This window comes from Canis lupus, chromosome 3, assembly GCF_003254725.2.
Source record: "Canis lupus dingo isolate Sandy chromosome 3, ASM325472v2, whole genome shotgun sequence".
In the NCBI taxonomy this organism is placed as follows: Eukaryota; Metazoa; Chordata; class Mammalia; order Carnivora; family Canidae; genus Canis; species Canis lupus.
In genome coordinates this window covers 43,537,144-43,609,232 of record NC_064245.1, presented here as the reverse complement: position 1 = coordinate 43,609,232, position 72,089 = coordinate 43,537,144, and the positions used below count along the sequence as shown (strand labels likewise).

The window sequence follows — 72,089 nt, the reverse complement described above, 5'->3', positions numbered from 1 at the left end:
ATAGGGATGGGGCTGAAGACATGCTGCTTCTAGAGATTTTGCATAGTATTTGGAGATGCGCTATATCAGTGAGGAAAGTAGATGCAAGGAAACATCTGGCTAATAGATTAGGTACTTTCAGAACATTGATACATTGATATGTTAAGTGTTTCAGAGAAAATGAAGAAGACTGTCTCATTCTCTACTGAGAAAGGAACATCAGAGTCAAGCTTGTGTTAGTCCTCATTGTGGATTTTTGGAGGGGGTGGAACTGGAGATAAATAAGACCTTTACAATCTCACTAAGTGATTGGACCCATAGTGTAGGTGGGAGCTAGCAGACTTTTGATTCATGAGCTATCTTCTATGCTGGAGTCTGGAATTGACATGATGGGTTTTAGCTTTCTCTTCTTCTCCGACACTAGACCAGACCATACCACAGAAGTAGACTGCAGGATGTGTTTGACAATTTAGACACAAACATGCAATTCATCTAACTTAACTAGGCATGCTACATGGGATGAAGGGATGCTGTGTTGAATCCTTGACTTGGGTTTTTTACAAGGCCTCAGATAAACATGTTTATTGCATGACCCTAAGGGCACCTTTTATGACCTATTCACTGTACAAGGTGGCTCTGGTACTAACATGGTCATAACATCATTCTGGAATGAAATAGGATAAAGGAAAGATGAGCCATTTCCTCCTTCTTCTCATGGTTCTTATCTGGCCACAGAAAGGACTGGGGAGCAGTTGCCAAGTAATTTTCAAAATTCTGTAACATCTCAAATGATTTCAATAGCCTCCTTTGAGTGAGGTGAGGGGGAGAACCAATGTTTAATTGCTTACTGTCCTTCTGTATTTTTGATTATATGGCGTAATGGGATGAGTCAAAAATTCAGCCTCATTAGCACGGCATGTGGTTAGATGATTATATTTTACAAATGTTCCCACCGGAAACCAGAATGTTGGAAAAAAAGAGCCTACCTCGCCCAGAGTACTTTGATATTAATTATATTTTGGATAAAATGTATATGTGCAGGAAAGAAACCATCAGAAAATTAGAGAGCTCCAGTCTGGGTTGATAAAGTTTGATGTGGTATATACTTCATCTGAGAAGCTGTTGCTCAGACAGAAATCAGAACTCTTTGAGAAACCTTGAAAAGACAACTCGATTTGAGTCTGCTCCAGTCTCTTTTCCCAGACTGATACATGTGGCCTCCTACATTTAAAATGAAAAGTACTCAGACCATCCTAATCACATTGTCAGTCAGCCAGTCATCTGCTGAAAGGGGTTCCTTCACCTTTAAGAATGCATGTACAATAGTGATATGTAAGCAGCTCAAAGACTCAATACCCCTTTTTTCTGCAAAGCAAGGCTGGGTTAGGAAAAAATCAATATGTTGGAAGTAAAGGTCAGACTAGGAAAAGTGACATGAAACAGAACTAAGGAAACAATATCCTTCATGAAGCCTGTTTGAAGTTTCCTTTACCCTTGTGCTAGCTTCAGTGCAAATATATTTTATCCTAGAACAGAAGGCTGTATTCTTGAGGAAAAGTCATATTTTAAATATTTATCTATTTGACAGCATCTTTATTGCATATTATCTTTGTCCTATTGACTAATACTCAAAAAGAATAGAGTACACTTGAAAGTGCACATTGCATGTGAATTGGAGTTGCCAGATTTTTTTTTTCCTTGTAGGCAATGGGATTCGAACACACATATGCATTTGCCTACCGTTTTGAACAGTTCTCAATGTACTTTTTCAAGTGGGCCAGATGTACTACTATAGTCCTTAAAAGGGTCAAGACCATCTCCTTATTTCCCCACTCTCTGTACTTATTGCTTGGGTATAGCTTTAAAGTAGCCCATGAACCCTTTTCACTCTTGCAACACATTTACCCACAATTAACAATCAAGCCGTCTTCCCTTCATTCAGGCATCCATTCTCCCTGGCCTCATTTTCCCTGCCTCTCTCTTGATCCACCATTGTGCCGAGAGCTGTTTGTGCCATCTCGATCTGCCCCCCTCACCAGCCGCACAAGGATTGTGGGGGGAAGAAAGCGTCTAGCATTCAGATGCTGAATAGCAAATTGCTCTTGAGTGTCCTTGCTTCCCCCGGCTCCCCCCCTTCCTCGGGAAGGACAAGGGGGGTGCTGAAAGCAACCATACATTTTGTTCAGTGCTCTTGAAAACAAGCGTTTCACACCTGAAGCCTTTCACAGCAGCCCAGAAGCACCCCTTCAAACCACTTAATTGCCAATTGCTTCAGAGCTCCTTGTAAAAGTCCATTATGTCAGCCAGCTCCATGGCGGAGACAAAGTATGCGAAATGAAAGAGTCCTCCTTCTTCCAGGGCCCATGCGGCATTAAATATCCCCAGATCACTGGTTTTCTTGTTGTTAACAGGCCATGATTGGCTCCCATTGGAGGTATGCACGGAAACCTCCTAGCATTATTTGAAAATGAAAGATGCAATTTTCCTTGTGTTCTTTTTTCAAAGTAAGATAAAAATAAAGACGTACCAGACATACCCAAGAAAAAGATCTTCACATATGCATTTTGTAGTGCTGGTTGTCGAACCCCGGGGGCCGGGGAGGGGCCTGGGATAGGACGGGAAACACCTAGAATGGCGTGCCTATCAAAATTGAGTAGCCCTTTGGTTTTGGTTGTGGTTTTTCATTAGGCTGAAAAAATTAGAGTGTGTGCAGATTCTCAAAGTTAAGAGGCTCTATCCTTGAGGTCCAAAGAAACTCACAATAAGATATTCCACAAGAAAAGAATGCTCACCTTGAATACAATGGCCCTGAATGCTTATTCACTGGAGAGCTTTTTCCAAGTTGCAGCTGCGGAAATTGATTTTCCAATGACTTGGTTCTTTTGGAGGCCTCCCTGCAGCCCCTACCCCAAGTCTTTGCCACAATTAGCAATCGATTTGATGAAGAACCACACCTGGTAAGCATCTGAGAAATGAATGAAATGTTCATGGAGAAATGCATTGCTTGCTGTCAATATTTGTCACTCCAAGGAGTGGGGGGAGTGAAACTGTCCACATGAGGGAGACAGATTAATAAAATATGACGCAATCAGAGATCCAACGAGCCTGATGGTGGATGCAGGGTGGCAAGTCATCAAGATTAATTAAAGGTGTGTTCTTTTTAGTACCTGGACTCCCATTGTTCTGCTCGCACTTTGAAAACCAAGGGCTTGATTCTGGAGGAGTGTGAGTAACATGTAAGCATGTCTTCTGGTGTCTAGGTTGCAGTGTGTGTGTGTGCCTGTGTGTGTGTGTGTGAGTGTGTTTAAATGCAACTGTGTTCCTCTGCTTCCAAAAGGGGGCCATGTAATCTGTTACTTTTGATCTGAGGTTCCTTGCAGAGTTTAGCGCTTTCCTCCCTGAAAAGAACGAAGTGGAGAGTGAAGTTAAGAGGAGGAGGAAATGTGACTTTATTCTATTAAGACATGTAAAAATGTGTTTCTATTTTGAGCCAAACCATTACTCTGTGTTGATGGATAATCTGTCTTTCTCATCATGAGCAAACTTCCTTTGAATAAATGAACTTCATTCTACCGAATGAGCCTTCCCTGGGTAGGACAATTCTTCTGTTTTCTTTATTAGTCCCTATGTCTGCATTGGGATTGTCCTGAGACTCGTACCTGCCACCTCTTGTCAAAGTATTGGTCCAAGCTTGGTTTTGGACTTCTGTGGCAAAATCACCAGGATATCCCCCTTGCTGTCCTGATAAGTCTTTAATTGTGCTGCTCACGGCCCGCAATATCCAGTAACTGTGCCATGCTTCAGACTTGCAAGGGTGTAGAACCCAGGGCAATGAAAGATACATTTTTGAAGTGGGGGATGCACCCTAGTTGTCCATCCTTATCCAAGGAATTTTAAAAATTAATTTTAAATTATTTAATTAACTTAAAGGATTCTATTCATCTCAGATGTACAACATAGTGATTTAACAATTCTATACATTGCATAGACATTTTTCCAAAGGAGACATACAAATGGCCAACAGATACATGAAAGGATGGTCAAATTACTAGTCACCAGGGAAATGCATATCAAAACCACAATGAGATATCACCCTACACTTGTCGGAATGGCTAGAATCAAAAAGACAAGAAATAACAAGTGTTGGCAAGCACGTGGAGAAAAAGGAACCCTTGTGCACTGTCAGTGGCAATGCAAACTGGTACAGCCACTATGGAAAACAATATGGCGGGTCCTCAAAATATTAAAAATAGAAACATCATATGATCCAGGAATTCCACTTCTATGTATTTACCTAAGGGAAATGAAAAGATGAATTCAAAAAGATACACTCACCCCTATGTTTACTGTAGCATTATTTACAAGAGCCAAGATATGGAAGCATATTCAAGTGTCTTTAAGCAGCAAGGCTCATCCCAGAGCCCCTAGACCTCATTTTCCAAGAAATATTCCCCTACTATCATGTCTTATATCATATCATATATATGACCTATAAATAGTAAGAATGATTTTCACACAAGGTATTTCTTTAATTCTATTTCTTTCTGCTCTTCCTTTTGGCTTCCTTTTTTGTTTTTGTTTTTGCTTGCTCATTTGGCTCACTTCTTTTCTCTGTAACTCACCAGGTTGTCCTGCAAAAAAGTTTCCAACAAATGACTTTATTCTGTAACCATCTATCCAACCTTCTTATGGTCTAGGATGTATGTATGATGCACTTCATTAGAACTTGTGATGACTTTAATACCAATATCAACTTCTTATGCAGCAAACTCGTGAAAGAGAGGAAAGCAACATTGGCAATTTCTTACTCACCTGCTTCCGCCTCCCCAACCAAAGCCCGTAAATAGGGGAACGTGGATAAGATACATCTTAGCACAGAAAGCCTCAGGACAGTACCTAAGTGTAGCAAGGTCAGCAGACCATGACCAAAGTTCCAAATCTGGGCTTGTTTTTTTTTTTTTTTTTTTTTTTTAAATATAAATAAAACACTCCAGGAATATAGCCATGCCCCTAAGTGTATATATATTGTCTCTGGCTACATTCACTTAGGAGTTGAGCAGTGTCAACAGAGACAGTCTGGCCCTCAAATCCTAAAATACGCACAATCTGGCCTTTTTACAGAAAATGTTTGCTAACCCTAACAATAAAGAAAAGGAACTGCTGAGACCTCCTGTAATACATTTCACACAGGAGGACATGAAACATTTGCTGAAGACTTAATCAGATACACTTTTGTTGGGAGGCTGATCTTTATGGGCCAGGAGGAAAACACTGAGATAAACCACATAATCATGGAGCATGTTTAATTAAATTTTATTTAATTAAGGATTGTTTGCATGTCTGTCTCTCTTGGTAGATTGTGATCCGTGAAGACAAGCACACCATCTTATTTGTAACCTGTGGCCACATCTATCAAACACTTGCCATTCAATATGTGTCTGTCATGTGGGCATTTTTTGAATGAATGTTCTTTGTGAAGAAAAATCATCTCCTAAAGCTTCTAAGTCTTTAGGCCCAGCTCTTTGGAAATGCAGGTCATGAAGCAGTGAGACAATTCACTGGTAGTTATTTTTGAGGTGTGCCCATTAGATCACTCTACTCTGGATGTTGCAGAGGGATTTTGATTTCTGAGTGAACAATTGCATGCTTTTGAAATGCATTTTCTTCTTCCTGTTATCATCATTTTATTCCACTTACTCTAACTTTCTGGCATTTTTGGAAAGAAGTTGACGATTTCTCTTAAGGAACCGGTTTTGTATAATTGCTTTCACAACAAAAACACCTTTTATTATTCTGCAAACAATCTATTTCCCATGATAGAGCTCTGCTTCCTCTTAGTCAACATATTCAATAAGACAGCTGCTTTTTCTGCGATCCCTTGGCACAGGTATGCCAAACTCCTTTGCCACTTACCTGGTAACATTTGTTGAGACAAATAGTGGCATATTTAATCAAGTCTTGCCAATGCGTCCTGGTGCCAGATTTATAATCTTGCATTATTTGGGGCTACTCTGGCCATTTCCAAAAGGAGAGAATAAAGAAGTTTTCTTTTTTTTGCAAGAACAACTGTTTATTGGCAGAAAGAGGGTGGTTGAATTAACTCCCCTTGGCAGAATAGAGTTCACACCTCTAGGAAATTCTAAACCAAAGAAGTTTTCATCTGTCTAACATTGTTTGATCTTCTTTCTGCAGCCCAGAGAAACTTGTTCACAGATGTCTAGATTACAACATACTTTCACATACAATGTTGGTTTTGATCAATGCTTGAAGTTTGGCTATTGGAAAGAAGAGGACCTAGTAACACGGGTGTTATCTAATTTCATATTCAGGTATGTGTGTGATTTAATTTACTATTAATGACTGCCCTGCTAGGAAGCTGCTATTGTCCAAAATTTATAGTAGGGAACCTGGAGCACAATGAGATCAATCATGGTTTTTTTTTTTTGTTTTTTTTTTTCAATCATGTTTACAGAGCTAGAAAGAATAGAATCTGTAAGAAGGATTGATTATATATTCTATCTACTTTGCATTTAATACAATCTAGGTTGGTTTTGAGCTTCAACATTGGTCATTACTTGTACTCCAAATATTGATGTCATATAGTCTCCACTCTGTTCTCTGGTCACTTCATTATGATAATAATAGCAACAACAATGATGATAATAATAAGTGGTTAATATCCATTAACCACTCACTATGCACTGGCAAGTTATATGGATTAGTTTATTTATTTCACTCAGTACTGTATGAGTATATGATATTATTATACATCCTACAGGAGAGGAAAACTGAGGTTCAGGAATGTCAAATGGCTTCTTACAGTTTTGCGGCAGACCAACATCAGAGAAAACACATAAACATAAACTATTGGTGGTCTGATACTGAACCTCGATCCTTCATTGGTATACCCATCGTATACTCTACGTAGGATCCCTGAATGAGCTCATCCACACCCTGGCTTTAGCTCTCCCTAAAATGTACTGATGACATGCCATGCATGTCATTGCCTACAATGCTCTGTTTAGGATGATCATATTATCTATACACATGAGTAGACATCTCTACTTATGCTCAATTTTGAAGTTGTCATCTTTGTCCCAAACATCCTTCTTTATTTTATTAAAATGACATCTTCCATTTAACTGCTCGAGTGTGAAGCCCAGATATAATCCCAGCTCCAGCTCTCCTGCTTTCTTTGAGATTTGTCTAAAGATGATTCTGTCTACATTCCCTGCTGTTGAAATGTGTTCAGTGGTTCCCATTAACTCAAGATCTTCTATACCGAACACACAAGGCCCTTCATGATCTGCATCCTCTTCACTGAACTAATGATCTTCCTGTGTCTCCCCCATCCTAGACAGTAGGCCTCTCAGAGACAGCAGCCATGCATTGCTGAGCATCCACACTGGTGCCTGGCACACACAGTTGATGCTCAATAAGTGATTGTTGAATAAATAAGTATGCTCTTAGTCAAAAGATTCAATCAAGAATGGTTATAACTTTGTACTTAAAGTCTATGATACGGAAACAAATATTCAACTAATTTTGTTTTCCTGGGCCAGATAGAAAAATTTTGTAGGCCTATTATTTCCCCCCCCTTTCCCTCCCTCCATCCTCCTCTCTTTTCTTTTCTTTTCTTTTTTTTCTTTTTTCCTTCCTTCCTTCCTTCCTTCCTTCCTTCCTTCCTTCCTTCCTTCCTTCCTTCTTCCTTCCTTCCTTCTTCCTTCCTTCCTTCCTTCCTTCCTTCCTTCCTTCCTTCCTTCCTTCCTTCCTTCCGTTTGTATTTATTGCATACTCCTGGCTGGCTAGTGGAATATGAAAAGTAGGGACATAGAACACATAATGAGATAATATACATGAAAATCTTTTGAAAAGTATAAAATGCCATAGAAATGCAACATTGGTATTGATGATGATGATGTAATCCTAGCCTATTGGTTGCAGGCCCATTATTTTTCAAAATTGTTTGCCACCTAGCAATTAAGCCATTAATGCAAATCTTCATGTCTCTGTTTACTCTCCACTGACCTGTTCTCAAACTCAAGTAAGTGATCACTTACAGAACATGAAATTAAATTAGTTAAATTAAGTTAAATTCATTAAGGCATATGCCTGATTTTCTTTTTTTTTATGCCTGATTTTCAAACAAAATATCTTTTTATTGTTTAAATCAAAACCAAGTTGTTTTTGTTGTTGTTTGTTAAAGAAAATGCACATTATCCCTGTTTTGCAGATATGAAGGTTGCTTATTCACAAGCAGGATTTGGCAGTAAGTGTGGAGAATGGCTTTGGCAGACATAGCTGAATGGACTTAAACTTGAGTACTGGCTGCTCCTCACATGAAATTCCCAAAGCTGTTCTTAACAGGCCTCACAAATCTAACAGTAAAATGATTTGCTGATGAGTAACATCTGCCCTGGGGCCTAGTGAAGATTCCATAGAAAGTTCTATTTCCACCCCGCAAACTTATATGGATTTCCCCTACTAATCTTTATCATGGGGAAAACCTTTAAAACATTCCCTCCTAGTTTCATCATGGGTTTTTTATATACCTTCTCTCCTTAGCAGAACCAATTATATTGTCATTAGAACAGAGAGGTGATTGAATATGATTGAGTTAACTCCTACCTCATTATTTCTGTAGGACCTGAAACTTTGGGTCTTTTTAGAATTGAACATAGAAAATGCCAAAAAGAGGACCTGTACTCATTATAAGACTAAATATTTGCAAACATTAAAGAAATATGAATGCAGTATTTTTGATAATTTTAGAATTTTTCTGATTTGTATAAGAAAGGGATTTTTTTAGTATAGTTGACCTGCAGTATTATATTCATTTCAAGTGTATGATGTAGTGATTTGACAATCTAATGCATCACACAATGCTTGACACAATAAATGACATCACCACCTGTCACTATCCAAAGTTATCACAATATTATTGACTATATTCCCATGCTGTACTTTTCAGCCCTGTGACTTATTTATTGTATAATTTTGGGATGAAAGAAACTCAGCTCACTACACTCAGCAGTATATCCAGTCCAACCCAAGACCACACATATTGGCATTAAAGAAGATGAATGAAAATCAACCAATATAAAAACCATCCAGTGCTAGACAGAAAAAAAGGCCAAGTCCTTAATGTGCATTCAATTCAAACATCAAATTAAAATTTAGGATCCATGTTTTCTTATTAAAATGGAAGATTTAGATTTCATAGTATATGAAGAATGAGGAGCTATTAATGAAGAAAGAGAAATTATGCAGTTAGGAGTTTGAGTTATATTTCTAACACCTACTGAAGAAGGCCCATGTTATACTACATCTTGAAGAAAGGAGTACTTCTCTCTGGTGATGCATATTCTACACCCCCGCTCTCTTGGTAGGAAAAATCTAATTTTAATGTGTGCTTTGGCATGTGGTGTTTATGGGAAAAGTTGTGTGTGTGGGTGTGCACTTAACTACTCAGGAGGGATCTAAAGTATGATTCAAATTTCAGAAGGTTTTCCTACTTCTGAATATCAAGAAACCAAAACAGGCAAGTAGATGAATCTACTTACAAGCCAAGAAAAGCAACAAGGCATTTTCATATCACAAAAGTAGGGTAAATTTTTGCCATGAATTATTTAAGAAATACTTTCCATCCCCTGAACAGATGATCTAGTTCCTGTCCTAAATTAGCAGTTTCCTTTTAAAGACTAGATGAAGGGTATTTTGATTCAAGACAAATGAAAACCAATCAGTAAGTTTTCAATCTGACAGCTCTTCCATCTTTAACGTTAGAGACTGGTATAATATTTAATAAGTTAATATTGTCCAGGTATTATATCATATCTAGTCAACATTAAAAAAGGTAGGTTTTATAATTCAATCTTGATTTTCTAAAAATACCCAAAAATACATAAAAATATAAATTTTCATAACCATTTTATAATCATTTGCTATTTACACAGTCCTGGTTTCTGTTGAATTGTGGAAAATTCAAGATCTCCGTCTGCTAATGAATCAGAGTCCAAAATCACTGCAGGGACAGCATCCTTTAGAGGCCAATTTCACGATCCTTCCTGGCCTCTGAATGTTGACCTGTTGCCCTGAGATGAATGAGTTGACAAGAGAAAGAGAAGGAAGAAAGAATCTAGTCCTCTACAGAGTCATGGCCTCAATTCTTGGTTTTGCTAGTTGGCGTAGTGAGTGAGAATTTCTTCTACGCCTTGATGTTTGTAATAGAAATCCCTGGGGTAGAATATAGACATGCAAAAGCTCCGATACCCTTGATGAGAGCTGCTTCATAAGTTTTGGCACCCACTGGTACTTTTTTCCCAATCCAGGGAAATGGATAATTATCTTGGTTCATGGTGGGTGGTATCTCACTGCCAAATTGTTCTCTTGAGAGCACAACAGCCTCAGGTTTTGCAGCTAATGGTCTGAAATTTTTGGACTAATTGATTTAGATTTGTAATACTTCTTTGTTTCATGTAAAAACTCTTGGTCTTAACACTGAAGGACCATTGTAGCCTTGCAGCTTTAAATTTTTGGTCTAATTGAATTAGATTTGTAATACTTCTTTGTTTAATGTGGAAACTTGTTATTATTGCTAAAAGAACACTGTAGCCTTGCAGCATCTCCCAGGGAAACTTATCTTTTTGTTCTGCAAAGCTTCCCAAAAGATAGTAAGCTTCAGGAAGGTAGGAAGCAATCCCACTTTCCTAGCTTTTTATTCTTTCTCCATGATTGAGCATAGTAATCTGCTGTAGAAAATTTCAATAAAGCTTTGCTGAACTGAATCCACATCCTTGCTTCTGGTGGTGATTAGACATGAGAAGATGCCTATATGAGTGGAAAGAAAAGTAGAAATAATAGTCTGGCAACCATTGTTCAGATTCTATCTTTGCTGCTTATTGTGATCTTGAGTAAATCACTTTATCTTCAGCTTCATCTTTTTTTTTTTAGCCTATAAAATGAGAGTATCAGAAGATACTAACACTAGATATAGAGTTATCATGGCAATCAAGGAGGAAAATATATGTGTGAAAAAATATGTCCTATATATAGGACATACTGTACAGTAGAAATCCAAAGTATAATTAGAATTATATATTATAGTGGCAAAATATTGAATTTCAGTGTTCCAGCTGATTCTCTGGTGGGGATCTGAAATCCTAAGTCGGGCACCACCCTGACCCCCATGCTGCCCCAGAACTTATTTGTTTCATCAATGCTTAACCTGGTCTCCAAGATTTCTTTCAGATTTAAATATCTTATTTCCAGCCCCAATTCCCTGATTTGTATAAATGAGAAATCATGTACTATCCATTGAATTATCTATTTGTATGTTATTAAATAGTTTAATTTATACAAAAAGAAACAAAGGATTTGCATAGTAAATAAACAAATAAGACTGACGTGTAACTGGAATTCTAGGCATTTTTGTTTTATTCCGGTGAGTATTCTGCTTCCTGTTTTCATCCTGCAGAGATTCTCATCTATGAGGGTAAAACTCCATAAGGCCCAGGTAATAAGGCCATCAGGAGATGTGGTAGTGCTATGGCAATGGGGATCAACTTCAGTAAAGAAGATTCTTAAGGAAATAATTTTTATGGTTGTTCCATTGTCCAGCTGGGAGAGATCTGCCTACCTTTCAACACTCAGCTCAAGTGACCCATTCTCTAAGAAGTTTTTCTAACCCTCCCTTCAGTAGGCAGTTGAGGTGCCCACTGCTGACTTTGTGTGCCCATCATGTGCGATGCAGCGATGTCTCTCATACCTCACCCAGTAATTCAGTGAACCACTTGGCTTCCATTCTTAGTTTGCTTTATCAAATTTGTCCTTTAGGACAAGACTGCATCAGTGCATAGCATTTGGTAGACTTATTGAGGCTAACTGGTTAAATGAATGAAGGAAACAAAAACAAAATGAGGAATCCACAGTAAGAAGGGTGAGCAAAGGATTAGCTCAACTCAGCTAGTTGTGCTAAGTTAGCTGAAGAGAGCTGTAAAAGCAGGTTTTGGAGTTGGTATAGAAAAAAATATGTGTTGTGTGACCTCAAGATAGCTGGGTTGTGGATAAGTAGTGGTGGGCAGGTCAAAACGGCTAAGGTGGCCAAGTCAATACCAAGCTGGTTTCCAATGCTGATTTGAAATTTTGACTTGAGAAGTTTCATAGGACAAGATGATTTATGCTGTTTAATATACATTCCTATCCTGGGTAATAACAGCAGGCACAAGTGTGATGTGGGACATTATGAATCTAGCAGGGCAACAATGGTGGCTTCAGAGACTGGCTCACCCTGCTGGTTAAGCAGCAGAGCTGTGGGTTGGGATGATCTTGTTTGGGCCTTGATGATCGTCTCTAGCTGGGTGGCTTAAGACGCTCTCTTTACTTAAACATCCTCAGATTTGTTTTTCTAATTTTAAAATGGAATTGACAATAAAGGGAAGTCCCTCAAAGAGCTCTGAGGTTTGAATAAAATGATCCATTTAAAGCACATAGATATTGCCCGGTCATAGTGGAGAACAACAAATGCTTAATTTTTGTGCATTGGAAACATTGAAAACTTTGCAAGAACAGGATGAAGTCATTATACCTTGAGCCCTTGGACACCTGCTCATGGGAACTTAATCATGAAAAGTTGCCTTTCTTTCTCTATTTATTCAAAATATTTATTGAACATTGCAAAGCACTGGGCTAGTGTCTATGAGAGACACAAATCCATTAGGTATATGAAGCCATCCCTAAGTTTCAGTGTCTTGCAAATGAATAAAGATAAGACACATACATAAAACAATGAAACTTAAAAAAGAAAAAAAAAAAGAAAACAAACCTGCATATAATAAACTGAGAAGCAGAAAAAAAAGTCTCTGATAGAAGAGATCAGAGAACCAGGTTTCTGGGCTTGGGTTAGTCTTATTAATTTTCTGGCCTTTGGCTTTCTCACCTGGAATGTGAGAATGTTGGTTTCTCAGATCTCAAGAGTGCTGCTGGGCCTGAGAATTCCAAGCCCAAGAGGGTTATTGCTGCCATTTGGACCAATGCTGGAGGTTGACTCTTCAGGAACTTGGGGAATGATTTATATGGAGTGAGTATATTTTGGCCTGGTTCTGAAGGATGAGTAGGATTTGTCTGAGCAGAGAAGGAAGGAGGATAGTCTTAGAAAATGTAGGAGCAAAAATCCAGAGATAGACAGTGACAGGACTTTTTTGGATTTGTCTATGAAACTGGACTCAGAGGGTGGGTTTAGTAAAGTAATTCAGTCTCAGATTTAAGTAAGTTTTTATTTTATTTTATTTATTTGAGAGGGGGAGGAGCAGAAGGAGAGGGATGAGTAGACTCCTTCCTGAGCAGGGAGTCTGACTTGGGTCTCCAGCCCAGGACCCTGAAATCATGACCTGAGCCAAAGGCAGACACTTAACTGACTGGCCACTCGGTTGCCCCATTAAATTTAAGTTAAGCTTTTTTGAGAATGTTTCCTTAACAAGCACCAGCATGGGTCTTTCACATATGTTACCTCATTTAACCTGCCAGCAATATGGTGTGATATGGGTATCATTTGCCCTCTTGTGCAGATGCTATGTGGGTACACTTACAGATGACCACAGAGCCACATGGATAATGCAAAATATTTAAATTCATTGTCTGGAGCAAAAGGCACATCTGGGTTCACATATGGCCCATAAAGCACTCTTGTCAGCTTTTGGTATGTGAAAACTGAAATTCAGAGAGTTTAAGTAACTCACCCAGTGAAACACAGTGGCTATATCATAAGCCTAGATTCAAATTTGAATATCCTGAATCTAAGTCTGGTGGTTTTTTTCACTACATGATTTTCTTACCAGAAACATTGGAAAGGAAACCTGAAATGATAGGTAGTACTCAGATTGTAAATGGCCTTAAACATCTGTCCCAGGATTCAGATGGTGTTTAGTGATCAGCTGAAGACTCTCAGCAGGCAATAAAAGAATCAAAGGGGTACTTTGTGAGAGATGTAGGGTCATGGGGAAGAGAGTACAGTTTAAGGGTAGTGTTCTAAGGATTGAAGTAGGGAGGTAGAATGGAAATGGGATGTGAAAAATGGATGACTGGATATTGACAGAGCTGAGGAGAGAAATCAATCAAAGGTAATGTGTTCTTGTGCTAGTGAGGTCTTTCCCCATCCTCCCTGGCCTACTGGAAGGAACTGACATATACAGAAAGTAGTTGAAACTATGAGTGATTCAAGGAAAAAAAAATCTGAAGTCTCATGATGGAATCTATGTTCATGTAGCACAATTCACCTGATCACAAACCAGTTCCAGAATGTTCCATTGTCTGCATCAATAATCCAAGCAGAGATGTGCTGATTCAGAAATGTATCAGCTATTAAGATGGAGTGAGGCTTCAAATTTTAATATCAAAAACCAAAAAACCAGTCCAAATGTAGAGAACATTTTGGTTTGGTAAGTGAACATAACTTTGTGTGAAGGACTTCGCTAGATTAGTCTGAAGGAGAAACTATTTTTTTGTGTGTGATCTCATCAGTTTCTCTGTTTTAATGGGCTCTTTGCAATTGCTTATCTGCCAATACCCTGATTATACAGTTGCCCTTATAACCACAAATGGATACTTTTTTTTCCTCCTGCAGTGGAACTTCACAAATGCAGCTTCGAATTTGAAACTGGAAGATCTGATGGAAAGACAAGTACTAAATGCTCAAGGTACATCTGATGTGGCTAATCGGAAGCATTATATATCTTAGTAACGAAATGAGAAAATGGTAAACTTCAGTAAATTACTACTAATTAAACAATTTTTAAGTATAGTTAGCATACAATGTTACATTAGTTTCAGGTGTACGTGCTCACCACAGTGTAAATTACCATTAATTTAAAAAAATCTATTGAATATAGAGGTAAATCAATTACTATTAATTTAAAAAATCTAGTGGGACGCTTGGCTGGGTCAGTGGTTGAGCCTCTGCCTACCGCCTAGGGCGTGATCCCGGAGTCCTGGGGTCGAGTGCCACATTGGGCTCCCTGCATGGAGTCTGCTTCTCCCTCTGCCTGTGTCTCCGCCTCTCTCTCTCTCTCTCTCTCTCTCTCTCATTAGTAAATAAATAAAATCTTAAAAAAAAAAAAAAAAAAAAAAACTCTGGGTGGCTCAGCGGTTGAGTGCCTGCCTTCAGCCCAGGGCATGATCCTGGAGTCCCGGGATCAGGTCCCACATCGGGCTCCCTGAATGGAGACTGCTTCTCTCTCTGCCTGTGTCTCTGCCTTTCTCTCTGTGTCTCTCATGAACAAATAAATAAAATCTTTTAAAAATCTTTTGAATATAGAGGTAAATTGAGTATATAATGTTGCCAACCCTTTCTGTTACCACCAACAGTGTCATTCAAATCCAATGTTGGGCAAAAATTGAAATGACCAGTGTAGCTTTTAGCTCAATTTGAAAAATATTTATCTCAATGTCCATCTTATTAAAACAGAAAACCTCTAAAAGCATGTTGGAAAGAAGATGATTGCTTTCTTACCTAATGGGATCCTTAATTGGGAACAGTTCATATATGATAAAATTAGAATATAGCAAAGCAAAACTAAAGGTAATGTAATATAAAATGTAAATGTATCTACCCTCTTACATTATTCAAAAGTAATCTGAGCTGGAATCCTGTTCAATGTGTCATAGATCTGTCCTACCCTCAATTCTATAAAGTACAGACAACATGTGGAAAAATATGATAAAGTGGGAAAGTATACCTGGTATTAAATAGGCTATGGATCACTGTACATCAGTTTGCTACATGCTAACAAAAATAATGTTTACTAGTTTTTCTTAAGGGAATATTCTAAGGTTAAAAATTGTTTGGTATTCTTTTCCAATATGAACCCTTAATCTGAATATTTGTGATATTTTGAAATTGAATATTTTCTTTCCTTTTTTTTTTTTTAAGCTACTGCATGAAGCCCTTTGACTCAAAGCACCAGTGATCGAAGACAAGGTCCTGCCATCCAAAAGGATTGTGTACATAGGGGAGATTGAAATTGGTGTGTAATGTTATTGCTTTTTTCGGTTCATAACTGCAAAGCCACGTGCTAATCGAGCAAGCCTGTGTGCACACATGAGCTCCCTGTCTGGGTGGTAGCTCAATTGGTCCCAGATCCCCTGGCTTTCTAGGTGGGTAACAGCCTGTGAGTCAGTCTTTTGTGTTCTATACCTTGATTTGGTAATGCTGTGAGAAAAAGGTTCAAGTCGTAGTAATATTTTTATAGCCAGAGTTAAGTCAGACAAGATTTTCACATGAAAGTTTCTCTACTGTCTTACTTTGATATACCGTACTTCTTTCTCTAAGGAGTGCCCACAATCTTTCCAAGCCTTATACAATTAATCTCATTTGTATTTTTTTCCTCCATGAAGTAACACAAATACAGTATTACATGGACCCCACACCACTGTTATCAAAGTAGAAACACAAACTTTGGATGTGATTTCAATATGATGCCTGTGGGAATAAGCTCCCACAGTGGATGAATTAGTACCATCTCTTACTTACTTTTTTTTTTTTTTTTTTTTTTTTTTTTTTTTTTTAGCCTGGGATCCTGGATGGGGTGGGCCATTTTCTTCATGCATTGCTCCTGTTCACAATTTTCCCCCTTTCTTTAAAATTGCCGAAGCTTGGCTCTTGCTATTTGGGGTTGCTCGACCCTTCTGGTCTGCAAACGACTCCCGAGGGTGGAGGAGAGCTTCCTAAAGTTCTGAAGGAGAAAATTTAATCAGCAAAGTAATCATTTCTGTTGTGATGGAAAAAAAGGAGGCCAGTGTGAATGACAAAGCAGCTGTGGACCACCAAAAAAGTCAACTGGAATTGCAAGGAGGTGGACCTAAAAAAAAAAAAAAAATTGATCCAAAGGCATAGCTTTAAAGGGAAAATGAATCAGAAAAGAGCTCTGAAGTGCTAGAATGCAATGCCTAATAACTTTAAATAGTCCATTGGGTCTTCCGGAATTTTTTTTGTTCTTCTTCAAGAATAATCTGCTTACATCGTTAAGACCTCAGCTAAGCTCAGTAACACAAATTACCAGATGTTGTATCCCAGAGTTTTTCCATCAAAAGACCAACCACCAAGCTTGTTGAAAGAGAGAGGTCATTGTCCCTCCCTGGCTATAAAACTATTTTTGCAACTCCTAACAAATGAAATGAGAATACCTTTCAGCTGTCGAAGGAAACTATCTCCCGTTCCTTCGAAGTCTCCCTGCTTCGCTTTGTTATTTTCTAATAATGCACTCATGTGTAAGCTAATAATGTGAACAGAGGGAAAATGAAGAGACTTAAAAAAAAAAAAAGGAAAAAAGCAGAATGAATTAGGGCAATTGAGGTCGCTCTGTTTCATTTTTTGCTGGAAGGATTTTAGCCCTAGTTTTTACCTTATCGCTTATTACACAATTTACGATAAAATGAGATGTGATTCCATTCTTATTGTTGTGCTATAGCCTATTGAACATGCATATATAGAATTCATTTCAGATTTAAACACTATCTTAATTATAAGCTGAATAAAATGGACAACCTATCGGGTTCTCTAAATTGCATTCGAACAAATAGTTTCATTTTTTATCACATTTCTACCGATGACATATTGGGTATAATAATGTTCAGGGAATATTCTGTTTTTATGCAGTGCCTTAATTGGGACAAAGTATTTCCCATGTGACAACTAATAGTTTGTTTCTGACTTACAAGTTTGAGAACTTGAACCATATGTCATGCCTCGCAATGTTTTTCACGGTGTTCTGCCTCAATAAAATTACCAAGAAATCTTCCTGTTTTAAAATCACCTACAAATGATAGAAGTATTGCATGATGAAAACAGTAATTATATCACATGTGAGTTTCTATGTTTTTTAAAAAATAATGTCATTGTTGCTTGTATTTAAGATTCATGTATAGAAACTTCCAACAAAACCCATGCACCAAATTGGAAATATTGCAAGAAATATTCTAATGGGGTTTTAAAATGAAAAATACATTTAATAAGATATGAAATACAATTTTTAAAGAAAGCATGTATGTGTATGAACCTAAAAAGTTTAGTCTTACTTTTATACTTACTTGCTACAAACTCTGAAAATTTCTGTAAAGAAGAGTTATATATGTGATTAAACTTATATTTTAGCTATTTGGTATAGTCCTTCCAAGTATAAGCTGAATTAGCCTAATAATATAGGTCTTACTTGTCAAATTATGATACAGTGTATTCTATAAAAACATTGATTTATATTCATAGGATATTTTACAACACAGAATAATCATGTTTAGAAAAACTATTAGAAATTGTAGGCAACATAGGATTTGGTAATTGAATGTAGATTTTAATATGTGTAGCTTTTGTTGAAGAATTTCTAACATAAAATGACTTAAATGTAATTTTAAGTATCAAATAATAAACTATTTCAAGAGCAACAAGGGAAAGCAAAATAATTAGCACTTAGATATTAATTGTTTATTAATGTGTTAAATTTTCCAAACTGCCCCATTTACTTCTAGGTAGTTTTATATAGGACTCAGAGAAAATTTAATATGCATATAAATAAACACCTACCCACATACTTTAGATTTTTGTCTTCTTTATAAAGTTCCCAAGCAGCATCTATTAAAAAAAAAAAAAAAAAAACAACAACAACAACAAAAAAAAAAAACTGGCGGACTAGTCATTTAGAATAGAGCCTGGTATTTTCTGAACTTTGCACCTAGACCACAAAATAAAACAGTTGTCCCCAAAGACCTGAGAGTCACCCTGTCCCCCAATGTCGTCTTGCAGATACTTTTTTTTGAACAGTCCAAATGAAAGTCGATTCATTTCTCTCTTTCACTTTGACTTTAAGCTAGGGAGTGGGGGTGTCCAACACACACATGCGCGTGCGCACACACATACACACACAAATACAATTTTTAGTCATTTTTTTTTCAATTTAAATGATTTGCTATCACAGTTAGTCCATCTTTTATCTCCAAAATAGTTTCAACCCTGTTAATGTGTGCATGTACTTTTTCTTATCAGCCTCTCAGCAGCATTTGTGATTCATAGCAGCCATCAAAGTGATAATAAACTCATTCACAATACTAACAAACACGGGGCTCCCAGTTATTTACGAGGCAAATTCACGGCAAGGCTGGGCTTCGGAACAGGGGAGAATCAAGATGGTGTTGATTGATAAATTGACAGGTTAATTTACAAGTGGATAATAGGAGTTAGACCCAGAGGGAAAGAGGGAAGGTCTGGATTCTAGCTTGGTTGCACTGCCATCTGTCTTATGCTCAGAAATCTGCAGGGCTGCTGGCTGTCAGGATCAAATACATCCGCCTTCTTCCCAACTTAAAGACAAAGAGCTCCATTTACTGCTGTTTGATGGGCTTGTTGCCTTGGTTCTTCACACAATTGACCTCAATGTGTCAAAAACAGTGCCCCGTCCCAGTGTGTCTTAAAGTACCACTTAGAGCATGATTTAGAATGTTATTCTGTCAGCTTTGCAAAATAAACAATGAACAAAATTGTTTTCAAGACAATATTTCACAAATATTAATTGTTGTTTGATTGTTGATGGTTGAAATGTATTCTTTCAAGGTTCGGGGGCCCCTGATATGTCCTTGTTTGAAGGTGCGCATCTAACCCCCCCAATACCCACCTTTTCTTTTTTATCTTTGGTCTCGGATGGTAGCTGCTCTAGCTGTTTACAACGTAGGCGAAAACAAATCGTGTGAATCTCATATCAACCTCCCCTATCCTTCTTGTTCTTCCAGAGTTTTGTTTTTGTACATTTTGAACGTATTTGCGAATTTAAAAAACGAGTTCACAAAGTACTTCGGAAGATGGAGTATTAGTACAGTTGTTTATTTTTCTCTTTCAAGGGAACATTTTATCTTATAAGTCAGCCATTTATGTTATTAGTTTTGGAGGAGAAAAATCTTCAACAGTCAATTTTGTTTTCCTCCTCTAGGTCTGGTATAACAGGAACATTGCATGGTAAGTCGTCAGGATAGTGCCCCTTTATTGGGCTTATGCCACTGTTAGATAGGAAATCCGCAACTATTGCCACTTGAGAAAGAGCCTAGTCTTTGGTCTTTTAAAATCAGCTGGTTGGAGACTGTTAGAAGCACTGGCTGTGCCCCGTGCCTCCCAGACAGCAGGCTTTTGGGTCTCACTTGCCAGCGCCTATAATCAAGAGGGCTGAAATTCTCCGCTCTTGACCTGAACTCTTCCTCCCCATATCGGCATGTTGTAAGCAAACACCCTTCTAGGATCTGAAAGTTCATTTAATGCTTAGCTAATGTTAAAACTTGGTAGATTTGAACAAATACTGGGTAGTTCAACATGTTTTGAAAGGAAATTCAAAAAGGCACAAAAGAGCATGTCTGCTCAGCTTCTGTAATTCATTGCAGAATGCCAACACTAATATTTTTTAAACAAATTGTCTCCTATTCATCAAGGTATTAAAATGAACTATTAAAACTGTGCCTTTAAGTTGAATAACACAAGAAAGCCTATGGAAAATATCTGATCAGGAATGAATGTCAGAAAAATAAAAACAAATAACTTTGCATGCATGGAATTTTATGGTGTCACAAGGTTAAAAATGTCTCCTTAAAGGGTAAATATCCTTTGAAAAGAAAATGCATTTATGTGTGAATAGGAGGTTGAATGGCTCTCGCTGCTTTGTTTAAAAGTAGACAATCATCTTTGTAATTTTTTGGCAAGTTGTATATTTTTTTAAAAAAGACATAAAATATCATGGTAAGTTTAATTTCAGATTGCTAATTTTTCTCGATGTGGTGACTGTTTTATCAAAAGGATATCTTTTAGCCAGATAAGGATTTAAGTAGTTTTTAAACTTCATAATATACTCAGTAAACCTGAATTGTTTCTTTAGACTGAAGCAAGGTGTTTTCTTTTCTGAGGACTAGTAAATATCACATTACATAATGTCTTTCTATTTAGAGACTTAATGACAAGAGAAATCTTATGTAAAATAGAGGAATAATTGATAGCCGGCTTACAGAAACATGTGATTTTATACCATATTTCTAGAGGGAATCTACTGGGAGATAATTGTGTTCAAAATTCAGTCTAATGTTAGTTTCACCCTATTTCTAAATTCCAGTGGTAAAATTATCGGAGTTACGCAGACACAGTCTCCGGTGTGTTATACTTTTATAACTTCAAATATGTAAGTTTACTTCCTAGAGATTTATTTTAGTTAATATTTTTAAAAGCCCATGCGATCCCACTAGGCTATGGCCAGGCTCATTTTAATCAGAAGCACGTTGATATAAAAGAGAATAAAAACCCAATGCAAAATGGACAGGCACCGCTTATTTTATGTGTCTGCAATTTTGAATTCTTTTTAATAAGACACATTCCCTTCTGTGGAAGCTGAGGAGAGATTTTCTGCCTTTTTCTCTCTGCAGGCACCAAAAGAAATTCTGAAGTAAAAAACAAAACAAAACAAAACAAAAACAAAAAACACAAAGATATCAGATCTAATATCCCACCCAATTTCTGAGTTAAGCCAGTGACAGGTATGTTTCCAAGCAAGACTATTTAGACACATTGATTTTTGTTGTCACTTTCTTCTTATTTCATATGTCACATCAAGGCTTGGAAATTAGATGAATGTAAGAAGGGTCCGCTGATCATTGTTCCTCAGGAGGAATTTTCAAAGTCAGCTAGCTGTGCTTGATAAAAGTGGCCCTGTACAGAGCTCCACTCTGCCTACAGGGAAGTTTAGGCAAACTCCATTTTACCACTTCACTCGTATTACTGAGATTCCTGGTTGTCAAGTAGGCATCTATGTAACTGAAGTCTGGTAAATCTCAAAAGTAAAATGTTAAGGGAAAAAAAAGAGCTTAAATCATCTTTATCCCTCTTACTTCAAAGTCCTTTGAAATGAACGAGGAACTCCAATTCTGGTAAACAAATTTTATGAAGTAAGTCATGCAGGTAATTCTTTCTTCAATTGTATGCTTCCAGGATAACATGTTGACATCCAATCTTTGTGTTTTGAAGAGTTTGTAATAATAAATAGAAATCAATGCTGGAGACTGAAGGGTGCATCAATTATGTTTCTTTTATTTCCCAGATTCTTTCTATGTTGTGTCTATCTGTCCCTGCGATTTTTTTTTCGCATTTTAAAGCATACCGTTGTTTAATTGGCAACATAGATTCTGAGTGCTGATTGAGCCTAAATTATGTTTGACAGAAATAAAAATGGTTGCTTTATTTTATGTGGAATATGAAGTCTTATCTTGAGTTTGAATAGGGAGATTATTTTCTTTGGTATACCATACTTAAAAAGAAATTTCAGATATGAAAAATTAAAAATAAATAAATTTTAAAAAGTCCTGTAACAGATCATTTGGCTCAGGAGAAAGAGAAAAATAAGTGATCAAAATAGTTGAAATATAAGAAGGGCAATGGGCAAATATAAAAAAGTTTAAAAATTGAAATATTAGGAAAAAGAGGGACTTTATTTTATTCCACTAGAAATATGTTCCTTCCCTCTATCCTTTATTCACTATAGAAAGGGGGAATTCAAAACAGACTGGTGAAGCTGCAGAAGGAAGCTGGTTTGGAAGTGTAAGGGTGAGCACTCTGCTTAGTTCTCAAGCAGACGGGATTCATGGCTCCTGGACAGACCATGCAGATTTCATGGCCAGAGTCTCAGTTCTGAAACATTGCATAGAGGTCTGGGGAGGAGGAAAGGATCATGGATACCATCCTAATATAACGGAGAGATCACCTTTTCAGAACATTTACAGTTCCTTTCCCACCTGTGGTCAATCTAGAGTCTTCAGGAAATTTTATTTGAGCCCATGGGGAGAGAGCGCTGGCTAAACTGTAATTTCCTATGATTTGAAATATGGCATTTGCAGGCCTCCCGTGTGGGATCACCCAGAAAAAAAACAAAACAAAACAAAAAAACCCCAAAACAGGCTCTATCTTTTAAACGTGGCTGAATACCCAGTAATTTTTAACATAGATTCCCCTTAATACATTCTCCTCTAAAAAAAAATATGTCCACGTAATTGTGTGGGCATTTTTGGACAGTGGCATGTTGGACTATGTTAATTTTTTATTAACACGATATTTTTAGCCTAAATGAAATGTTTCTCCTAGTCATGTTATTTCAAATAATGAATTAAATTAATTAATAGAAAAGAATGTTAATATATTAATATAAATGAGCATTTATGGAAACTAAGATTGAGGTCAAATGCTAAATCAGAGAACAAGTAAAAAAAAAATGTGGAATTTCCCAGAGTAAAAATCATATACATTTAAAGTGTTAAACCTGGGTGATGCTATGGTTCTACCTTCGCCACAACTTTTACAGGGTAGGAAGCTAAAACCCAGAAAGATAAAATGAGGTCCCAAGTTCTCATGGATAGTTTATGTCAAATCAGTGGCCAGGATCCAAGTGTGTGGACTCCCAGACTGGGTTGGTTCCCACAACAGCATGCTGGAGACAGTTCCGGTGGCTGTACAATTATAGGGGCTACAGTGAGTAAAGAAAGCTTGCCATCGAGCCTCGGTTTTTACCATCTCTAAAATGGTGACAAGTGCTCTGTTCTGAACATTAAAAAAAGGCTTTAAAAATGTAACTGAACATTGAATTAATGGAGAGGAAATTAGAGAAGAACAAATGTGATATCATTTATGACAAATGTTGATTCTTTCATTCATTGGTAGGAAATACAAGGTGGGAATGCAGGTTGACCATGGCGATGAGCATCCTAGAATATACCTTTGCAAAGTTATGGGGGAGTTATGGCTCACTATCTCTTCTATGAACACACACACACACACACACACACACACACACACAAGCATGTGGATTCTTAGAGAAATCCTTCTGCCATGTAACTATTTTGAATTTCATTGAATGGGAGCAGAGTTTGGGGCATAAGGGTCAATCTCCCCTTGGGAAGAAATTAAAGTCTATATTTCCCTTCTCAACTTCTGAATTGTAGTGACCCAAAACTGTCCTTGATGAATTCTCAAGATATTTGAACCTGTCCAGAGAATCAGACAGTGCGTGTGTGGTGTGCATTCATGTGCGTGCACGTGCATGTATGTGCAAGCAAATGTTTGTGCATTTTGGGAGAGGAGGGTAGCTAGTGTGGTTATCTGGCACTTGAGAAAGGAGCCAGCAAGGAGGTGACACACAATGGGAGGAAATGTAAGGTATTTTGACATAGTTTTTTAAAATAACATTGACCCTTGAACAACACGGGTTGAACTCCCTGGGTTCTCCTGTATGCACGTTTTTTCAATAAATACAGTACAATATTGTAATGTATTTTCTTTTATGATTTTCTTAATATAATTTTCTCTAGCTTGCTTTATTTTAAGAATACAGCATAAAAACACATATAACATACAAAATATGTGTTAATCAGCTGTTCATGTTATCTGTAAGACTTCTGGTCAACAATAGGTTACTAACAGTTAAGTCTCTGGGGAGTCCAAAGTTATAAACGAATTTTCAACTGTGCAGGGGGTTGATGTGCCTAACCCCCACCATGTTCAAGGTTAACTATCCTTAAATTGGTGTAGGGTCAATCTTAGATAGGAATCAGGATCAAAATACCTGAGAGATTGGGATTGAGTTCAAGTTACGTGTATTCCCAAGAGCAATTGAAAGACGGAAACTTCTGTTCATCTTGGGCTGCTTTGGCAGGCTAGGTGAACCCATGGTTCAAAAAACAAATGGATTTCACTAAAATGTCATTCATTTGCAGTCAAATTTACATATTCATATTACTTCGGTGTTTCTCCATAGCTCTGCTTGGTGATGATGGTGATGGTGATGACGAAGATGATAGCATTTATACAGTGCTTGTTATGTTCTGAGCACTTTATCATTTGTATTAGACAAGCTTCTTTAAAGAAACAGAACCGGTAGGAGATAAAAAGAGATTTATTATGAGGAATTGGCTCATGTGATTATGGACACTGAGAAGTCCCACAATTTACTGACTACAAACTGAAGACCCAGCTGGTGGTGTAATTCAGTACAAGTCCAAAGGGTCAGAGAAGATGAGAAGAGATGTCCCAGCTCAAGCATGCAGCAGGAAGCAAAAAGGGCAAATCCCTCCTTCTACCTTTTGTTCTATTCAAGCCCTCATTGGATTTGATGATGCCCACCCACACTGGGGAGGGCAATCTACTTTACGGAGTCCACCGATTCAAATGCTAATCTCATCTGAAAACACTCTCTAAGACATACCCTAAAATAATGTTTAATCTGGACACCCCATGGCCAGTCAAGTTGACATATAAAATTAACCATCACAGATTTCATCCTCTCCACCACTTGTGATAGATTCTATTACTATTGCTATTTCATAGAGGAGGGCATAAAAATTAGAGACATTGGATAAGTTTACCCAGTATCCCCTAATGAGTAAATGATGGTGGTGGGATTCAAACCCAGGGAGTCTGATCTAAAGACAAATGCTTAATCACTACACAGAGATTCTCTTTTTGTTAGAAAAACAGAGATAAATTTTTATTGTGGATGATTAGCAAAGAGAACTATGTATTCAGTGAATTGTCAGGAAAATTGTTGAATTGTCATGAGATCAATTCAAATAGATAATGTTCCAGAATTATCCTCTTCCCTCCCTATGTCCTACACTCACTGAAAGATTTTATTCACATTTTCACACTGTCTTAATCCCTTCCCCCACCCACTCCATGATAGTCAGGGCAAGGTATAGTTCATGTTTCTTCGAATTGGTACATTTCTTTTTTTAAGATTTTATTTTTTTATTCATGAAAGACACACAGAGAGAGAAAGGCAGAGACGTAGGCAGAGGAAGAAGCAGGCTCCGGGCAGGGAGCCCGATGTGGGACTTGATCCTGAGACCGTGGATCACGCCCTGAGCCAGGGGCAGGTGCTCAACCGCTGAGCCACCCAGGCGCCCCTGAATTGGTATGTTTCTTGACATGAGTTTTCTGACACATCTCATTTATTTATTTGATGTGGCAGTTAGGAAACTCTGCAGTAAGTTTTATGCCATTTCTCATATATTTTTTAGACAACTCAATAAATGATAATGTGTGTTTGGGGGGATTTTAATGTCTATGTGGGTCATTTTGTTTTTCTATTTCTAGTCCTATGTGGAAGGAAGATAGGATTGAAGGAATATTTGAATATATGAACTTCAGGTATCCAGAAAAATCTTCCAAGAAGTGAGATGGGAAACTATTTTTAATCCACTTCTTTTTGAAGATAGCTAGCTAGTGAATCTATAAACTATAAATGCCACATTATGTTTTCTAATTATAATAATACATGTCCAGGATAGAAAATCTCACCACACAGGGAGAACCACCACTAGTGTGGATATCCTATTGTGAATCTGCAGTTAACAAATGTCAGTAACTATATTATTGCGTGTGTGTGTATATGTGTGTGTGTTGTACAACTGACATTTTGGCAGATTTGGGTTCATTCTATGGTACTGTTTCATAACTTGTTTTTCCCATGTAACAATATATTTTGAGTATTTCCCCACATCATTATGTATTCTCCCAATTATTTTCAAACAATCTCACAACAGGATTCACTTCATTGCTGATCTCCTATAAGTAAGAGTTCATCTTGTGCATTTAAATGTTTATTTACATGTAGCACCATAATCCATGCAATCTTGCATAAATCCAGCTATGTAATTATGTTCATGGACTATTATTGAGGGGATTATTTCTCTTTTGCAGCATATTTAAGCATATCTTGAATATGGAAAATTCATTCTTATAACAAAATTATATATCAATAATTTCAGACTCAGTTTACAAAACTTTTTCCTTACCTGAAGTTATTTGACACCTTTGGCCATGGAGCCACCTGAGACAAGAGCTACGATTTCTCCTAGGTTTTCATGGGACTCCAAAAGAAATTGAATCTCAGGGACACCTAGATGGTTCAGTGGTTGAGCATGTGCCTTCAGCTCAGAGTGTGATCCCAGGGTCTTGGGATCGAGTCCCGAATCGGGCTTCCCACAGAGAGCCTGCTTGTCCCTCTGCCTATGTCTCTGCCTCTCTCTGTGTGTCTCTTATGAATAAATAAATAAATAAATAATAAATAAATAAATAAATAAATAAATAAATAAATAAATAAAATCTTTTTTGAAAAGAAACCAAATCTCAGAGATGAGGAAGAAACTGTTTTTTCTGAACTGTAGTCTAACCCCACTTCCCCTTGCCCTTCCCTGCCCCCTGCTGCCAGTTCTGAAGGCACACACTTCAATGTTCTCACTTCTCAGACTTCAGAGAACAGGTGCTACATCCATAGCAGTGGTAACTTATCCAGTCTTTCCTCCCAATCAAGTCATACAGTCATCTTAGGAGCCCACTGTTATGTCCCTGGACAGGAGGACCTTTATTTACTTTACTACCCACTACCTTTAGCACTCTATTCTCTCTTTAGATCTTCTCATCCTTTCTAGAAAGTTGCTTTCTATTCCCATTGACCTTTCCAATGGTCTCTTAGCCCACACAGATTTCCTATACCACTCCTCCCTATATTAAATTCTTGTTCTACACTCTCCTTAGCTTTCAATAATCCTTTATTAGGAAGTATTTATGTTGGTGAAAAGATGTTTAACATCATTCATCATCAGGGAACTACAAATCAAAACCATAATGAGATACCACCTAACACCTGTAAGAATGACTGAAATTAATAATTCAGGAAACAATAGATGTTGGAGAGGATGCAGAGAAAGAGGAATGCTCTGACACTTTTGATGGGAATGCAAACTGGTGCAACCATTCCAGAAAGCAGTATGGAGTTTCCTCAAAAAGTTAAAAATAAAGCTATCCTATGACCCAGCAGTTGCACTACTAGGTATTTACCCAAAAGAGACAAAAATACTGATTTGAAGGGGTACATGCACCCTGATATTTAAAGCAGCCATATCAACAATAGCCAAATTATGGCAAGAGCCCAAATGTCCATCTACTGATGAATATATATATATATATATATATATATATTCATATATATATGAATATTACTCAGCCATCAAAAAGAATGAAATCTAACCATTTGCAACAATGTGAATGGAGCTAGAATATATTATGCTAAGCAAAATAAGTCAGTCAGAGAAGGACAAATACCACATGATTTCACTCATATGTGGAGTTTAAGAAACAAAACTGATGAACATAAGGAGAGAGGGAAAAAGAGAGGATGTAAGCCATAAGAGACTCTTAACTATAGAGAACAAATTGAGGATTGCTGGAGGGGAGGCAAGTGAGGGGATGGGCTAAATGGGTGATGGGCATTAAGGAGGGCACTCACTGGGGTGAGCACTGGGTGTTATATGTAAGTGATGAATCACTAAATTCTACTCCCCAAATCAATATTACTCTGTATGTTAACTAACTAGAATTTAAATAAAAACTTAAAACAAACAAACAAACAAAAAGGAAGTATTTGTGTTGGGAAGATAGATTGGCAGAGTTACCTCAACATCAGCCAGTTGAAGAAGAATCAAAGTTGAAGCCAGCGCACTACTGAAATTTCACTAACAATTGAGATGTACGCTTAAAAGAAGGTGATTAGTTCACAATATTTCCAAACACATCTATTATCTTAGACTATTTACATCAGCCTGATATGACCAATGATTTTCTAAGAAGCTCAAAGTTAGTATTATGGCATTTTTGAAAGCACTGGACATAATGAGAAATATGTGGGGAAATCCATTCTAAGTTGTAAGGGAATCTTGATATTGGGAAGAAGGACATGGCCTCATAAAAATTTAAATTAAAAATTGGAATACACAATGATTGTGATTCTAAGGATAACATATCCTGTTGAGTATGTTTAACACTTACTTCACAGCTGGAGTCTTTAAAAAGCTTCACCATCTTACATCATTTATTCCTTGGTCTCTTCCATTTTGGGTCAAGATCTGTCAACACCAAAAGGTAGTTCTGATGCCTGGTGCTCACACTCATGGTCCTGTTTTTCACAGATCTTTCTGATTAATTGGCTTTTTTCTCAAAGAACCAGACTGTGTTTCATCTTCCATAATCATGTCTACAGGAACATGCCCACTTGTGCCTATATCCTGGGACCATAGGGATTTTGTCCTTAAGAATCATCTAACTCAGGGTAACACATTTTTTTTTTTTAGTGCTGGAATCCAGTTTTCAAATAGAATCTGACACTGAACCTCAAAATAAATGCTGATAAAAGAAGGTCAATGAGGGATTTTTCAACCCACACTTATCCAGGCTCCCCCTTGACCCAACCCCTTCTTTTTGGCAACCCCAGAGGGACAGGAATAGAACCATATGTACAGTTCTGTTGATAATAGTATGAGAATGACTGATCTCTCATAATCTCCTAATTTTTCTTGGGAAACTGAGGGTTCAAGGGATGAAGCCACAGAGCCAGGGTAAAACGACAAATATTAGATAAAGCTGAGTCTAGAAGTCAGATCTCCTGACACTGTCAATTATGCCTTTCCTTTTAGTATGGGGAAAAAAAAAAGGATTAAATAGGGAAAATAGAAAACCTGGCTGTAGGATGCAACTTTGAGAAGAGTTTACTTTTAAATTTATTTATTTATTTATTTATTTATTTATTTATTTATTTATAAGAGAAGAAAGAAAGAAAGAAAGAAAGAAAGAAAGAAAGAAAGAAAGAAAGAAAGGAAGGAAGGAGGGAGGGAGGGAGGGAGGGAGGGAGGGAGGGAAGGAAGGAAGGAAGGAAGGAAGGAAGGAAGGAAGGAAGGAAGGAAGGAAGGAAGGAAGAAAGAGTGAGAGAGAACACTAGCAGGGGGAGGGACAGAGGGAGAGAGAGAAGCAGGCTCCCTGCTAAACAGGGAGCTGGATGTGGGGCTCTATCCCAGGACCTCAGGATCATGACTTGAGCCAAAGGCAGACGCTTAACTGACTGAGCCATCCAGGCACCCCAAGAGTTTATATTTTTCAGTCCATTTAGACATAAGAATGTTTGGTGCTGAAGGTTTTAGTTATGGGTCCACATTTTTTAATTTGTCTATTTTCTTTATACTCCTTGAATGTACCAGTGAATCATATTAGTGGTACTTGAGTTCCATAGGCAGATGGCTCTGTTGGATAGTCAATACTACTAGTGTTCATTTAGGACTCTACCATTGATAACATTGTGATGATAGATACTAACTTGATAAAGATATGGAACAAATGGATTAGATTTTTTTAAGCGTTCTGAAAATGAAAATAGCACCAAATCTAAGAATGTTGCCAAATGTAGTAGACTATACAGTATCTCTTCTTTGAACCCTTCTCTTCATGGCAGAGGGAACCAAACAGAAGAGCAGCCTTCTTCTGAAATACTGAGAGGAGCGTTAACAACTGGAGGCAGAGTAGGGCTGATAAACAGCAGCTTGTTAGAACTAACTGCTATTTTTATTTGGGTAAAACTGTGAAGTTAATGAAGATTTATGGAGTTTCTCATTATGGTCCATTGTATCTTGCAAGGTGGATGGTTAATCATAGTATGTAGCAGAATGAGGGTGGCAGGCCATCTTTTGCTCCTGGTTGTCTGATTATTACGTAGGAAGTAGAAATTGGTGGCCTGTTTTTTGATAGTTCTATTCAAAGCTCATTGTAAGTTACTTCTGTTTTATGTGGGCAGGCAAAATCATGTCAGAGGGAGACACATGATAGAAATATTACATGATGGAATATTGCATATCGGCAAAGTCCTAAGTTGCAGGGGACAACTGGTTGCAGAGGCCATAGGTCTGGCTAGTTTGTGGTTTCTCTTGACCTGAAGTAGAAGAGGGAGGACTTAGAAACTATTTTTTTGTGGCAGAAAATCATCTCTGATTGGTTGTGGGGTAGAGGAGTTTAGCAGATATAGATAATCTCAAATGAGAAATTTTTTTTAATTAAAGATTTTATTTATTTATTCATGAGAGACACACAGAGAGAGTCAGAGACATAAGCAGAGGGAGAAGCAGGCTCCCTTAGGGGAGCCAGATCTGGGACTCGATCCCAGGACCCCGAGATCATGACCTGAGCCAAAGGCAGACGCTCAAGCCACCCCGATGCCCCCCAAATGAGAAATCTTAACCTGTGTTTCATGGGGTTGTGTGTGCCTGATGGATCTATTAAAACTCCACCCACCCTTATGCCAAGGGAATGCCTCTTCCAGTCAAGAAGCAAAAGTAAAAATTAAAACGAAGTCCTAGCAAGTTTAGAGGTAGTGTAGGAAATATCTCTTCTTTTCTTTTTTCAAAATTTTATTTATGAGAGAGACAGAGAGAGAGAGAGAGAGAGAGAGATACATAGGCAGAGGGAGAAGCAGGCAGGGAGCCCCATGCGGGACTTGATCCCAGACGCCCAACCAACTGAGCCACTCAGGAACCTTGAAGTGTCTTTTCTTAAAAAAATTTTTCTTAAAAATTGATGTTTAAAAGCAAGAAGCTTGGTTTCTTCCTGCCTCATCTTTATGTCCCAAGAAAAGCTGGAAGACGAATCTTACTAGTACAAGTGTGTAATATTCAGCAATGAGTGGAGCAAACCCTCCAATGTGTTGATGACCATGTGGTGTTCATTGTGGAACCATAAATATGACATATATGAGGTTTGGCAGATATCTTAAATGGCATTGACCTTGGCATCATGGAGACCTGGGTCCAGGTCCTCTTAGCACCAATACAAGCTCTGTGGCCTTAGGTAGGTTACTCAGTTTTTCTCTGCTTCAATTTCTTTAGCTATAAACAAGGGTAATTGTACCAAGTTCATAGAGCTGGCATGGCAAGAACAAGACATAATGAAATAAATACATATGAAGCTTTCAGTAATAATAGTTATGGTTACCATATCGCTTATCCCCGAAATCACCTTTCTTGTGATGGCTTTTGCCTATAGCCCCATTTCTAAGTTTCTATACTGGAGATCACTTTGTACCTTTAGACAAGTATTTGGAGATGATCTTTTTCTTCAGAAAAACTCTATGAAGAATAACCTAGAGTAGTTAGATGTGGTGCAAATCCTTTCTTGTTTCTGCTTTGATGATTTGCAACTTTTGTGCCAAACAGAATTTTAAAAAGGAAAAAGCCAGATCACACTGTGGACTCTCTCAACAGTTGGGAACCTAAGAGAGTTATGTAGCTTCCTGAGACATTTCTAGACAGCACTAATCTGTAAAATCAATAGCTTCCAGGATCCAGCCCCTAAATTAGAATCTTCAGTTGTAAATTAGGAAAATATAAAAAGGAATAATCTCTTAGCCTGTTAGGTTATTTATGTGGAATCAAGTTTTCCCTTCCCTAGTTATGTCATTTCTAAGTATGGCACACTACTTGATTTCCACGTAGCCTGAGTTTTTAGAAAATTACAGACATGTATTTTTAATGTGCATCCCACATCAAATTTATCAGCAAGTTAGTTCCATCAAGACTTTCCTCAACATACATCCCAAATCTACCCACTTCTCACCAGCTGCATGGACAATATCCCTCCAGACTAGAAGTGTCTTCCACTTTGGCTTCATATTTTCACTCTTCCTTTCCTACAGTATTACTTCCCTCTGAGAAGTGGAAGATCTTTTAAATGGAAATTAGATATTTTTCACTTGCAGACAAAAACTTCAAATGATTTTTCATTGCTTTTTAATGAGATCTAAACCCCTTATTGCATTTAGAGCTTCGCATGATCTTCCTTTATACTACCTTCCTTTCCAGTTCTTCCCCCCCATTGACCATCAAACTCTTGGGTTTCTCTAGCATCACTAACCTCTTTTTGGCTTTAGAAGTTTGTTTTGTACCCCCTCTCTCTACACATCATACCAAAGAGACTGATTTCTGGAATATTCTATCAAAAATAAACATCCCACTACTCTCTTTTGGGTTCTTATCACATCTGCAATTATATTAAAATAGTACAAACTTTAATAACTCATTAACCATTGAAGAAACTAAGCCGGTAATTGAAAGCCTCTAGGTTCAGATTGATGTATAGGTAATTTCCCCTGGCTATATTGAGATGTAATTGACATATGAAATTGCATAAGTTTAAGATGTACATTGATAATTTGGTAAACATATGTATTGTGAAATGTTTATCACAATAAGGTTAATCAACACGTCCTTCACCTCACATAATTACCATTTTGTTGTTGCTGCGCGTATGGTAAGAACATTAAAGCTCTACTCTCATAGCAACTTTCATATATACGATTACAATATTGTTGATATAGTTACCCTAATGTGCATTAAAACCCAGGAACTTATTTGTTTTCTGACTGAAAGTTTGTACCTTTTGACTAATTTCTCCTCATTTTCCCGACAACTCAGCCCATGGAAAATACCACTCTCTTCTCTGTTTCAATAGGTTTGATTTTAGATTCCACATATAAATGAGATACTATGACATTTATCTTTGTCTATCTGACTTATTGACTTACTATCTGACTTACTGAAAATGCCCTCATGGTTGTCCCACTATTGCTGCAAATAGCAGAATTGTCTTTCTTTTTAATGGCTTAGTGTTCCATTCCAGTTATGTTATATATCCCACATTTATGTATATATGTATATCTACATCTATTATCTATCTATCATCTATCTATCTATCTATCTATCTATCTATCTATCTATCTATCTAATCTATCAGCTATCTATCAGCTTATCCTTGCTGTCTGAAAGTAGAGCATTCCTATAAAATCTTTAGTAAGCCAAAATTGTATAAGCATCCCCAGCTTTCAGAAAGTTTGCATTATACCACTTCACTTTAATGAAGACCCACGTTACTGCCTATTTCTGCTAACTGGAAAAATGTGAAGAGGATTTTTGATTTTATAAGAAAAGCTGCTATCATAGTAATATGAGTCATTAACAAAAGGTGGCATAATGAGAACTTTCAGAAAGCTGGGGATACTTGTATACCACATATTCATCTATTCTCGATACTGATTTCACCTCCTTTGGATACACACCCAATAGTGGATTTGCTGGATCTATAGAAGTGCCATTTTCAAATTTTAAAAAAATTTTCGATAGTTTCTGTATCACTTTGCATTCCCACAAATAGTGCATGAGAGTTCCCTTTTCTCCACAGCCTCCCCAACATTTGTTACATCTTGTCTTTTTGATGACAACCCTTCTAGCAGTTGTGAGGAGCTATCTCATTGTGGTTTTGATTTACATTTCCCTGATGATTAGTGATGTTGAGCACCTTTCCATATACCTGATGGTTATTTATATATCTTTTTTTTGGAAATAAAATGTTTATTTAGGTCCTCTGTCCATTCTTCAATCTCATTATTATTAATCAATTAACTAATTAATTATTTCTATTGCATTGTATGAGTTCCTTACATTGTTTGGATTTTAACCCCTTATCAGATACATAATTTGAAAATATTTTCTCCTATTCTGTAGCTGTTTTTTTTTTTTTCCACTTTGTTGATTGTTTTCTTGCTTTGCAGAAGAAGCTTTTAAGTTGAATGCAGTCCCACTTGTTGATGTCTGCTTTTGTTATTTATACCTTTGGTGTCATATACAAAAAAGCATTCCCCGTGCCAATGTCAAGGAGCTTTTCCCCTATGTTTTCTTCTAGGAGTTCCATGATTTCAGATCTTAGTTTTAAGTCCCTTAGTTTTAAGACTCATTTTGAGCTAGCTTTTGCAAGTGATGTAGAATAGGTCAGTTTTATTCTTTGGATTTTCCCAGCACTATTAATTGAAGAGACCATTCTTTTCCTGTTAGTATTCTTAGCTCTCTTGTCAAATATTAGCTCTTGGTTTTGTTTCATTGGTCTTTGTGTCTGTTTTAGTCCTGTACCACACTGTTTTGAGAAGTACAGCTGTAAAATATAGCTTGAAATTAGGAAGTGTGATACCTCTAGCTTTGTTCTTTTCTCTGGACTTCTTTGAGTATTCGGGATCTTTTGAGGTTCTGTGGAATTTTTAGGATATTTTTTCCATCTCTATGAAACATTCCATTAGAATATTGATAGAGATTTTATTGAATCTACAGATGGCTTTGGGAACCATGGATATTTTAACGATATTAACTCTTCCAATCCATGAATACAAGATATCCTTCCATTTACCTGTGCTTCAGTTTCTTTCCTCAATGTCTTAGAGAGTTTTGGTGGATAGATCTTTTACTTTCTTGGTTAAGTTTATTCCTAAGTACTTTATTGTTTTTGAAGCTAATATAAATGGAGTTGTTTTCTTTGTCTAGTGATGATGAATTGCCTCAATTTTTGTTTCTTTGGGGAAAGTCTTTAACCCACCTTCACTTATGGAGGACAACTTTGCCAGATAAAGTATTCTTGGTTGGCAGTCTTTTCTCTTAACACTTTGAGTATATCATCGTATTTTCTCTTGGTCTACGAGATTTCTGCTGAGAAATCTGCTGTCAGCCTTATGAGGATTTGCTTGGATTAGGGACACTTTAAAAAAATTTTGCTGCATTTAAAATATTATTATAATGTGTCTTGAAGAAGATTGTTTTTGATTAAAATTTTGGAGTAACCTGTTAGCTCCATATACTTGATGCCCAAATCTCTCTACACATTCGGAAAGTTCTTAGCCATTTTTTCTTTAAGTAAGCTTTCTATGACTTCCCTCTTCTCTTTTTGGGACTTCAGTGATATATAGATTGTTTTTTGTAACGTGTCTCATAAGTATTGTAGGATTCCTTCATTCCTTCTCATTCTTTTTTCTTTTGCTGTTCTCCCTGGATAATGTCAAATTATCTGTCTTTGAGCTTATTCTTTCTTCTGCTTGCTCCAGCCAGCTTTGGGAGATCCCTACTGAATTCTTCTGTTTAGTCATTGTATTCTTCGGCTGAAAAATCCATTTGGTTCTTTTGTATGTCTTCTCTCTCTTGTTGAACTTCTTTTTTTTTTTTTTTTGTATTGTTTTCCTTATTTTGCTAAATTGTTTTATGTGCTCTTTTGTAACTCTCTGAGACTTATTTAAAATTCTCTGTTGAGCAATTCCTGTATCTCCATTTCTTTTAGATCTGTTTCTGAAGGTTTTCTGTGTTCTTTTGGTGGAATCATGCCATGTTTCCCTGCTTCTTCATCATCTCTATAGCCATGTATAAGTGCATTTGAAGAAGTTGTCATCTCTTCCAGACTTTATGGATTGACTACTGTAAGGAAAAATCTTCACCTGCGGGTAGGGGCATGCTAAAGTATGCAGTGACCTCAGGTCTATCTGTGCAAGTGCTGAGAGGGGATGTGCATTAGCTCTAGATCCCGGGGGGTGTCATGACTCACCAGCTCACACCACAGAGGTACGTGGCACTGACAACTTCATGGCCCTTGGGGAGCACTGTGGGGATCTGTAGAGACTGCAAAGGCTGTTGGGGTCCTCAGTACTTCCAGGTTCAGTGGCTAGGGACCAGGGCAGGCAGTAGTGGAGGCTGGAATCAGTGATATACACACACTGTGGCTGTGGGGGTCAGCTGCAAGTGTCTGCATAGTGGCAGGGGCCAGCTGCAAATCATAGTGTTGGGGGCCAGAATAGGCTCTAAGTCCTGAAGCTGACTGCAGACACACCCCAACTCTGGGGGCCCTGACAGTTGGTGTTGGTGATCACTGTTTCTTGTCATGGTCACATAGCAGTGGAGACTGGTATTGGGAGTCAAGTTGAGGGCATGTAGATGTACAGCTAGAGGGCCTAGCTGCTGATCCCAGTGGTGGAAATCAACAACAGTAAATAGGGCTGCATTTCCTTGCATGAGCAGTGGTGTGAGTCCTGGCTGTCTGCATACCCTTCTATGACTCCTGAGGGTACAGTTTCCTCTCAGATGAGTGCATTTCAATGGAAACCAGTTTTGACTGGCAGGCTTGGGGTATGCTACTGGATAGCTGGGAGAGGCTAGTTGCAAGGGAGCCCAGTGGTACTGACCAGTGACAGGAGATACGGTCAAAATCAGGCCTATCAACAGCTGTGAGAGCCTTGGCATCTTGTAGTTGCAAAGCTGCCTGGACTGGCTGCTCATGCAGGTCACAATTTCCTTCAGGGACAGGGGATGAGGTGGGGGCAGAGGAAAGAAGGAAGGAAGGACTCAGGCAGCTGGTATCAGGGAAAGCAAATACCTGTGGGACAAAAACCAGTGAAATCTACACACTGTGCACAGCAGCTGCGCTGGCCATTGTTTTTTTCAGTGGTGAAAACTTCTAGGGGTGGTCATCTGCAGGACATGGGTCACTGGAAACTGCCGTCACTCCTACCGCACACTGAAACTGGTAGCCCTGATTCCTCCCTTGTTTCTAGCCACCTCTGTATGGTTCCACCTAGTGATTTTTGGTGGAACTAAAAGTGAGACCTTTGTGCTGTGCTGCCAAAGATGATAGAAGCTGGTTGTTCATCCCTTTCAAGTTTTTTCTACTACTATGTTGCCAAAGTTTTTAAAGTGGACTTCATAGCTTGCCCAGAGCTGTTTTTTGTTTGTTTGTTTGTTTGTTTGTTTGTTTGTTGGTCAATGCCTATTTGTTGATATTAGTGGGAGGACTGAGTCTGGGCTTTCCTACTCCACTATGTTGGTAATATCTCCCTTACAGGTAACATTTTATTGTATCACCCAAACATAATTTTTAGCCTACCAAACCACTAAAAGAGTAAAGTGGAGGTTACAATAATTATGAAGTTAACATACACAAAAATTGCTAAGTAGTGCATAAGAGAAAAATATCACAAACCAATTTCATATATGAGCATAAATAGTAAATATTCTAAATAAATACTAGCCAATGGAATATATCCATGTATGTATCCATGTATGTAATGACAAAATGCATCTATCTATTACCTGTCAATCTATCAAACTACCTATCAAAACATCATAAGGGTATTTGGGTAATTTAGAGTTTAAACTAGTATAAGAAAACCCCCCCAAAATATGGGGTTTAAATATGGAGATTTGAATCTTATAAGACAGTCAAAGTAGGAGTGGTGTTTTCAGGCAGGTGGGTAAAATCCATCCATCATTTAGGGAACTGGTTTTCCCCCTTCTTGTTCAACTATCCCATAGGCCAGTGGTTCTCAAACTATGGTCTATGGACTATCATAGATTAGCATCTATGTCCTCTAGGAACTTGTCAGAAATATAAAATCTCAGGCCCCACCCCAGATGTACTGAATTACATGTATTGGTGGGCCAGAATTCACTCAAAAATTTTTTCCTCATGATTCTGCCACCCGGTAAAGTTTGAGAATTCAGGCTGTAGGGCAGGTGGAAGCCAACAATCTTCTTTTGTCAAAGGCCAAATAGTAAATATTTCAGTCTTTGTGTGGTAGATGTTCTTTGTCACAACTACCTAACACTGCTGTTCCAGAATGAAAATAGACATAGACAATGCATAAGCAAAGGGAAACTATTGTATTCCAATAAAACTTTATTCATAAAAATAGTTGGAGGGCCAATTTTGGCCCTCACCACAGTTTACTGAGTCTGCCCTTGGGCATTGCCCTCAGCTACTCTGTCAAAAGTGGGATTTGTTCCTGCTTGTTGAAAAAGGAAGGAACTTCAAGAAAATGCCTTGGCTTTAAATTGATTTGCATGTTGCATATATCACTCATGCTTCTCTTTTGTTGACCTAAATTTAGTCACATAGACATATCTAGTGCAACTGAAACCGAGGAACGAATTATCTAATGTGAAAGCATGTATTGGCTTGTATTCTATTACTATAGAAGAATGGAAAATAGGATTTCTTGTAAAAGTAGCCAGATTTGTCCTGATAGACCAGTAGCTGCTCTCCAGCCAGGAGTTCAATGATGCTCTAACATTAGAAAGTCTATGAATATACCTTCCATAGGACAGGATACATGACAAATCTCCAAGACATCCCATCCACACTGGGGTTTCTGAGGATGGAGTTTATGGGGATGATGCCATTTTAAATTTGAGTGGAGTATGGTTTGCATAGCCAAACATGGCAACCCTGATCTTGGATTAACAGAATGAATGCAAAATTCCATGGGATCAAGTCAATAAATGAGGAAAAGGCATTTAATAGAGTTCAACACTTCTTCATGTTAAAAAACTGAAGATGTGGTTTATGTATACAATGGAATATTACTCAGCTATTAGAAATGACAAATACCCACCATTTGCTTCAACGTGGATGGAACTGGAGGGTATTATGCTGAGTGAAGTAAGCCAGTTGGAGAAGGACAAACATTATATGTTCTCATTCATTTGGGGAATATAAATAATAGTGAAAGGGAATAGAAGGGAAGGGAGAAGAAATGTGTGGGAAATATCAGAAAGGGAGACAGAACGTAAAGACTGCTAACTCTGGGAAACGAACTAGGGGTGGTAGAAGGGGAGGAGGGCGGGGGGTGGGAGGGAATGGGTGACGGGCACTGGGGGTTATTCTGTATGTTAGTAAATTGAACACCAATAAAAAATAAATTAAAAAAAAACTGACAGTAAGTTTCAGAGAGACGGTAATTTCCTTAACCTGATAAAGGATACAGTTCAGAAATCTGTAGAAAACATTAAACTTGGTCATAGAAATTTCAAAGCACTATCATTAAATTCAGTAATAAGAAAAGACTGTCCATTATCAATATGTCTGTCAAAACTAGAAATTAGATGCTTTAACCAATGATAAGAGAAAGAATGAGATAAAAATCAAGAAGAGATAAAACTACATTACGTCTAGATGTAAATTGACTACACAGAAAAACCAACAGACTCTACAGATTGTTAGAGCAAGTATAAAATTTCACTGTTCATTAGATAGAATATAATCATAAATAGTAAATTCCTATTCACCAGATATAACTTCCTATATAGAGCAATACAAAAATATCCATTGGTATTTTTCCTGCCTGCATTCACCTCCTGCAGGACCTAAAATGGCTCCTTCCTTTAGGAGGATGAGGTGGGCAATAGAGAAAATTATAGAGAAGCATGCCTGGGTACAATCATGAGAAAATTTTCCTTAACTTTTTCACTAAGATTTGATTGCAGAAAATCTTACTCTGCATGGACAGTAAGGACAATTCACTAATAATTCCACTGAATAATCCCCCTCCCCAGAAACCATCTTGAACAAACACACCACCATATTTCATTAACAAGACTATTGGGGTAAATGCAAATATACATTGCTACAGGGACAGATAATATCTTACAAGCAGGGCATTGCTCATCTTTCATTCTGTTCCACTATTGTATAGCTCTATGATCTGTCTCTAATATAAATTTTTTCCCCAGGAAAATACTTTAGTACCTTAAACTGTCCAAAATCCATTTGATGTCTAGACATTCTTTTTCAATCATCAAATAACGAGTCTCTGGGGAAAGACTTTTCCTACTGATGTGTTCAATGGGTTGTTCGTGACTGGCTGGTTTCTATCCTGGTAATGCACTCCATCTCACCTGCTCTTTAAAAGACTTCTCAAAGTCATATCTAATTAACACTGGTTCTAGATATAAAAAGGCATTGTTATGACTTCTTATACTCAATGCGGGCAATTTCTTTAGATCTTTGCAATCTATGAAATACTTTGTAAAAATGACAGAGGCTAATATCTAAAATAAGCACATTACTTAAATCCTATAAGTGTCCCTTTATCTTATGTTCTTGTTGTTTTTGTTGTTTGGTGTTTTGCACCAGTACTTGCAGTCCGGACTCTCTGTAACCACTCTCCCCTGTTCAAAAATTATAGATAACAAAGAGCAGAGCAGTGGTTGCTGGAGTGGAGAGGGCTAGGGAGGGGTGGGAAAAATGGTAAAAGGTGTCAGAAAGTAAACTTCCATTTATAAAATCAAGAGACTATGAAGTATAACGCACAGCATGGTGACTATAATCAATAACATTGTAGCACATACTTGAAAGTTGCCAAGAGAATAAATTTTAAAAGTTCTCAGCAGAAGAAAAAAAAGTATTTGTAACTTTGGATATGATAGTTGGCAACTAGGCTTATTGTGGTGATCGCCTTACAGCATATACAATATCAAATCATTATGTTGTACACCCCAAACGAATATAATGTTACATGTCAATTATACACCAATAAAAAAAATCAAATGTTCATTATAACGTAAATTTTCATCACAAGGAGCATATTTTTAACTCCCTCAGAATCCAATATTAAGGAACCAGATGATATCAGTTTAATATCTTCCTCAGAGTTCTGGTTGAAATGTTGTCTTTATGTATCTGAAAATGTCATTACAGTTCTAAAGAAAACTCTGTGGATGTTTGAATTTGAATAGGTTTCTGAGCAAAACTTGGTGAAATGAAATGAGAAAAAACAATTTAAAAGCTTCCTATGAGGAACTCCTTATCCAATCGATCGCATGAATAAACCTGGATTCCTTAAGTGTCTTATTAACTATTCCTCATTAACCAGATCTTCAAATCTGTCATTCACATGGCTGCCCTAGTTATCTTTCTAAAACCTAAGTAAGTTGACCTTTCTCCCGTTCATCACAGTCTTCAGGGGCAGCCTAAAGAATAAGGCTGAAATGCTTTAAAATGACATTTGAGACCTTCTGCAGTCTTGTCCCAAGCTCTCGTGGCCTCATCTCCCACCAAATTTTATCTAACCACTTACACTCTTCGGGCGTGCACACTTATAACTCCATGCCTATCCTCACGGTGTTCATAAAATCCCCATATGCAAATGCCACTGATTTATAGTCTTCTGACTGCTGGGGTCACAGTCAGCTCTTTCTTATTCTGCTTCCACTGTTAAGATGTGTGATCTCTTTGGAGGCAAATTTTATGTTACTTCTGTTTTAGTTACTGGCTTGCAGTTTCCTCTTTACAAAGCAAATGCTGTGAAAGATATTAATATCTTACTCGGTTTTAGATTCTCCTGGTAGCTGGGACAGTCCCATTCCCAGGGATGTTTGTTGAATGGTTCAGAAATGAGACCCTTTACCCAGCTGGAGGGCTGGTTAAAGTCAACATCATTTTTTAAAAAGTGATATTTTATTTTTATGTTTATGCTTTCTTCCTCTGTGTGGAAGAATTTGGTATAATGAACTGTCCAATTATCAGGAAATTTATTGGATTTGACCAAAACTGGGCTGGCATTGACACAGTGACCGAAGCAAAGAAATGGGTCTAACAGATGGGAATGGGTGTAAAACAAATGTATTAAACACAATGTTTAATTGTGGTCTCTTTTTCAATAGGTATGAGAAGGTGAAAGTGTCTTTCAATTTTTAAGAAACTGAGGAGCTAACTGGTTATTCTTAGGTTCTCCTCAAAAAGACTAATTCCTATAATCTACCTTTTCACCTTTTCTTTCAAAGACCCAATTGCAACATTGCCACCAGTTATGGTGGTAAAAGTTATGGGTGACTTTTTCACAGCTTCTTTCCCACCAGTGGAAATGGAGTGAGCCCACTCCATTAAACAGAAGGTAGGTAGTTAGTCTGCTGCTCAGCTTAGAGAGCCATAAAAATCCTCCACTAGGATGATCCCCACTGATCTGATGGAGATTCACACCTGGTTATCAGAGGAAAATGCTGTTCACCTGCCATTACAACCTGGAATTGTCAGGTTCCCCAGCGCTATGAACACGAGAAAACACAATGCTCACCAATGAATGGAGAGAACATGGTGACTGGCCATGTTCTCTGGTTCTAGATCAGCTAAGTCTGTCTCTGGTTCCCATACCCACCCACCAAAGCAAACAAACAAAAACACCAACATATCTGTAATTAGGCCAGCTTTCTCCTTTCATCTGCAGAGAAAGTCAATGTAAGCAGGTACTTTTTTTCATGCTTTTTAGCAGGTAGACATTTCATTGAATGGAAGGACTTGTTAAGGTGAGATTATGAATTCACAAGTGCTTAGGATATATATCTAGGTTCAGAATCTGGTCCACAAGCCGTGTAAATGTCCAACTTTTAAGAGAAGAGTGCAAACTCTTTATCAAAATGATGGTATACTTTATGCTCCCACAGGCAGGGTGTAACAGCTACCATTTTTTGGCATCCTTGCAAAAATTTGGAACTTTCAGATTTTTAATCTTATGCCAAGAAAGCAAAGTGCTATTTCAATATTTTTTGTTATGACCTTAATTTTCTTTTCTGATTATAGATGAAGCAGAGTGAGATATATCTGTTCATATCTTTTGCCCTTTGCTTTTGAGATTTTCAGATATATCTCTATCTATAAATAACCATATATAGTATACTATGTAATTAAAATAGATGTAATATGTATAATACATGTAATAAATTATGCAACATGTATTAAATAAATATATTAATGTATTAAATATATTTATTTATATATTTAAATTACACATTATACTGTATATGATGTTATTCATTTCAGATTTGTTCATAGTTTTTAGTATCTTATCACCTGGTAATATTTCCTATGTTTTAGGTATGATGGAAAATACTGTTCATTTTCAACATTTTGAAACACATTTAATATGTTAATTAGATTATGATTCTATTACATCTTTTATCTTCTTACTGATTTTTTTAAATCTATTTAAACTATCATTTATTAAGGGTGGTATTATACTTCGGTGAATTTTCCAATTCTCCTTATGATTCAGTCATTCCCCTCTTCATATCCTGAAGTTATATTGCTGGGTGCTTATGTTATATTCTCTTGTTGAAAATATTATTATATTAGTATTCTTCTTATTTCTCTCTTAATCTCTAGTCATCCCTTCCTTTTAAGATTCAGTTTTATGGGGTGCCTGGGTAGCTCTGTTGGTTAAGCATCTGAGTTTTTTTTTTTTTTTTTTTAAGATTTTACTTATTTATTCATGAAAGACACAGAGAGAGAGAGACAGAGACACAGACAGAGGGAGAAGCAGGCTCCTCACAGGGAGCCTGATGCAGGAATCGATCCCAGAACTGGGATCACGCCTGAACCAAAGGCAGCCACTCAACTGCTGAGCCACCCAGGCATCCCAAGTATCTGACTTTTGATTTCGGCTCGGGTCATAATCTCAGGGTTGTGAGATTGAGCCGCATGTGATGCTCCACGCTGAATTTGGGAGACTCTCTCTCTCCCTCTGCCCTTCCCCCTAGAAAAATTAAATAAGATGAAGTTCAATTTTCTGATTTTAATATATTCCTATCAGCTGAATTTTTGGCTTTCATTTGCCTGGTATATTTCTCTTAGTCCGTTACTTTTATTCTATCATTGTCCTTCTTATTTTTATTTTTAAATCTAGATGGGTAATATATAATTTTTAAAACAAAAGTCCATCAATTTACATTTATTATGATTATTGATTACGTGGATTTATTTTGTGCCTTGTATTTATCTTACCTTTTCAGTGTTCTACTTTCCCCTCTTTTACTTACGCTTTTCTAAATGAGTGTATAATCTTTTATCTCCCCTTCCAGTGGTTTAGATAATATAAATCCCCCCCCCCTTTTTGTCTTTATGGTCCTCCTTTAATTTTTAACCTGTAGATGTCATTAACAAAGGCCAAATAATATTATCAGCCTCCTCAACAAATGCCTCAGAATATTTTAAATTCAGTAACCATCTCTCTTTACTTAAATAGCCATTCATAATTTTTATTCTTTAATATACACATTAGCAATTATTACCATTATTAGCTAAATACCAATTTTAAATTCACACACATTAATATAAATATAATTATATGTAATATATAATTATTTATAATATATAATATTATATACAATATATAATATAATATATTCACACATATGCTATGCTATTCCCTTTTATATCTCTGAATGTCCTTTCGGGTTTACTTTGCTTCATGGGAATTATATCTTTGGTCGTAAACACTTCCAGTTTTTTTATCTTTATGGAAGATTATTTCACTAGATTGAATAATTCCAAATTATCTTTATTTACTCTCTGACCTCTAAAATGTCATTCTACATTCTTCAGGCTTTTATTTTTATGTAGGAAAATTGCCAGCAAAAATATCACTTTTAAAAAAAATCTATTATTTTTTTTCTTTCTCTGACAGATATTAAATTCACTCCTTTTTCTGAGGGCTTCTGCAGTTTTACTACAGTGTATCTGGGTATGAAATTTTATTTATCTTGCTTGGGATTCTCTGAGATTCAAAATCTGAGAATTCATGTGTTAAGTTACTGTGGAGAACCCTCACACGTAATGTCTTCAAATATTGCCTTCTCATTTGCTGTATTTTCTCCTTTGAGAAATATAAGTAGACATGTGTTTGCTTAGACTCTAGCCACCATATCTCTTTAACATCACTTTTATATTTTATGTCTCTTTGGAAAGTAATCCTGATAATTTCTTTAGATCTATATTTCAGTCTTTATTCTCTCCTTTATTGTATCTAACCAATATGTAAGCCAATCATTGATTTTCTAAATTCATTAATTACACTTGTCAGCTCTGGAAATATTCTTTTTTTTTCTGCTTGGTCTTGCTTTGATAGTCATTGGCTCCAAATTCGTGTCTTGTTACTTTTATTCTTGTTTTTAAAATGTGTTAAATTTAAAAAAAAAAAAATGTGTTAAATTTGATAATTCCAATAATTGAAGTTATTAGAGATCTCACTTTGTTCTTAGTCGTTTCTGCTGACTCCCACTAACAGTGTCTTATTTTCTTTTTGTACATTGGGATTTTATCACGAGTTTGAGCTTGGTTGAAGCCACTATGAGTTTTTTGATCCTTACTCTAAGGATGCATTCCTCTGGGGAAGATGCATATTTATTTCTGCCATATCTGCAAGGGAACTAGAGATCTGGTTCATTTTACATTATAGTTCTTTGTAATTTCTAAAGCCATGAAAAAAATTGTAAACCTAGTCTCCAATCCTGTAAGAAGGTTATTGGTCATGTTGCTGATGTTGCTGTTTTTTATAAAAAAATCTTCCAACCAGAGGCAAAACACATTGCATTGTTGATGCTTCTAAATGGTTGTGTTCTCTGATTTAGTCTTTTCTGTAGGTCTCACTCCTACCTGGAGTTCCACCTTTATGTAGAATATTTCCATCTATAATTTCAGGATATTTTTGCAGTTACCCCGTAACAGGTGCTCCAGGACCTTTGTATATCCTCAGGAAAAGAAGCTGCTTAATTCTTAGCTTTTCTCCTTGGTTTATGTTTCTTTTGCACTCATGACCTCAGATTTTCCTTACTTTCTTTTAGGTAAATCCAATCATTTTTAAACTTAAAATATTTTATTAAACCTGTAACGGATTTTTTAAGTGGGGAATGATTTACATCAATATCTCTACTGATGTCATTCCTTCTCAAAATGGAAATCATCATGAGCCCAATGTAGGGCTCAATCTCACAACTCTGAGATCATGACCTGAGCAGAAATCAAGAGTCAGGTGCTTAACTTGCTGAGCCACCTAGGTACCCCAGGGAGTCTTGTCATCTTAACCATATTATGTCTTTCAATCTCTGGTATATTTCTCTTATTTAGGTCTTTTTTCATTTCTTTCAGAAATGTTTGGAATTTTCCAGGGTACAAGTCTTTCACACCCTTGGTTGAATTTATACCCAAGTATTTTTTTTTTACCCCAGGTATTTCATTCTTTTGATGCTATTGTAAATGGTTTTTTAAAATCCCCCTCAGATTGTCCATTGACACTATATTGAAACACAACTGGCTTTTGTGTGTTTTTCTTGCACCCTGAGACTTAGCTCAATTCACTTATTAGTTCTAGTAGCTTTCTTATGCATTCTTTGAGAATTTCTATATATAACATTATGTCATCTGCAAATAAAAGCAGTTTTATTTTCCTTGAATTTGGGCATCTTTTATTTCTTTTTCTCATCTGGTTATTCAGGCTATAACTTACAGCATGTTGTTTAATAAAAATGGTGAAAACATACATTCTTGTCTTGATCTAGATTTTAGGTGGAAATGTTTCAATGTGTCACCATAAAGTATAATGTTAAGAGTCAGTTTTTCACCAAAACTTTTCATAAGATTGATCAAATTTTTTCCCTATTTCTAAGTTTTTCAGTTTTTTTTAATAATGGAAGTGGTTTTCAAATGCTTTTCCTGCATCAATTGGAGACAAATGTGTGATTTTCCCTCTTCTTCCTATTAATGTGATTATTACATTGAATAAACTTTATATACTACCGTTGCATCCCTGGAATAAATCCCTCCTTGGTCATGGTGTATAATGTTTTTAATGTATTGTTGAGTTCATTTTTCTGGTATTTATTTCATTAAGGATTTTTGCACGTGTATTGCAAAAGATATTGGTATGTAGCTTCTTTTCTTGTGATTTTTTTTATTTGGCTTTATTATCTGAGTAATATTGACCTCATAGGATGAATTATGAAGTATTCCCTTCTTTTGTATTTTTTGGAAGTTTGGAAAATATTTATACAAATTACTTAAAAAGTCTTTGGTAGAAATCACCAGTGAAAACATATGGTCTTGGACTTTTCTTTGTTGGGTGTTTTGATTTTGGTTCAATGTCTTTACTTGCTGTAAATCTATTCAGGTTCTCATTTTTTTAATATTGAAAAAAGTTAACAGTTTATTATAATTTGTTTTATTTAACAACCTAGGAAGTTCACAATCATCAGCAGTTCCCATGCAATTTCAGGTGCAATTGGTAATTCAGTTTTGATAGATTGTATCTAGGAATTTGGAAATTTTATGTAGGTTATGTATAAAGTTTTGGTGTATATTTGTCTATAGTACTTCCTTATAATATATTTTTTTATTTCTATAAGGTTAGTGATGTCTCCACTTTCTTCCTGATTTTAATAATTTAGTCAATTTAGCTAAAGGTGTGTCAACTTGTTGATCTTTCAAAGAACCAACTTTTGGTTTCATTGATTCTATTACTTTTCTACTCTCTACTTCATTTTTCTCCATTCTAATCTTTGTTATTTCCTTACTTCAACTTGATTTGTGTTAATTTATGATCATTTTTCTCATTTCTTAAAGTGTAAGATTATTGGTATGATAACTTATTTTCCGTATTGTGTTTACAGCTGTAAATTTCCTTCTTAATACTGCCTTCTATGCAGTTCATAAGTTTTGCTATGTTGTCCTTTCCTCTTTATTCATCTTAAAATATTTTCAAATTTTCTTTGTGTTTTCTTTTTGACTCATTACCTTTTAAGAGTATGTTATTTAACCTTCGCAAATTTGTGAATTTCCTTTTTTAGTTTTCTTTTTGTTATTGATTTTTAACTTTATTCCATTGTGGTTGGAGAAGATATTTTGTATTATTTTGATCACTTAAAATTTATTAAGGCTTATTTTGTGGCCTAAATATAGCCTATCTTGGAGATCACTCCATGAACACTTAAGAAAAATGTATATACTGCTAGTATTGGGTGTAGCATCCTGTATATGTCTGTTAGGTCTAATTGATTATAGGATTGTTCAAACCTTCTATTTTCCTTTTTCCCCCCAAACTTTCTATTTTCTTGTTGATTTTCTATGTGGTTTTTCTGCCCATTATCAAACTGGTAAATAAAATCTTCAGCTATTATTGTCTATTTCTCCCTTTAATTATAAGAAATAATGAAAAGAATTATAAGGGAAAGGAGGGGAACTGAGTGGGAAAAATTAGAGAAGGAGACAAACCATGAGAGACACCTAACTCTGGCAAACAAAAAAAGGGTTGCAAGAAGCAGAGGTGGGCGGGTGGTTGCGGTAACTGGATGACAGGGATGAGCACGGTGTGTTATACTATATGTTGGCAAATTGAACTTGAATAAAAACAAAAAAATAATTGTAACTTTTTTGTTCATATATTGTTGTGTGCATATAGGCTTGTAATTGTTATATATTCTTGATAGATTGATCATTTTATGTGATGTCCTTTTCTTTCTCTTGTAATGGTGTTTATCTTGAATTTTTTTTTCCTATCATTACAGCTACTCAGGTTCTCTTTCCTTTATTTGCATGAAAAACCTTTTTTTGCCCTTTTGCTGTTCACCTGCCTTTTTCTCTTCATAGTTTTGGATCTAAAGTGAGTTTCTTATAGATAACACATAGTTAGATCATGTTTCAAAAATTGATTCTGCTAATCTCTTCCTTTTAATTAAATAGTTTTGTCCATTTCCATTTAATAAACAAATAAGGAAGAACTTACTTCTACCATTTCAGGATTTGTCTCTGTAATGATAAGACATTATTCCCATGATTTCATTTAGTTCTTTGTTTATGATTTCTTTTAGCTCTTTGCATATATTGTAAATTATTGAATTGAAGTTTTGTTCAGTAAATCCAATGACAGAGCTTCCTTAGAGATTGTTTCTTTTTTTAAAAAAAGATTTTATTTATTTATTCATGAGAGACAGAGAGAGAGAGAGAGAGAGAGAGAGAGGCAGAGACACAGGCAGAGGGAGAAACAGGCTCCATGCAGGGAGCCTGACATGGGACTCTAACCTGGGACTCCAGGATCACACCCCAGGAAGGCAGGTGCTAAACCGCTGAGCCACCCTGGGATCCTGAGACTGTTTCTATTAGTTGTTTTTTCCCTGCTGTGCATGCACCATGATTTCTTCTTTCTTTCCATGCCTCCTCATTTTTTGTTCTTGTTGAAAATTAGATATTTGGAAAATTATAACATGGCAACTCTGGAAATTAGAGTCTCTCCTTCTTCCAAGGTTTGTTGTTACTGTTTATTATAGTTGTTATTTGTTTAGTGATATTTTGAACTAATTTTGTGAAATCTATTTTTCTTGTGCCACTGATATCTCTGTCTAGTGGTCAGCTAGTAATTTGACAGAAATTTCCTTAAATATCTGGAACTGAAAAATCCTGCAAATAAAACTAAACATACAAAAGCTCTTTTTAGATAAGGGGTGTGTGTGTGTGTGTGTGTGTGTGTGTGTGTGTGTGTGTTGAAGCATCCTTCAATGCTCAGCCAGGCAGTTTACCACTTTCCCTTAACCTTCACTTCCTGATCATTCCAAAGTTTAGCCAGAGATGAGAGTTTAGAACCTTCTTAGGACTTTTCAGAACATGCACACAGCCCGGAACATACACAAAATCATTTGGATTCCTAGGAATATGTAAAAGCTTTTCAAAGTCCTTATTCTACAAAGCATTTCATTACCTAGTCTTTCTTCCCAATCTTTTTGGTTTGTCCACTGTTTGCCCAACTGTTCTCCCGTGTTCCAGGTGATAGTGTTTAATGTATCTGCCTGCAGTTTTTCCTCAACAAATAATCCTTGATAATTGCCCTAGGCCTGAGAGAGTTCTGAGTTAGGCATAATGAAGGCAAGCCCTTTGACCTAGTTCTTCAGGGAGCCACCAGATAGGTCAAAACAACCATAATTCTTTGAGAATAAGGTCAATACTGCTTTCTCACATCCTAGGAACCTCTATCGAGAAATTGTGTATTATTGTCTTCAAGGCTGACACTGAGGTGCTCACTGGGGGATGGTACTGAGGTAAATTAAAATGTCAGAAACTCTAAGAACAAGACTTGGTTGACTTTTTCTTTCTTTTTCTTTCTTCTTCCTTCCTTCCTTTCTTTTGTTCTTTCTTCTTCTTGATTAAATGTTTCCTTGATTGTTGTTTTAAGCTTTTGACTGGATTTCAAAGTTTCCTTCCCCTCTCAATAGATTCTGACAGTTGTTACCAGGTTATTTGTTGCCTTTGTGAAGGTACAGACTTTTGCAGTTCTCTACTCCACTGTTCTTTGCTGATATTTCAATGAATGTTTTATTATTTTTTGGCTGTTTTAAAAAATTAAAGTGGAAGTGAGTGGAAGAATCCTTTCTGGGTTATTTTGTTAATAAAAAAAGCCTGCACCAGACATTTGACAAGATTCATTTGCATGGAGTGAATAAATTAGGCAAGGACTGCTCCTGACAGCAAAAGGAATCTGACTTAGAAGCAGGCTTAGAAGAACTCCAAACTCTCTTTATCTTCAAATAGAAAGACAGACATTAAGTATATTATTTTTATTAACCAATCAAGTATAATTATTCTAATAAAGAAAAATAATGTTTTTACATTTGTTGTACTTTGAATGGCTTATGAATTTATCTGTTTAACTCAGTGTATTTGATGAGAATCTTATACCAAATAAATTGCAATGTGTTCTAATAATTATTTTCCTAGAGTGCACTACAATTTCATCATGTGCTTATGCAGTATTAAGTCAATAGTAAATGTAGAAGAACCATTAGATTTTTATGTTTCAGGCATTTATTTTTCTTTAGGATACATTTAAGTTATACATTATTTATTGTAAATGGATATTTGGGGAGCTAAATTCTAATTAAGAAAAATGTTGCAAATTTTTTCTCCATTAGTTGATTAGCATTAATAGAAGCATATTTGAATGATATAAATTTAATGGTTTAATTTCATTAATGTGGTTAAAATAACAAATACATCAATTCAAAGAACAAAAGGAATTTGCTTCCAATAGTGGACATTACTTCACTGGTGGAAGGAACACTAAGTATTTGAACCCATTTGTTCTTTTGATTGATAAATCCACCATACCAGAATAAGTAAAATAGAAGGCCTCAACTCCACAGAGTTTTACACTGCTAGATTCTGTTTCTGTCCATTCCCTGGAAGATAAAGTTAAGTAAAGCATGTGAGGTCTTGTTTTGTTAGATTGAATGCTCTGATGAGGGTTTTGTATCTTAATGGAAGCATGGTAGGCAGACTTCCAAAGATGTTCTTCAAGATTCCCACGCCATGATTATTTAACCAAACACTAATCTAGATACTACCGTGAAGAATGCCCAGATGAAATTAAGGTTACAAATCAGCTGATTATAAAGCATAGAGATTATTCTAGATTATAGATTACCTCAATGTAATCATAGGAATCCATAAAAATAGGAGAAGGCAGGAAAACTAGAGGGATGAGGTATTAAAAGAGAGGCAGAGACATGTTGAGGTAGAAGGGGAAGTCAGAGAGATCCTATGCATGAGAAGGACTCAACTTTTCATTATTGGCTTTAATGATGGAGGAAGAGGACCATAAACTAGGGGTGGCCTCTAAGAAAGTGAGAAGGAGCCATATCACTGGCAAACATGAAAATGGGAACCTAAGTTCTATGATCAAATGGACCTGATTTCTGCCAACAGCCCGAATAAACTGGATCTGAAAGCAGATCCATCCTTAAAATCTCCAGAAAGGAATGAAGCCGTACTGACATCTTGATATCCATTTTGTGAAATCCAGAACAGAGAACCAGCTCAGACATGCTGTGCCTAGATTTCTTACCTATAATAGAACTGTGATATTTTAAACTGCTGAGCTTGTGATCATTTATTATGACAAAAAATAGAAAACCAATACAAAAAAAATGTAAAACAGACATCATTTAGAAAATATCCATGGCAGGGCACCTGGGTGGCTCAGTTGGTTAAGTGTCTGACTCTTTATTTTGGCTCAGGTCACGATCTCCGAATGGTGAGATCGAGCCCCATGTCAGGCTCTGGGCTCAGTGTGGAATCCCTTTCCCTCTCTCTCTACCTCTCCCCCTGCTCTCTTTCTCTTTCTCTCTAAAATAAATACATAAATCTTTTTTTAAAAAAGAAAATATTCATGCTAAGAGCCAATGGTGTTGAAACTGGTAATGGCTTCAGAATCCCAGGTGCAGATACTTTACTGATCTCATCTTATACTTCAAAAAGGTGGAAGCAGCCAAAGTCTATGCTTAATGATTGACTTAAATTACAATATCTTTTTTTTTTAAGATTTTATTTATTTATTCATGAGAGACACAGAGAGAAGCAGAGACATAAAGGGAGAAGCAAGTTCCTTGCAGGGAGCCCAATGTGGTACTCCATCCTGGACCAGGATCACGCCCTGAGCCAAAGGCCGAGTTTCAACAGCTGAGCCACCCAGGCATCCCTTAAATTACAATATCTACTGCATTAGAAGTTTCTCTGTATCTTTCATGTCAAAGTTAGAAAATTTGATTGAAAGATATTAGAACCCTAATAATTAAATTGAGGATATATGAGAAGATACAGAGATATTAAGCTTCTCTTCGGGGCCAGAAGAACCTCCACTGAATAGTAATATCAGTTAAATGCAAAGCTTCACCAGATTTTAGATCAATAGGACAGTCACTGAGAAAACATAGAATTTAAAGAAGCATGTATAGAGAAATTCAGAGATCTTGTCATTCCCTTGGAAGCTAGAATATCCCTCTTTCCTTGTTGATGAGACTGTTTCACTATTCCATGAAAGTGTCTTAAGTACCACTCTTGCTGAAACTATTTTCTTTAAAAGCAGATCATTCTTTTTGGCCTCCTATTCTGAGCATTCCTAAACCTGCTTTCCTCCTCAAATGTCAAAAACACTATATTCCAGAATACTTCTGGAAAAAATTACAAAATCAAACCTTCATAAAAATGCTTTCATATTAAAAAATGTACTAATGAATTACTTACTGATTCATGTTGCCCAAAATCTGGGAAATGTGTATAGGGATGGATCTGAGCTTGTTTTTAAAATGAGAGATCATTACTTTTGATTTGATCAAATTAATACGATTCCAATATGTTAGATTCCCTGGAAATGATTTTAATTGTTTTCTTGACTGGATGCCTAAAATCTGAAATCTGAAACTCGAAGGTGATGAAAAACCAGAAAAGCCTTGTCATAAAACATAGAGGATGCCCCTAAGACTTTGATATTAGAAGATTGTCGTGCATCAGTCATGGGCTATTCCAGATCATTTCTTAACTGTATTCCCCAAGAAATGACAAAAACACCCTCTTCCTGAGACTTTAAGAAAAATATGGTGTCACAAGAGCACCAACATCTATGAAATGTGCTTGTTAGTGATTTGTTTAGGATTCAAGATGCTTTTGAGAGACTTGAAATAGGTTTCTGGTTTTGCTGGGCAGGAGGATTGCAGAGGAGAAGAAGCCAGGTGGTTGCCTTTAATCTCCAGGATAAAGAAGCCAGCATGGTAAACAGACTTTTCAAGGGTCTTTGACCATGGTTAATGATTATGAGGTCCTCTAGGACAAAGTAGATTCAGAGTTGGTAGAAGTTTTCCAAATTTCTAAATGCAACAATAGGTTGTATATGTTGGGAGAAGATACAGCTTCATGTCTGGTAAGCTTAGGCTAATTGTGAGAAATCATGATATGTATTTGCCATCTTAAACCTAATCCCAACACCTGAATAGATTCCAAGACTCAGTTGTCCTTATTTATATATCTATTTATTCGTTAAGCAGATATTTGGCTTAAGGGACTTCAAAGTCATTCTGTTTCCCTTTCCTAGTTACATAGTATATATTTGAAATTATATTCGAAATACAGCACACACAAAACACACACACACTGGGAAAATACTCACAAGCTTTTGTGACCCATAAATAAAGGTTATTATGGTATCATTGTGTCCCTTGGGATTTTTTTTTCTCTAAATGAAATAGTAAATTAAAAGTAATATCGCATCCCTAGGGGAATATTTTTCTCCAGAAAGAGATTAGTGCTGCCATCAAAGACTTGAGACACACAGGAAAGATGATTTTTTTAAGGTTTATTTATTTATTTTAGAAAGAAAGAGCAGAGGAGGAGCAGAGAGAGGGAGAAAGAAGCCTCAAACAGACTCCTGCTGAGTGTGGAGTCCTACAGGAGTTGGATCCCAGGATCCTGAGATCATGACCTGAGTTGAAATCAAGAGTTGGTTGCTTAACAGACTGCACCACCCAGGCGTCCCAGGAGTGGGGATTCTCAAAGTGACTCTACTTATCTCTCAAATTGTGGAGGTGCGGGAAATGAGGAGCCTCACTGAATGAGCATGAATTATCTTAAGTGGAACAGATTTAGCTCCAACTGTAGCTGCTCTTCTAGATGTGATTCTCTCGCTGGAGGAACTGGTGCATGTGGCCCGCATGTAGATTTGGGAATGCTTTTCTTCTCTTTTAGTAAATAGAAAATACTAGCAGAAGTTTGCTTGAACAAATAAGAGGAGTAACATGCCCTCTCCTGTCTTCCCAGGACATTTTGTTGCTTGCTCTTCTACGTGGCTAATACTACATTGATGACAGGAGGCAAGAAAGGATTAGCAGGCATTTAACTGCCTTTAGCAGGACATCCACAGGCCATTGGTTTAGAGGTAGATCCCACAGAAAAGTGCAAAGTCTTACTGCCTCAGTGATTTTCTTGTGATCTACTGATTTGGCAATTTGTTTGTTCATGTGGTCAGGAGATTGGAGGGGCAAGTTTGAAAAACTGTAAGAAAGAGATTTACAGAGGAGGAATGTATCTTCCCGGAAACCACAGATTGTGAAGTTATTTGGGGATGTTTACCAAAGCATCACACCCACTTCAGAGGAGCATCTGAATAATCAGTACTGATTTTCTTGAAGAATCTTTCCTTTGTGCAAGTTACATATTTCAAGTGGCCATAAAACAAAGTTAAAGGCTCTGGGTGGCTTGAAAACATGGACTTCCCCTTGACCAAGATCATTTAGGCTACTCTCACTAAAGGATGTCCAATTTACCATCCACGTAAGTAACATTAACACAAGGCATATATTATATCTTAGGAAGACCAACCAGATGTTTTGTAACAAGATAATAACATTGAAACCTTTCTAAGATAGGTTGCCACTTTTCCTCACTGGAAGACATATTTAATATGGATTTAGATTGGTTGTCTTTGTCCATCAAGCATCAGCAAGGAGTAATATAAAGCGACTTATTTATTGCTCTAACATTGTTATGGATTTCTGCATAACATCACTTCTAAGAGGGAGGGGATCTTGAAAGAAAACATGAAAAACAAAGAATTGCTATATTTTGATTCATTAGCCTTACCATATTTGCCATAACCCAGAAGTATCTGTCATTATAAGACCTTTGAATGGTCAACTGAAGTCTCCATTATAGCTCTGCTTTAAACAATTTTAACTTCTTATTTCCATAAGTTTTGGGTCTGCTGGCTTAGAGATATTAGTCTACCAAGGAAGAATACTTCCACCAGGACATACAACAATGTTCCTATTTCACTGGAAACTAATAATGCCACCTGGTCATTTTCAGCAGAACTCTCAGAAAAACGGAAACAATAGACATTTCAGCATTGGTTGGTGTGATTGATCCTGACTGTAAAGGAAAATAAGATTACTACTTCATAATGGAGAAGGAAGATTATGGGGGAAACTCAAGCGGCCTCTCAAGGCACCTTTTTATCTTACCACTTATAATAGTAAAATTCAATGAAAAAAAAAAACAAAAAAACAAAAAAACAAAAACCATACACTGAAAAGACTGTGAAAGTCCTGTCTCCAACAACAATAAAAGTTTTGGTAATCTGTTAGGTTAAAAATAGCAACAACCTCCCTGGTCAGCTGGGGTGCTACTTTGTAGGCAGATGCAGAAAAGGCAATGAGGGAGAGAAGTCGTAAATAGCAGCTCTGTTTCATACACAGTTGTCCAAATGAGAGTAATTACCCCACGAACCTATTTTGTTGCATAACACACCTCAATTTCTGATTTATTTTCTTCCTCCTTCAGCATTGTATTCGGACTATGCTGCTTACCATTGGCTTCAGCAATACTGACTTTCAATGTGCATTGATGGTGTCTGCATATGAGGAATAAGCATCACCTAGGAATCCTGGATTTTGAACATTTTCAAATTAATTGGTAAGACTTTGAGTTGTCTCCCTTTGTGGAAAGAGTGAGCATGTTTATTGTGGCATGGCTGTCTGATGTGCTATCCATTTTCTGTTTCCCTTCTGGAAGTGTGAGAGAGGAAGAAAGATTTACAGAGGTAGCAAGTAGTGGTCCCTTCCTGTACTCTTGCCTTCTTAGCATCTGCATGCCTTTTGTAGTGTAAGCAATTTCCCCACGGTGTCAGTTTTGGTGGGATTCCATTTCAAAAATGAGAAGGACCATGTTTTCTCTTTTCATAGTAGCTGAGATGATATTTTTTTTTAAAGATTTATTTTTTATTTGAGAGAGAGAGTGTGTGAGGAAGAGCAGAGAGAAGGGGGAGACAATCCTCCAGCAGACTCCCCATTGAGCACAGAACCCAATGTGGGGCTTAATCCCAGGACCCTGAGATCATGACCTGAGCCAAAATCAAGAACCAGCTGCTTAAGTGACTGAGCCACCCAGGTGTCTCTGGAATGAGATTTTTGTCCTAGGGACTCTGTGTTGAAAGAGTAATGCTGAGATATGAGAGCGTTTTAGAAATAATTTAATTTGGCTTTATAGATGTTGATACCCATGGTGGGGTGTTGCAGTTCCAGAAGCTGACTGCCAGAGGGGGCAAGGACAGTGGAGCCAGGTTATATTCATATTCAGAGCCTTCCTGTGCCCTGTCCTTGTGCCTGTTTCTCACTGCCAGCAGTCCGTACATGACACCAAGACCTGAAGTTCTCTGATGTCTTTTGTGGCTGAGTTAATAGAATTGGTTTATGTGCCCTCTGACTCCAGCTAATACAATACTACTATTTTGTTAATATTTGCATAGTTTTATATTTATTTATTTATTTATTTATTTATTTATTTATTTATTTTTAAAGATTTTATTTTTAAGTAATTTCTACACCCAGTGTGAGGCTCAAACTTACAACCCGAGCATGCCCCACTGACTGAGCCAGCCATGCCTGCTGCTTGTATAGTCTTGTAATATGTGTGTGTTTGTATGTCTGTGTAGTTACATATATGTAGAGCTATATATATAGATTTATATGTACATATTCTACATAACTAAATATCAACTTATTGCTAAGTCATCATAATATTTTTTCATTTTTCTTTCCATTCTTTAACCTGGCATTCACTATTGATATTCATGAGAAGATAATGGCAAGATATTTTTCCTGTAACAGTATTCTTTCCCTGAATGAGGAGCTACTGTTTATTTCACTTAAACAAGTATAAAATTCATTTTAATTCTACCTTTTACAATTAGATTCCTGATATTGATCACAAAGCACCTCTTTGCACGTGACACTGTGTTAAGTACGATGTAGACTGAATGGACAGCCATGGTGACCTCCTTCCCAAGGGAGCCTGCAGCCCAAGAGAACCAGTGTGATTATAAATAAACATGAACATCCATAGACCAGGACAGACATGGGGGAAATTAATATTTTTATCTATTTATTTGATATGGAGTACAATGGGCATCAGGAGGAAGATTTGGGAGAGAAATAATATTTTTATATGAGAAAGAAACATGAAAATTTTGAGGGCTTTTTTTTTCACCAGTAGTCAGTGTAAGTATTCAACTTGGTGGTAAACTTTACAGATTCAAAATGAGTTCTTCCTCTATTCATTAAGATAGCATCATGAATGCTTGGCATAGACAGCATATGTCTGTGCAGGACAATGTGCTATGTCTGACTGCTAATAAGTCCCTCATGAAGTTGAGTCTTCTGTCTTTATGACATTTGAGCTCTTGGCATACTAATTTTATCTGACACAATACAGTCAGATCCTCCGGATGTGTCTTCGTATTGATCAGTTTCATATAAATAGTTGGTCTTTGTTCCTTTTAAGACGTGATCCTAGAAATAGCTGTTGGACGAATAACAAAAAAACTGCATTCATTCTCACATTGTTTAACAGATAGAGTTTGGGTTGATATTAGAAAATGTTTAGCTGTTGAATGTATTGTCCCAGCAATTTAAGACTTCAAAAGGAAGTTGAATATTATCACTAAAGCTTTGTGTAAAACTTGACAAAAGTGAGAAATAATTAATATTATCCCTGTTAAATGCCAATTAGACAATTACCTGATCTTTGTAAAAAAAAAAAATCTAAAAGAAATGTGGGCACTGTTCGTTGCCCACAGATGTTAACTCCTTCATAGTTTAGTTGCCTTTTTTTCCCATAAGTCATCTACTTCAAGAGAAACTGGGCCCTTCTGCAAAGCAAGTAAGAAAATGCTGATTAGTATGTTAGCCATGGTGATACAATGACCCTTTTGTCAGCAATTCATTCAGAAATGAGCTTGTGACACAGCTGTAGCCAGTGGGACATAGTAGAGATTTTAAGAAACTTTCTCTTGCCATTAAAATGGGAAGACGCTTTTCTCCTCTACTACCTTTGGAAGTATCTTTGTGAGAATACAGTGCTTGGAACTGTTGCAGACATATTAAGCTAACAAAAATAAGCCACGAGGGCAAAGGCCAGTGTGTCAAGATTTGCAGAACAGGAAGACAAAAAGAACCTGGTTCATGGATTACATCATTAAGCCAGTGAATTATCGCTCAAACTGCCCTACCCTTGGGCTTATTATTATGTGACATTTGAAAGTCATCATTATGTAAACCACTTTCTGTTAGGTTTTCTGTACTTGCCACTAAAGCATCCTGATTTAATAAATACCTTTATTATCAAAAGAAGACTAAAATTGCTATTCAAGTATATGTAAGTTAGAGTGACACAGTTATAGGGATAGCATTGATTAGATTCTATTAGGAAAGCAAATCCTCTACAAACTTGAGTACTTTATTATTGGTGTGTTCTTACACCGCTCCTGAGAATCACAGAGAACATGCTGGAGTGGATAAGGGAAATTGCACATTGCAGTGTAGTCTGCCATAGATGGAGATGGCTTGGATATTGTCATTATTATTATCATCATCATTAATATAAGCTCCAGTGAGAATCGCTGGTGCTCCCTGAACCTCAGTTTTCTTATCAGCAAGGTGAAGTGATTATATAATTTAGTTTCTTAAAAAATCCCTTCTAGTTCTACATTTTTATCTGGTTGATTTATTTTAAAATCAGATGGTGCTTCTTGTAAGAAGTAATTTATAAAAGTTCCTAAAACCCAGGGAAGATTTTTTCCACTAATTTCTTTTTCTTTCTCTGAGATGAAAAGTTATGTACTTTGACAGAAGCATGGAACCAGGTACTGATAATAAAACACTAAGACAGCAGATATGTGATCCAAGCCTTCACTAATCAATGTAAGAGAATCATTTAAACCTAACTACCAATATGAACATTCACTGGAATCTAGAGAGTCTAAGAATACATGCCCAGAGAGATTAACTTGAAGCTGGGCTTTAGGAATACATAGGACTTACCCATTTGAGGGGCTTGGGGATTTAGAGAGGGGAAAGCATGGGTGAATGTACAGTGTAAAGTGACAGCTGAATACATTCGAGAAACAGAAGGGATTCCAATGGAGTTGGGACCATGGGGAGACATGTGTAAGATGAAACTGGATGGGAAAGCAGGGACTGGTCATAGAACACTTAAAAATCATGTAACTTCATCACAAAGACAATGGTAATTGGGATATAAAAGACAAAATTGGAGGGATCCGTGCTTTCATTTTTCCAGACATACCTGCTTTTCTCTCTACTCCAAACATGATTCAACTACTCTCTGGGCATACTCTGTCTTTGTGAAATCTGCATTGTCAAGACCTGCATTTCCAGGGCTAGGTGACATTACATATGAGGTTCACTATTTTGGCAGAAGAAATCAAAGTTAAATAAAGAGTAGTCTAGATAAATATTTTCTAAGCAACTGAGTGCCCATCAACTGCTTTTAGTGTGGTAATGATGAGACTACCAGATGGAATAAGCAAAGTTGATTGGATGAGGGAGCAGTATACTGATATATAGGCTTTTAACACACTTGAAGACTGTTAATAAGTTTAAATAACTACTCACACTCATACTAAGCAGTCATTGCCTGTTTTAGGAATTGGAATCAGTGCAATCAATAAGAACATTCAAATTGCAGCTTTCATATACTAATCTGACTTATTATTATCCCAGATGAGACCTCATTGGATTTGAATATAGATCCATCTAATAACACAATGCATCGACTTTTATATGGGTAAAACATAATTTCTTATATTTTATAGCATTCAGAAATCAAGTCTTAACAAGACTCTAATGTTCTTTTCTTACTAAGAGATAGTTCCTATACATAATTTATTTTTATTTTAGAGATTATTATTTTTTCTTTTTTTAATTATTTTTTTCTTAAGATTTTCTTTAGGAATTCTGGATATTTGGTATTTAATTTCTTAGTATAAAGCATCTATGATTCCAGCCTTGGAATTCACTTTTCATTTGATGAGTGAATCATTGAGTGTGATATATTTCCCTCAATAAGTGTAAGCATTTTTTTATAATAAAATTATGTTTTATTGGTGTTCAATTTGCCAACATACAGAATAACACCCAGTGCTCATCCCATCAAGTGCCCATCGCCCATTCACCCCCACCTCCCGCCCTCCTCCCCTTCCACCACCCCTAGTTCATTTCCAGAGTTAGGAGTCTTTATGTTCTGTCTCCCTTTCTGATATTTCCCACTCATTTCTTCTCCCTTTCCTTATATTTCCTTTCACTATTATTTATATTCCCCAAATGAACAAGAACATACAATGTTTGTCCTTCTCCAATTGACTTACTTCACTCAGCATAATACCCTCCAGTTCCATCCACGTTGAAGCAAATGGTGGGTATTTGTCGTTTCTAATGGCTGAATAATATTCCATTGTATACATAAACCATATCTTTATCCATTCATCTTTCGATGGACACCGAGGCTCCTTCCACAGTTTGGCTATTGTGGACATTGCTGCTAGAAACAACGGGGTGCAGGGGTCCTGCAGTTTCATTTCATCTGAATCTCTGGGGTAAATCCCCAACAGTGCAAATGCTAGGTCATAGGGCAGGTCTATTTTTAACTCTTTGAGGAACCTCCACACAGTTTTCCAGAGTGGCTGCACCAGTTCACATTTCCACCAACAGTGCAGGAGGGTTCCCCTTTCTCCACATCCTCTCCAACATTTGTGGTTTCCTGCCTTGTTAATTTTCCCCATTCTCACTGATGTGAGGTGGTATCTCATTGTGGTTTTGATTTGTATTTCCCTGATGGCAAGTGATGCAGAGCATTTTCTCATGTGCATGTTGGCCATGTCTATGTCTTCCTCTGTGAGATTTCTGTTCATGTCTTTTGCCCATTTCATGATTGGATTGTTTGTTTCTTTGGTGTTGAGTTTAATAAGCTTTTTATAGATCTTGGAAACTAGCCCTTTATCTGATACGTCATTTGCAAATATCTTCTCCCATTCTGCAGGTTGTCTTTTAGTTTTGTTGACTGTATCCTTTGCTGTGCAAAAGCTTCTTATGTTGATGAAGTCCCAATAGTTCATTTTTGCTTTTGTTTCTTTTGCCTTTGTGGATGTATCTTGCAAGAAGTTACTGTGGCCAAGTTCAAAAAGGGTGTTGCCTGTGTTCTCCTCTCGGATTTTGATGGAATCTTGTCTCACATTTAGATCTTTCATCCATTTTGAGTTTATCTTTGTGTATGGTGAAAGAGAGTGGTCTAGTTTCATCCTGCATGTGAATGTCCAATTTTCCCAGCACCATTTATTGAAGAGACTGTCTTTCTTCCAATGGATAGTCTTTCATCCTTATCAAATATTAGTTACCATAAAGTTCAGGGTCCACTTCTGGGTTCTCTATTCTGTTCCATTGATGAATGTGTCTGTTTTTGTGCCAGTACCACACTGTCTTGATGACCACAGCTTTGTAGTACAACCTGAAATCTGGCATTGTGATGCCCCCAGCTATGGTTTTCTTTTTTAAAATTCCCCTGGGTATTCAGGGTCTTTTCTCATTCCACACAAATCTTAAAATAATTTGTTCTAACTCTCTGAAGAAAGTCCATGGTATTTTGATAGGGATTGCATTAAACGTGTATATTGCCCTGGGTAACATTGACATTTTCACAATATTAATTCTGCCAATCCCATGAGCATGGAATATTTTTCCATCTCTTTGTGTCTTCCTCAATTTCTTTCAGAAGTGTTCTATAGTTTTTAGGGTATAGATCCTTTACCTCTTTGGTTAGGTTTATTCCTAGGTATCTTATGCTTTCGGGTGCAATTGTAAATGGGATTGACTCCTTAATTTCTCTTTTTTCAGTCTCATTGTCAGTGTATAGAAATGCCATTGATTTCTGGGCATTGATTTTGTATCCTGCCACACTGCCGAATTGCTGTATGAGTTCTAGCAATCTTGGGGTGGAGGCTTTTGGGTTTTCTATGTAGAGTATCATGTCATCAGCAAAGAGGGATAGTTTGACTTCTTTGCCAATTTGAATGCCTTTAATGTCTTTTTGTTGTCTGATTGCTGAGGCTAGGACTTCCAGTACTATATTGAATAGCAGTGGTGAGAGTGGACATCCCTGTCTTGTTCCTGATCTTAGGGTAAAGGCTCCCAGTGCTTCCCCATTGAGAATGATATTTGCTGTGGGCTTTTCGTAGATGGCTTTTAAGATGTTGAGGAATGTTCCCTCTATCTCTACACTCTGAAGAGTTTTGATCAGGAATGGATGCTGTATTTTGTCAAATGCTTTCTCTGCATCTAATGAGAGGATCATATGGTTCTTGGTTTTTCTCTTGCTGATATGGTGAATCACATTGATTGTTTTACAAGTGTTGAACCAGCCTTGTGTCCCAGGGATAAATCCTACTTGGTCATGGTGAATAATTTTCTTAATGTACTGTTGGATCCTATTGGCTAGTATCTTGTTGAGAATTTTTGCATCCATGTTCATCAAGGATATTGGTCTGTAATTCTCCTTTTTGGTGAGGTCTTTGTCTGGTTTTGGAATTAAGGTGATGCTGGCCTCATAGAACGAATTTGGAAGTACTCCATCTCTTTCTATCTTTCCAAACAGCTTTAGGAGAATAGGTATGGTTTCTTCTTTAAACGTTTGATAGAATTCCCCTGGGAAGCCATCTGGCCCTGGACTTTTGTGTCTTGGGAGGTTTTTGATGACTGCTTCAATTTCCTCCCTGGTTATTGGCCTGTTCAGGTTTTCTATTTCTTCCTGTTCCAGTTTTGGTAGTTTGTGGCTTTCCAGGAATGCATCCATTTCTTCTAGATTGCCTAATTTATTGGCATATAGCTGTTCATAATATGTTTTTAAAATCATTTGTATTTCCTTGGTGTTGGTAGTGATCTCTCCTTTCTCATTCATGACTTTATTAATTTGAGTCTTCTCTCTCTTCTTTTTAATAAGGCTGGCTAATGGTTTATCTATCTTATTAATTCTTTCAAAGAACCAACTCCTGGTTTTGTTGATCTGTTCCACGGTTCTTCTGGTCTTGATTTCGTTGAGTTCTGCTCGAATCTTAATTAACTCTCTTCTTCTGCTGGGTGTAGGATCTATTTGCTGTTTTTTCTCTAGCTGCTTTATGTGTAAGGTTAGCTTTTGTATTTGAGTTCTTTCCAGTTTTTGTATGGATGCTTGTATTGCGATGTATTTCCCCCTTAGGACTGCTTTTGCTGTATCCCAAAGATTTTGAACGGTTGTATCTTCATTCTCATTAGTTTCCATGAATCTTTTTAATTCTTCCTTAATTTCCTGGTTGACCTTTCCATTTTTTAGCAGGATGGTCCTTAACCTCCATGTGTTTGAGGTCCTTCCAAACTTCTTGTTGTGATTTAGTTCTAATTTCAAGGCATTATGTTCTGAGAATATGCAGGGGATGATCCCAATCCTTTGGTATCGGTTCAGACCCGATTTGTGACCCAGTATGTGGTCTATTCTGGAGAAAGTTCCATGTGCACTTGAGAAGAATGTGTATTCATTTGAGTTTGGATGTAAAGTTCTGTAGATATCTGTGAAATCCATCTGGTCCAGTGTATCATTTAAAGCTCTTGTTTCTTTGGAGATATTTGCTTAGAAGACCTATCAAGGGTAGAAAGAGCTAGATTGAAGTCACCAAATATAAGTGTATTATTATCTAGGTATTTCTTCACTTTGGTTATTAATTGATTTAAATATTTGGCAGCTCCCACATTCAGGGCATATATATTGATGATTGTTAAGTCCTCTTGTTGGATAGATCCTTTAAGTATGATATAGTGTCCCTCTTCATCTCTCACTACAGTCTTTGGGGTAAATTTTAGTTTATCTGATATAAGGATGGCTACCCCTGCTTTCTTTTGAGGACCATTTGAATGGTAAATGGTTCTCCAACCTTTTATTTTCAGGCCGTAGGTGTCCTTCTGTCTAAAATGAGTCTCTTGTAGACAGCAAATAGATGGGTCCTGCTTTTTTTATCCAGTCTGAAACCCTGCGCCTTTTGATGGGGTCATTAAGCCCGTTCACATTCAGAGTTACTATTGAAAGATATGAGTTTAGTGTCATCATGATATCTATTCAGTCCTTGTTTTTGTGGATTGTTCCACTTCTTCTTAAAGGGGAATTTTAAGAGTCCCCCTTAACATTTCTTGCAGAACTGGTTTGGAGGTCACATATTCTTTCAGTTCCTGCCTGCCTTCTTGGAAGCTCTTTATCTCTCCTTCCATTTTGAATGAGAGCCTTGCTGGATAAAGTATTCTTGGTTTCATGTTCTTCTCATTTAGGACCCTGAATATATCCTGCCAGCCCTTTCTGGCCTGCCAGGTCTCTGTGGAGAGGTCTGCTGTTACCCTAATACTCCTCTCCATAAAAGTCAGGGATTTCTTGTCTCTTGTTGCTTTAAGGATCTTCTCTTTATCTTTGGAATTTGCAAGCTTAACTATTAAATGTCAAGGTGTTGAATGGTTTTTATTGATTTTAGGGGGGGATCTCTCTATTTCCTGGATCTGAATGCCTGTTTCCCTTCCCAGATTAGGAAAGTTTTCAGCTAGGATTTGTTCAAATACATATTCTGGCCCTCTGTCCCTTTCAGCGCCCTCGGGAACCCCAATTAAACGTAGGTTTTTCTTCCTCAGGCTGTTGTTTATTTCCCTTAATCTGTCTTCATGGTCTTTTAATTGTCTGTCTCTTTTTTCCTCAGTTTCCCTCTTTGTCATCAACTTGTCTTCTATGTCACTCACTCGTTCTTCCACCTTGTTAACCTTCGTCGTTAGGACTTCTAGTTTGGATTGCATCTCATTCAATTGATTTTTAATTTCTGCCTGATTGGATCTAAATTCTGCAGTCATGAAGTCTCTTGAGTCCTTCATGCTATTTTTCTAGAGCCACCAGTAGCTGTATAATAGTGCTTCTGAATTGGCTTTCTGACATTGAATTGTAATCCAGATTTTGTAACTCTTTGGGAGAGAGGACTGTTTCTGATTCTTTCTTTTGAGGTGAGGTTTTCCTTCTAGTCATTTTGCTCAGTGCAGAGTGGCCACAAACAAGTTGTATTGGGAAAAGGAGAAAAAGAGAGGAGAGAAAGAAGGAAAGAAAAGAGAAAAAGAAAAAAAGAAAAAAGGAAGAAAAAGAGAAAAAAAGAAAAAGAAAGAAAGGAAAAAAAGGGTGGGGGAAGCAAACAGAAATCAAAAAGCAAAAAAAAAAAAAAAAAAAAAACCCACGGGGGAGTATCTTCTGATTCTGTATACTTTAAGTCCCTTGACTTCCCCTGGAACTTGTCCGTTTAGCTGGTCTTCTGGGGGAGGGGCCTGTTGTGCTGATTTTCAGGTGTTAGCACTTGGGGGAGCTGCTCTGCCCCCTGCCTGGTGCAGGGCTCAGTGGGGGCTGTTTACCCCGTGAGGCCCCAGGAGGAACAACCGCAGTGGCGGGGCCAGCTCTTAGCTCTGGATTCAGCCCCCGCAGTAACTCCAGAGCTCTCGGTCTGCAGGGCCTGGATGCTCCAGGGCGGGGCCGCTGATCTGCTCAGCTCCGGGCAGGAGCGTCCTTGCTGTCCTGGGCCCTCTCGGCCTCTGCCTGTCCCGGGGGAGGCCAGATCCTGGGCTGTGTCCCCGGCCCCCTGTGCTCCGGGCCTGCGCTGTTGGATTTGGCTCCCAGCCCGCAGCCCCCTCCGCGGAGCCGCCGCCCGAGCCCCTCCTGGCTGCTCCGGTCCCGCCGGGTCCCGCCGTGCGCGCTGCAGCCCTTAGGGAGCTCCGGGCACTCTCCTGGGCGCGCAGGTGTCTGTTAGTGTCCCAGGGAGCCTAAGGACATCCCCGCCCTCCTGGGGTCCTGCTCTAACTCCTTGACAGCGCCTTTCTGCCGGGGAAGATTGGTGAAGCTCCTGCTTCTCCGGATGGAGCTTTCCTGTCCTGGGGACACTCGCCCCAGCCTCAGCCCGGCTCCTCGCGGGGCCCCTCCTCCTTGGAGGCCTTTTGTTTCTTTATGTCTTTTTTCCCCGTCTTCCTACCTTGATAGAAGCGTGAACTCTTCTCACTGTAGCATTCCAGCTGGTCTCTCTTTAAATCTCAGGCTGAATTCGTAGATTTTCAGGATGATTTGAAGGTTATCCGGGTAATTTGGTGGGGACAGGTGACTTGGGGACCCTACTCTTCCGCCATCTTGCCCCTCCTCCGTAAGCATGTGTTTTGATAAATATTGGTTCTGTGGCATGTACTCTGATAGCTGTATATTTTACACCAGGGTGTCCATGTTTTACAAGGAAAAAAATGAGGAACATGACAATCTTTCACGTTGTAAAAACTGATATAAGTAATACCTATGGCATTCCCAAATGCAGTGTAATTTTTTTTTCTCTACTAACCATGACATATTTGGATCCATTTTAAAAATCAGCAGCATAGATTAGAAAATTGGGATGTGGTGGAGCATTACCCTGGTGCAGTCCAAACCTGATACCAAATATAACTAGAAGAGATGAACAAAATACAAAACAAACAAACAAAAATCTGTTGAAGCATTGGAGAGCTACCAAAGGAGGCAGCACTTGGATGCCAGGATGTAGTCAAAGATGGGAATGCATAACAGTGAGCCTGACATTTTGTGTTGCTTTTCCACTTAAGTCATATGGCTATTAATAAGTGACATAGGTCCAAGGGACTACAAAGTGAAATGGCAAGTGGCAGGAAGAAATGAGGACTCTGAGCTGAGATTTGGCAGTTGCATAGGATAAGGGAGAGAGAATCTTGGAGTTCCATGCTACCCAGGCAGCCAGGACTTGAGAGACCAAGATGCCAGAAAGAATTATCTATGTTTAGGTGAGCTTTTTATTCTCCTCCATATTTCCTATTAAGGCAATTGCTGATTCTAAACTAAGAAGATAAGTCAAATAAGAAGTAGCAGTTAATAGTCCAGGAATTCAAACAGAGATTAAGGAAGTCTCATTAAATTGAGAAGATAAAAATTGGAAGTCAGAAATCTTCAGGAGAGACTATGATGAGTACCTCAGAGTCCCAATTAGGAACATAACATCAGTTAGGGCTATAACTTGGGAGGAAGAGCTTCATTGTCTAATAGAGTAGCCACAAGCTACAGTGCAGCTATTGGGCATGTAAAATGTCCCAGTCCAAATGCAGATATACTCTAAGTATAAAAATACACACCAGATATTTGAAGCCTTATTACAAAAATTAATGTTAACTATCTCATTGACAAGTTAAAGTTATTGTTAAATAATGTAACAATAAAATTACCACCTGCTTTTACTTTCTACTTTTTAAATGTGCTATTAGATAAGTTGAAATGATAAAGTGGCTCATGTTACATTTCTATTGAGTAGCATTTTGAAAAAATGATTCAGAAATAGACCAGCTTTCAAAAAGACTAAAGGTGAGGTTTCAGCTTGATTACTGCCAGGCAGATTTAAGATGATCTTCACCTTTGCTAACTGCCTATAAGAAAACAAAAGAAAATATTCTCTGGATAGCGGTGACTATGGCCAAAGCCTTAGAAAACTATTGTATATATTTAATCAACAAGTATCAGGCCTAGTAGAAGGTAAGACTAAATAATATAAAGCAACAGAAAAAGAAAAAAATAATAATAAAAATAGACTCATAGGGGGATTCAGATACTGACATTATCAGACATAAACTCTAAAATAAATTCAATTAGTATGTTTAAGAAAATAGATGCCAAGATGAATAATTTCATCCAGTAACTTACAGTGAAAAAAATCAAAGAGAAGGCCTAGCATTGAAGAGTAAATTAACCAAATTTGAGGGGAAAAAATTGGCTTAATAGTATCTTAGACACAGAGAAGAATAAGAACAGTTAACTGAAAGACAATTTACTAGAAGAGATCCATACTAAAGCAGACAGAAAAAGTGCAAAAATACATAAAAGAACCACAAGCGTATTTGTAATGCAATGAAAAGTCAGAATATTCACACAATTTAAATACCTTAAAGGGAGGAGAGAGAGACTATCTAGAAGTGATATTTGAAGTGGTATTAAGCAAGAATTTTCTAGTAATGATGAAAAGCATGAAGTCCCCCAATTTTAAGATTTATAAACATAGATCATGATAAATACAAAGAAAATTGCATATAAGAATATCAAAGGTAAAATATTAACAATCAAAAACTTGGAGAAAAATCTCAAAAGCTGCTGAAGCACAGTGACATAGTACTTCAGAATATAAGTAGTAAGGCTAACAGTTGACTTCACAACAGAAATTATGCAGAAGACAAGAAAATGGAATGACATATGAAAAGTGTTTAAAATAACTTCTAACCTAGAATTCCATCCACTAAAAATAGTCTTCAAAGATGAAGGTGACATATATCTTGGCTCACACACTCACCAGAGAAAACTTATTTCCAGCAGCACATATTGAAAAAAGAGGGGGGGTGGGGAACAACTTAGGAAAAAAAAATTGATTAAGACAAGAAGATGAAGTAAAAAATGAAGAGCAATAAAAATAGATATTAATAGTACAAATATGTACACATTAAAGTATACTTTCAATAAATAATAATGATGATAATAATAATGTATGCTTTGAAGGATCTTGAACTCTCCAGGAAATGATGAACATTAATTTATTTTAGACACTAAAATCAAGGACTTACATGGTTATCTCTATGGTAAAAAATTAAAGAAAGGAGAAGAATTGTAACAAAGGAATAGAGTTGAAAAATGGAATGATAAGAATGTTTGCTTCATCCAAATAAAAACAGAAAGAAAAAAGTAAGTTGACAAATAGAAAAAAAATAAGATGACAAATTTAAACTCAAATATATAAGTAGTAACAAACTACATCAAATATAAGCAGATTAGATGCTCTAATGAAAAGACTGGATAAATCTGAAAAAATTGGATGATTTTCTGGCAAAGATTATCAGATTGCATAAAACAAGTAGAAAATTATACATACATATAGATATGAAAAATATAGATGATGTATATCTTTCTTTATATGTCATATATGTATAAGATATATAAGTATATCTATTTTAGAAAGATTAGGAAATTAAAATGGAAAATTTAAGCTATGCAAAAACTAAACACAAGAATGCAAATGTCCAATTTTAATGATAGACAATGTGGACCTTAAGGCAAGAATGTTTCATAATGATGAAAGGTTCAATCTAACAGGATAATAAAAAAATTCTAAATTTATATGCACCAAAATTACAGCATTAAAAGAGAAAGAGAGAGAAAGAGAAAGAGATTGGTAAGAGAAAAAGGAGAAATAATTTGCAATTAGTGTGTGATTTTGGGGGTGCCTGTGTGGCTTAGTGGTTGAGCGTCTGCCTTTGGTTCAGGTTGTGATCCCGGGGTCCTGGGATTGAGTCCTGCATCGGGATACCCGCAGGGAGCCTACTTCTCCCTCTGCCTATGTCTCTGCCTCTCTCTGTATCTCTCACAAACAAATAAATAATATCTTTTAAAAAAAGAAAAAATAGAGTGTGATTTTAACCACCCTGTTCAGCAACTAAAAGAAGAAATAGACAAAAAATTAGTAAGAGTATAGATGATTTCAATCACATGATTATCAAACTTGACCTTATTTACATACATAGAAATCTGTACTCAATAACTTAAGACCATATGCTGAGCCATATGGTCTTGGCAAATTTCTAAAGATTGAAATCACAGAAAGTATATTCTATAACCACAGTGTAATTACAGTAGCAATCAATAGAAACAGAAAACAGAAAAGCTCTGGTACTTGAAATTTATCAATACATTTCTGAAGAACTCAGGATGAGTATTAGAATATATTTTCTGCTGAATGATCATGAAAATGCAACTTTTCAAGTTACATGGGATGCATGTGTGTAGGGGGAAGTGACAGTCTTGAAAGCATTTATTAGAAAGGAAGAGAGGCTGCAAAATCACTGACCTACATGGCCTCTGAAGAAGTTGGTAACAGAAGTGCAAATCAAACTTTCAAGAAAGTAAGATGAAGAAAGCAGTGAGTCATGGCAGAATTATACTCACAAAATTTAAAAATGCACTACAGAGAAAATAGGAAAGTTAAAAGCTCACCTTTCAAAGGACTGCTACAATAAAAATTAAGGACAAACAAATTACTAAGATCGGGGATGTGGAAGGAGGAGGGAGAAACAATACCAGTAAGATAATAGGATATTATAAACAACTTTATGCCAATGATTGTGAAAAGTTATATTAAATGGACAAATTCCTAGTTAAATATAGCTTTTCAAATTTCCTACAAGAACTACAAGCAATGCTTATTTCTATATTTATTAAACACTTCAAATATATTATTAAAAGCTATTCTCTAAAGAAAACTCTAGAACTGATGGCTTCACTGTTTATTTTTTCAAACATTTAAGGAAGAAATAATGTTCTACAAAGACACCTCCAAAGAATAGAGAAACAAGAAAAGGATTGATTTTCATTTTAGAAAACTAGCAGAGCCCTGATACCAAAACAATAGAAGGGAGAAACAGTTAATGGTAGTCATGATATATTCATACGAGGGAATACTATACAGCAGTTAAAATAAATTAACTACAATAGAAAATACTATCAGGGACCCCTGGGTGGCGCAGCGGTTTAGCGCCTGCCTTTGGCCCAGGGCGCGATCCAGGAGACCCAGGATCAAATCCCACGTGGCTCCCGGTGCATGGAGCCTGCTTCTCCCTCTGCCTATGTCTCTGCCTCTCTCTCTCTCTCTGTGTGACTATCATAAATAAATAAAAATTAAAAAAAGAAAATACTATCAGCATTATATTGAATTAATGGGAGCCAGACAAATTAGAATATGTACTTTGTATTATTCAAAAGAGTACATTGAATACACTGCATTTGTATAAAATTTTAAAATAAGCAGAATGACTCTCTGGGGTTAGTCAGTAAGATATTGGTTATTTTTAGTTGGGAGTGAGGGTAAGTAACTGGGAAGGGACATGAGGGGAACCCCTGGTGTATTAATCAAACTGTTGTTTGATTTGGGTGCTGGTTGCATGGATGCTCTCCCTTTGTGAAAAGTCATCAAGCTGCTCCCTTAGGATCTGTGTACTTTTATGTAGATTGAACATCAATGAAAATGTTTACTTAAAAATGTACACAACAACAAATTACAAAG

General features: G+C 37.0%; 1 long non-coding RNA gene across 9 annotated transcripts; it reads left to right on the top strand.

Annotated features, from left to right (window-relative positions):
* The first annotated feature begins 14,255 nt into the window (after positions 1-14,255).
* Positions 14,256-58,689, top strand: LOC112653718 (uncharacterized). Of its 9 annotated transcripts, none has more exons than XR_003132427.3 (5): positions 14,256-14,414; positions 14,600-14,672; positions 15,905-16,128; positions 56,402-56,533; positions 57,810-58,689. It is a non-coding gene; the product is annotated as an uncharacterized LOC112653718 (long non-coding RNA). The 9 variants fall into 9 exon arrangements; XR_003132430.3 differs by having other exon boundaries at positions 57,698-58,689; XR_003132439.2 differs by lacking the exons at positions 56,402-56,533; positions 57,810-58,689 and adding an exon at positions 24,789-26,104 and having other exon boundaries at positions 15,905-15,998.
* Positions 58,690-72,089: the final 13,400 nt, after the last annotated feature.